At 37.0% G+C, this 72,089-nt stretch overlaps 2 pseudogenes; one reads left to right on the top strand and one right to left on the bottom strand.

The window, feature by feature from the left end:
- Positions 1–27,822: 27,822 nt before the first annotated feature.
- Positions 27,823–30,833, bottom strand: LOC149221385 (uncharacterized; annotated as a pseudogene).
- A 581-nt stretch (positions 30,834–31,414) lies between these two features.
- Positions 31,415–31,741, top strand: LOC149221386 (glutathione S-transferase F10 pseudogene; annotated as a pseudogene).
- Positions 31,742–72,089: the final 40,348 nt, after the last annotated feature.

The following is a 72,089-nucleotide window of genomic DNA, read 5'->3' on the forward strand; positions in this document are numbered from 1 at the left end:
AAGCATCTCCAAGCATTTATTGCCGGTCATAGTATCTTCCGGTGTTGTTTCTTATCGGTCACAGTATCTTTTGGTGTTTCCAACGTGTCTTTCTTTGTTGGTGACACAGTCAGTGTTAGTTCGTGGGTTTCCTTCAGCAATGTTTGGTTTCGATTGGCCTTCCTCATTTGTTTGGGGATTGCTTCCGCTCGGTTTTTCCTCTAGTTTTCGTTTGTTGTCCCATCCTATTGGCATGTATGTTGTTCGCTGGCATGATGGTTTTTTGTGGATTTTTTTTGGGCCCTATGACCCTTTTTATTTCATTTCTTGGTAGTTTCTCCCTTTTTCGTGTGTTTGAGGTGAACGCCAATTCTTGCGATGGGTTGTCATTTTTTTTGGGGCTTCTACTGTCATCCTCTTAGGGTTTTGGGCCCAAGATGTTTGTGACCCATTAGCATCTTGTTTGGTGGCCTTGTGCCCTTATTTCTTTCATATATTTGTTGGGTTTTACTAACCCACATTGTAATTATTGGTTTCCATTGTTGGGCTATATATAGTGCTCCCTGCAGGGTTCTTTGGCGGGCATGTGTGCCTTGTTTCTTGTTTTCTTCACAGTTTGATGGCCAAGGGCTTGTTACCCCAAAGTTTTCAATATGATACTGAATATCAGTCATATGTAACTGGTCTTTTATTAATACAAAATCGAGTCGGTTTTCCTTTCTTGAATATATATATATATATATATATATATATATATATATATATATATATATATATATATATATATATATATATATATATATATATATATATATATATAGAGAGAGAGAGAGAGAGAGAGAGAGAGAGAGAGAGAGAGAGATTCCCGACCAACCATCTCAATGTGTGGTTAAAATCTCAACACTGTGTAGAAAGAACCTTATTCCTCTTACTCCTCTTGATGTTATGACCCATGACTAACTAAGGATGATGAATATGTTGAAAACTTCATCCCCTAAGGTTTTCCAACAATTTAAACATATCATACAACAAAGTTGCATCAGTGAAACATATATCCATAATTTGTGTGCAACAAAAAGATTAGGATATTATATTTTATTCTATTAGATGAAATATTATTAAAAATTAAAAATTAGCATTAAATATTTTTTAATTTATAAATTTTATTAAATATTTAAAAACAATATCTTAAATTATATATATATAATAAAAACAAAAATAAAAAATGGATAGAAATTTAGAAAAAAATATCATTGAAATGGTATTTGAAGTTTTCAAATTCTTATTATCAATAATATCAAAATAATAATATAACTTAAATTTTTTACTCAAAATATAAGAAAGGTTGAAATATAAGAAAGGTTGACATATTTCTTTATAAAATAAAAAATCGTTCATATTTTCTAATATAAAGTCATACATCTCAAAAAACTATATGAGAAATTGAAAATACATATTAGAGACATTCCAAAAGCAAGGTTGATAAAAAATGTAATTATGTGAAAATAATTTAGCATAACATGCGAGAGAGTTGATTTAATAATCATGATGGAGAAGACAATAGAAGAACAGGTGTTAGTTGATTTTTTTATTGAAAGGTTTATTCGAGAATAATTCTTACATATCTAGAAAGACATGTTGAATAGATGGATAGCGAAAGAAGAAAAGGTTGCAAAATATTTTGGGAGGAAAGTTTTCTACATGAGATAAGCAATTTTTCTTATCCTAGTGATTTATGTAGGAAGTCTAATATTGTCCAAAAAAAATTAACCTAAAGTTGTGTTGTATGGTCACAGATCCAATCTTTGGAGGAGACCACTTGGATCATGTTGGGGTTTATTTCAATCATAGAGATTCTACAATTCAATGTTCCCCCCAAAAATGCACACCCTTTAGATTTTCCCAGAGGCAACACATACAAATCATAGTATGTGCATGGATATAATGATATAAGAGGCCCTTCAATGATATAATGATTATTAGTATAGACATATATCCATGGCGAGATAGAAGAGATAAAGGGGTTGATATTGTCCCAACCCCTGATTCAAAGAATGGTAGTATGCCAAAGAAGCCCTATCAAAGCAAAAAAAAGAATTTGAGATATGGAAGTTTTGAGAGAGGTGATATGAAAGTGGATGGAACACTCCTATAAAAAACCAGCTATCCTTTGACACTTTGCAAGTTAACAAAATGGATCATTAAAGGTAAAGTAAGTTTAACATCCTCTTCAAGATGGTGAGTTACATGAATTTAAAAGAGAAACAAATTCACATGCATCTCAAAATGATAAACATGAAGAGAAGAAACCAACATTTGATAACAGATTTCACCCCTCATGGGCTACACCTTCAAGAATTCTCTAACAGCTAGAACATATATTGATTTCAGCAGCAAATGAGTACATAGAACTTGTTGACATTAGAGTGCCTTGTTTCTCCTACAAAGAAACATTCTCCTACAAATAATTCTTGCTAAAAAAATTGACTCCCTACAGCAAGTCATAAAACTGTCAACATAAAAAGGACTCTCACACAATAGGTCCTTTTACTCCCCCCGAAATCAAAAGCATAAACATGCAACTCCTACATATGAAGAGTTAAAAGGACTTCTCTCCTTAACACATTGAGAAAAGACTGAAAAGAGCTACTCTATAGAAGTAACAACTGCTACAGATTAAAATAGAAGGTTGGAAAACCTCTACCCGGGCTCTCTCCATGATCAAATATGCCTCCATACTGCTACAAATTTATCCCTGCCTCTAGCACTAAAAGACTTAATTCTACAAAAATTTCATCATAAAGTGCTCAAATCAGAAAAGTGAGGCTGCAATTGAGTCCAAGACACTCAAAAACCCCCATCTAGGCTCTCGTTGAGCATAAAAAGGCGACAAATTGAGAAAAACTTGCTAACTGTACGACGATTTCACCCTTTACATTATCTGTTGACCGACAATTTTTCCCAGGACTAGCATGATTCCTGCCACAAAAAGTGCAATTTGTTTCCTCTTTAATTTCGCCAATAACCCCTATGCATCGGATCAGGGTCACATGGCGCCATAGGGTCGCGTTCAAGGCAAATTGCTATCCCCCACTGCTCCAGGGTAGGGTCACATGTGTCGATATGGTCGGGGACTAGCGCCAACTTCCCACCCCCGCCAGCTTCGCACCACCTGTGGTCACGTAACGGTCATAGGAATCGGTGCCTAAGGCTTATGCACTCGTGCCCTCCGGCATAGCCTCCTCCACATGGTCATATGGTTTCCAATGGGACTGACGCTAGGGCCAAGTTCCATACCCCTCCTGCTAACTCTCATCGTCGGTCATATGTGTGCCAACAAAACTTGGGTATAGGACTTCCACTCTCCCCTCTCCCTTTTTTCGTGCACTATGGATGCATGGTGATGGCTTGACCAGGGGTTGGGGCTCACTGCCCGGCCCCTCCTCCCAAATGTCGAACTCTCAAAACTTTAAATATATGCAGCCTCCATTGTATTTTAAGAACTAACATGGTGGAATGATGGTAGGGAGCAGAGTTTTTATGCAGGAATTCTGGGGGTCGAACCCCGCCGAGACCTTCGGGTCATATATATAATAATAAAAAAAATCTGATCATAAAGGGCCTGGAAACCTCTGATTAGGCCACCTCTAACTTGAACAACGAACCAAAATGTGTCACCTACACCCATACGAAAATGCTACATCTCAAGACCTGATTGTTACTCTGGCAACTGTACCCTGCATAATCAATTGATGATGTTAATTGTATGGACTACCCAGTCAACATCCCATTCAACCTTGTTGTTGACTTTCTAGTTGTTGGCCAAAAACTTCAGAACACCATAAATTCTTCATACGGCATCGGATTGAAGTGATTCAAGCGTCGTTGGAATAAGGGCGATGAACACTACGACTTGACATTGATTTCGGAGATTTCGTGAAATTTCATTTTTTAGCCTATTTTTTTATCTCTGGATCAAGAGATGACCAATGAAGGAAAGATAGCGGGTGAGATAGTGATGATGGGGATGTGTTGCTTTTATTTTCACCATAATTGGTAATATTTATGTTAATAAAAGATGTATCCAAGGCTCATAAAAAGGTTACATAATTATTTCCTTTGGTTTCAAACAAATTTCTAGTTCCTTATTTTCTAAGAACATAAAATGCTTAAAATAATTAAATCCACTAAGATTTCATCCATATATTTCTTACATAATTAAATTCTGATAAATTGTTGACATAATAGGACAAAACCATATTGCACGCTTAAACTAGATTATGGGTCCAACTTCTTATCACAATTTTTTTTCTGAATTGAGACTAATTCTATTAAGCAAAAAAATATTGTACAAGAGGATACATTCCAGAGATGTAGGATACCGGCAACCGGAAATGATAGGACTATCAACCTCGGTTCCGGAGAAGGAGTTAAGCAAGCAAGGAGCTACAACAAGTCACTGGAAGCTTAAAGAAGCATTGAATGCTACCCTGAAAGGGTAGAGGCTTCAACACGAAGCTTTTTCCCTTTCCTTTTTTTAACTTCAACCCAACCATTTTGGGGTGGATGAGCGATTACAACTTGAAGATTGGGGTCCTCCACAGGGGAGCCCTCCTTTTCTGAATCCGAGCAGGAGGACAAATGGACACGTTTCTGAGCAATGGCTGAGTCAGAGGAAGGCGCCAAACCATCGGTGGAAGGGGCCACGAAATGAGGGGCCTGATTCAGTTCTTCATCGCTATCTTCATCTTCAGAGCTGGAGGAATCAACTTCTTATCACAATTGGTTGTGCTACTTGACTGATTTTTCTTATTTACTATTGTTGTCCATGCTTCCTTTATTTTTGATGATGTCCTTTTAATTCCTGCCATTTCCAATTGGTCTTGAATTGGAGGATCTAATTATTCTTATATCTTGTCTTCTTCAACATGATCCACTCAACTTCGTTAAAGAAGATATTTTTCCATGTTTGAAAGAGAAACAAACTCTTCTATCTATCTATGTTGTTCTCAGCCTTACCGAGATGGAGCGTCTTCTTTTAAAGGATTATATATAATTTTATCTACATCCATTGTTGTATCCATTAGTTCCTTTGGTTTCATTTTTGGTTTATCATAAAGAGGATCTAAAATAGATGAACCTTCCTTGGCTATCAAATGATGTGTTGAAGAATATTTTTGTTGTAATGTTCTACTATTTTTCAAGGAAACCTCTTTAGACCCTTCAATAAGATGGTGATCCTCATTAGAGTCATTCTATAAATTTCTAGCATTCCTCCTTTAGGGATTTATGCTACAAAATGCCTTGTTTCAAAATGGGCTCTTGATAATTCAACTTTTAAGTCACAAATATTTTTCTCTTATCTAAATTAATTCTATTGAAAATACTTTTACTAAAATCCAATATTTGATTCATGTTTTTTGAAATAGAACCTTTCATACAAATTTACCCATACCTTGATAAAGAAACTCAACCAAAAACTTATGATTACTAAAATGACTCATGACCATAAAACTATGACAAGAAATATAGCTTAACGATGTCATCCAATCGACCATAACTCGAAGTGTAAAAGAAGTAGACACTCCTATAGTGAAGGCCACGTCCGAGGCAACGTGGGGCCCACTGGGAATGACGGTTTAAAAGTAAAATACACTATTTTAGACGTGAAGTCCATTAATCAACCTTTTCTTTTTGTTTTTATTCCAAACTGAGGAAATAAAATCTTTGTGGCTGACTATAAATGAATTACAATCTAGTTAAACAAGAGCTCGTGACTAACTAAGGAATTTACAATCAACTTCTTTATAATAAAAATTGAAAAATGAAACGATCAGAGAATTATGATTGCTGCAAATTTTAAAAATTTATATTCCCTAAACAGTTAAATATCGTCTTATATTTTTATTAATAAATGTAGACGTCATATACTTTTCACTTGTCATTTTTCAAAAAATGGGGCACGATGTCACTGAACGAGTTGTTCGTAGCCAATTCGTAACAACCCTCGGCGCTCGCTGGAAGTCCTCCGTTGAGTATTTGGACGAGGATTTCGGGGCAAGTGAATTTCCTCAACATTTACAAGCACCACGCAGTTTCCTACTCTTCCTGCAATATATTTTTTTGGTAAGAAAAACCAGACAGTTTATACTAGTTGCATATGTTCGATGAACATGTAGTATCTCCATCGTATCTCTATCAAAAAATACAGTAAACAAACTTTATCCTTCCTCAATTGTGCATTATACAACCTCAGCCCTCAAGCAACAACCCTGCCTCTTGGCACTGCGCAATGTGTAGTTCCTGCCTCTGAGAACTATGCACTGTGCAGTCTTAGTGCTCAAGCCCCACCCCTAAGATTTGAAACCATGCAATCCATCTCTTCAGCTAGGAATGAACTACACATTTCAGAGTCTCAGTCCTCAATCCCAACCCTTGAGGTCCTGAATTGCACAATTGCGCAATCACCTGGCCTCCCTATCCTTCCAGGACTGCATAGTGGGAAAATTCATTCGTCAAGCCCGCAGTCTAGCTCTATGAGCTCCCCAAATGTGAAATCATCAAGTCGAGTACAGCCTGAACTACACATTGTGTAGTCTCAAGGCTAAAAATTGACCCTTGACTACCTGAGCTACACAATTGTGTAGTCACTAAGCCTCTCCCTCGGCCTGCCACCTGATCTCGGCTTAGTCAGTGGATCATCATGCAAAATCTTAGACTAGGGGTTTATCAGACTGATGTCATCTTGTCATGAGTGAATTGCAGATGCAGGTACTCTATCATACTATGACATGATGATGAAGAAGGAGATGGAGAAGGAGAACATACTAGAAGACACCTCTGTAGTTGAAAATAAAAGTTGATCAATTAAGAGAAGGTAAAGGGACATCAGTTTGCAACCGCAGCTCAAGACTTGATAACACTAAAGACTCCTCATCTCTAAGCCATATGGAGGTGGACAAAAGATCATTCTCAAGAATACATATAGCAAGCAGTAGCAAAGAATGACTTTATATTGCCACGTCATCATGTATTCCATGTCATCATTGTCATGTCATGTCATGTCATGAGTCATCATATGCCACATCATTTTGTGGATTAGATAAATTCTTATTCGAAAATGTATTGTAAAGTGAACTCCAAAGGGCATGTACAAAATATGAAGAGTCAAGTAATAGTTGAAAAGTCATAGGGAAGTCAAACAGTCATGAGGGTAGTCAAAGAGTCACAAGGGAGGTGAAGGTTCACCCCATTGGTTATATATACACCCTTATTGTACAAGAAAAGGACTTTTCACCTTGGCTCCTCCCATAAGGGATCAGAGATACAAGTTAGTTCTTTTGGGGAGCAAGTAGTGGATCCAACGCTCCACTATTAGAGCTAGTGGTGTTCGTTGTATACATGTATCCTAGGAATTTTACTTAATATATGAAGCCTGGTTTCCAACACGTTCTTCATGCATGGATTATGAATATTTGTAAGGTTGTTCTGTGAATGTTTATCATTCATGTTTGTTTTCACCTGTACTAAAGTAGTTGAACTATTTCAGTTATTTTAGTGCTTATCATGTTGAGAATGTGTTGTAATGGTTGCAATGATCGTCGCATCTTTGTGGACTATTCCGTTGGATGTTAGACATATCTTTCATGTTTGTGTGTGTCTTGACTAGGGTGGTACTATTACCTCTCTTTTAGGTACTCAATTTCTTTTTCCCTCCACTGTAGAAGAACCTTCAAACACCTACAATTGGACACTCACCAAGCACACTCACTTGCTTTTTGAAGGCACACATGTGTTCGTATCTCTTGCTGATAGTTAGATCCAAGGCAAACCTTTAAGAAAATGGTAACTAAGTCGTATTCCGGATGGGGTTCCTATCCCAAATCGTGTGAGGTCTAATTTGGACCACATATTGGGGAGACCCCCTTGAATGTTGGCAGGTCCAGCAGTGTCAACATATTGTATACCTCTGAAACAACTAATTGTCCCTGGCTAAGGACACCATTCCAACTAAGATTATCATCAACATCACTAAGAGTAATCCCAAACATATGTAATTTTGAAATGTATCATTCCCATATCACAACATTTGCACCAAAGAAACCCACCACTGTGGCACCTTTCCATATGCATAAAGATGCATCAAACCATAATCTTCTTCTATCTGATATAAGAAAAAAATTCCCTTATCATGTAATAATTTGGTGATTGTGATAGGAAAAATGTGATCACCTCGCATTCCATGGATGGGATCAATCCCCACTAAAACCTTTGAAATAGATCCAATCTCCCAATAGATATTTCTAAATAGTCATTGTTTAACTTCATAAAACCATTCCAAATATATGAACTATTTCTATTAGTAAATTGTCCTTCCCTGAACCATTCCAAAAAAGAGAAATTTTTCATATATTTTTCCTTTAAAATTGCCTACCAAATACCACTTCTAAATATGATCACCAAAATATCTTTGTCAGGAGAGCCCATTCAAAAATATTGATATCTTTTAATCCCCATCCACCATAATCCTTTAGTTTTGTAATATCACCCAAATGGACCAAGTGAAACTTTTTTCCACCCTTCGCCCCAAACCAAATGAAATTCGCTATAATGGATTTGATTTTCTAAATGATTTGGTTGTGCAACATGAATAAATGCATCTAATAAACTAAAACTTTTTGTAACATCGACTGCACAAGAATCAGTATGCCACCCAAAGATAGCCATCTGTGAACCCAGTGTGACAACTTGCAGTCATATTTTTTAATAAGCCATTGCCATTCCATGATATGATAGTCATGTGGATTCATTTTGAACCCAAGGTAGGTGAATGTGACTTCAACACTAGATGATCCAACAACAAATATGTTTTCAATATTTGATAGAATGTCCTATTTGTGAGAAGCATGAATAAGTAAAGATTTTAGATTTTTCATGAATAAACTAGAAGCTTCATCAAATTTTGAAATGATGAGAAAACGATCTTTCCATTGGCATGTCAAGACCTATCCAAAAAGAAACACTTCGTCAACAAACATAAGGTGAGTTATAGAAACATTCATTGTGGCTTGAATACATGCAAATTGGTCATCAAATTTTTCCTCTAATATTTTCCTACTCAACCCATCAATAACCAATAGAAACTATAATTAAGATAGTGAACATCCCTAGCAGAGTCCCTTATATACCCTAAAATAATTCGATGGCACATCGTTAATCAAAACTACATAATTAATCGTGGATACACATGCCATAATCCTATCAACAATTTCAATTGATAGCCCTATCCCGAACATAATCATCTAAAGGCCTAGGCCTTATGATGATCCAACTTTAAAACAATAGCCTCGTTTTTATGAGTCTTTGTTAAGTGGATACACTTCTCAGTTATAGAAACAACATCTTGGATCTTGTGATTCCGTAAGAAGTCAAACTGCTCCATAGAAATATAGTTAGATAATTTTTCCTTCAACCAATTTTCAATAATTTTAGAAATAATTTTATATGCAATTTTGCACAAGGAAATGGGACAAAAATACCAGAAGGAGGAGGGACAAGAAGACTTAGGGGTACGAGCTACGAACGTCGCGTTATTCACTCCTGATGCCTTGTGAATATGCTTTCATTCCTCAACCAACTTCAACAAGTCACCACCCATGATATCCAGGAAATGAGTGAAAATATCAACCATCCACCCATCCAGACCAAGGCAATTGTCCCTAGAAAAATATTTAAGGACATATGTAACCTCCGCCATCAAGATCAGCTTCTCAATTTCTGAATTATTCACCTCTACGAAAATCAATGGATATATTCTAATATATCACATTTGGCTATCAATGTTCACTACCTCCCACTCTTGGAAAATACTTCCAAAATAGTTAATAGCCTCCCAATGAATGTCCCCAGTGTGAGTGAATTTCTCACTTGAACTGCATTCAATTTCCCAAACCATATTTATGCTTATACGATGGGAAGCATATTGTTGAAAATATCTAGTGTTTTTTCCCTACTCTTTATCCATATAGTGTGACTCTTAATTTTCCATGCCTCTTCCTGCAATCTTGAAATTTTTCTTTTTCTCATTTTCATATCCTTTATCATTTGATGATGAGGTGCAAAAGAAAATCTCACATCCTTTGTATCAGAGATGCAACCCATATATGCACCATCTATTTCACTCTCATCTACACAAAATATTTTTGAGATTACAAATTTTAAACATAACCACCCCATCTAAGAAAGGCCATTAGCCTCTGTTCCCAAAGACCACGAATTTCAAATTACTTGACAAAAATTTGGCTCACATAACCATGATTGATTAAACTTGAGTGGGAGCCCCTTACATACCTGATCACCATTCCATTGGAGAATGATGGGAGCATGGTCCAATAGATTTTCATGAGAGACCTAAGATCTCATAAACCCCAACTGGTCTAAAAGGTTTTCATTCACCATAAAATGATCTAGATGCTTGGAAATGTGTTCAGATCTAGTGCGTCCATTTTTCTATGTGTGAGCAATAGGACATAGATGAATGTCCACCAAATTTTTTTTCTACAAAATGATCCCAAAAAAAAGAACCCATTGAGTCCAATCTATAGGGTTGACCCCAACATTCCTCACCAAATATCGTGAGATTCATATCCCCTGCAATGATCAAATATCCAATTTTCATAATCCTGCATGCATCCATTCTTTGTCAAAATTCCCTCCTAACATGGTATGGTGCTTAAATGTTTAGAAAATGAATATGATTTGTAGATCCAAGGATGAAGACAGTTAATAGGATCCCTACAAAGAATTTGAAAGCCACAAAATCAACCCTCCTAGGATCCCACTTCACAACCATGTCCCCCGATAAACCACAAGAATATGTAGACACAATCTTACATCATGGACATAAAGACATAAAAAATAACCTAGCCTTTTCCCTAGCAACCATTATTTCTTGAATCGAGAGGATCACCAGACATACAAACTTAATCAAGTGCTAAAGGGATAATCTTTTGGATGTATCCCCCTGGCCCCAAAGATTAAGGTATATAAATTTCATGAGGGAATAGAGTCCACTGGCACATATGTTCTAAGGGCCCGAGAAACATCAGATTCTACGATAGAAACCTCATGGAGGTCCATGTCATCCACATATTCTAGGGTCTTAGCAACTGGTATATAGGCACCCTTTGGACTCTAGTTCTGACCTCTATGTTTGTTCATAATATTGACATTTATTTCAGAATTAGGACTAATATTAGGACCCATATGGGAAACACATACCTTATCAGTAGTGAGAGGAATCAGGTCCATCGACGAGTTTTGCATGGGAAGATCAATGTTGTTACCAATCAAATTGGTTGGGGAGGAGCCCGCTTAGAAGGATCCAAAACAAATATTAGAAGGATCACCCTTTAGAATAGGAACATCATGAACAGAGGGATCACCCACAATATAAATATTCCTGTAATATTACCATTGCCATGCCAGCAGGTTATCTTGGAAGCCAGAATTGTATACACAATGTGAAGCTCTAATAGGTTTTTTTGAAGTTTATTGTTTATATTAAGGTAAAATTTCTACAATCCATGTATTTATTCCAAAATATTCCACCTTATTTTGCAAATGGGAAGAATTTCCTCCCACCAGCAACAAAGTAACAATGATCCAAAGCAAAGAAAAATTGTCACATTAATATCTCAAACTACCCAATCAATTAGAAGATCTAAACTAAGATATCTATATAGTTGATCGCAGGGAAAAAATATGTTACCCATTAGAGGTGAAGTGTGTCATTGTCATGACAATAAGAGATAGTCACTTTACATCCTCTACAACAAATGAATCTATTGGCAATTTCCCACTAGCAACTTAGAAATTTGTAGCGTGAACACATTTTCCAATTCGCTTTTTCTTGCAATGTTAGGTGGTAGAACACGGAAGTGGGAACAAACATCTGCCCCTTTAGATAACCCAGTGATAAAATAAATATTTTCCACCATAGGTTGATAAGACAGATTGGGACCAGCCTTGACTGCGTGTATGAATTGATTCCAATTATGATCAACTATTATAAAAATTTAGATTTCCCTTTAGGGATGTAGCCTCCAAATAAAACTTGAGAAATTATCATTCCTCAAAATCCAATGCATATAATTTGCACTATAATGATGGAACCACTCCATCTCTCTATCTAAACTCCCCTCACATGAAAATTTGTACATGTCAAGTTATGGTGCACTGTGATTTTTTTAAACCATGGTGAATTGATAACTTGTTGCAGTAATCTAGGCGAGGCCCAAGATCAAACCTAGCAGCTGCCACTATAACTTCAAGAGTATATCCAACAACTTATACATTAGACATACGAGGAATTTATGACTTAACAAAAGTAAAGACCCCACAAGGGTGAGGGAGCATACTCCTTGAACCTTATCACAATGGATCAAAGATGTACCCCTGTGCAATTTAAACACGGGTGGAGGATATAACATCCCATTATGCCAACCATGTGGTCATCCCATGAGGAGAAGCTATGGTACATCATATTAGTCAACAAGGACCATCACATAAATAGGGCTTTATGTTGTGTGGCACACTGGTATAGTTATAGTGCTCCATCATTTGTGATGCATTGGTGCTATTATATTAATAGAATACACCACAATGATAATGTTTTCATACAAAATTCAAAGATTGTGCATCAAATAAAAAAAATATGATGTGTGATGTTTTCAAAACATAATACACCCACTACTAATGTGTTAGGTCAAACATAAAGAACTACGACAGGAACATTGGTTCATGTTAATCACGGCTTCTACAATAACAAAATGAACCACAATGCAAAATTTTAAAGGTAAAATTAAATTTTTAAGCTAGTCTTAAATTGTTAGTGTTTGGTTGCTTAAAAATACCATGTGCCCCATCCGTGGGGCATCACATCAGAAAATAAGTATCGTTATTATAGTAGTGCACCACGTCTTTTGACACATCAGTGGTAATGTCAAGTAGATAGTTTTATTGTTTGAACTGGTGCACTATATTCTCAATAATGAATTATAGATTTTTTGTGCTCCATGTAGCACACTAGGGTGTGTTTTGAAATTAAAAACCTCACTGAGAAGTCAATGCATCATGTTTGGTAATGCATTGTCCCTAAGGCATCCCTATACATGCACCAAGGTGGAGTGTCTTGTACATTTACATGATGCATCATCAATAATTTCATTATGATCCAAGCTAGTTAGTAATGTCAAGCAAGCGGTTTTGGTGTTTAAACCGGTGCATATATTCTCAATAATGCACCATAGATTTTTGATGTTCCATGTAGTGAACCAAAGTATGTTTTGAAATTATGAACCCAATGGAATCGGTGCATTGTGTTTACTCATGCACAATCCCTTGAGTATCCCTATATACACATTGGGGACACATCACCATCATAAATTTTTAATATAATATTCAAACATTATGCATCAAGCAAAAACATTAGGTGTGTGATTTCTTCAAAATATAATGCACCCTTCCAATGGTGCACTACATTAGATAGAAAGCACATCCATTGGCATGGTGCTTCATGTTATTTAGTGCATTAGGGCTCCTTTAATAGAAAGGTTCATCATAATTCAACATCTAAAATATAAAATATAATTTTTTTTTGCTAGCCCTAAATTGTTAGTGTGTGGTTCCTTAAAGAGAATATGTAATATGTCCATGTGGAATCCTGTCAAGAAGAAAGCATTGTATTGTAGTAGTGGTCCATGTATTTTGGTGTGCTAGCGGTAATGTTAAGTAGATAGTTTTGGTATTTGAACATGTGTGTTATATTCTCAATAACAAACTATAGATTTTTGGTGTTTCATGTAGCAAACTTATAGGTTGTGATTTGCAATTGCAAACCTAAACAAGTCAGTGCATTGTATTTGGTAATAGACCACCCATGGGGAATCCCCTATATATGCACTATGGTAGTGTGTGTAGTACATTCACAAGATGCACCATCAATGGTTTTTGTGTGAACTCAACTAGTAAAGCACTTTGCATGGAAAAAAACTAAGTTAAAAAAAGAAGCTAATTTTAAATTTTAATCCATTGAAATTGGAAATAAGGAGATAACAAACAATTTACCTAGTCTCTTTCCATGTAAGGAGGCATGGATGTCCTATAAAGAAAAAATGAAAATGTATACAATGTTCCAAAAGTTAAAAATGATTTGAATTGGTAGGCGCTATCAAATTGGGAAGGAACGTTGTAGCGTATTATAAATGGGGTAGTTATCTAAAGGAAGTGAGAATCAATGCTTATGAGAGAGATTAGAAGCATGAAAGGAATTTATTGTGATAATGGAATTCAATTTTGTATATATATACCCATCTTAGTTCACTTGAAAACTAGACGCACGAGGGTGTTACTTTAAATTATTGCACAACTATGCTTCTAAAATTTACCTTTGTGCAGTGAGTGCAAAAATAGGCATAAGAAGGCATTAAATAATGATGATATGAACTGGCAAGCTATTTTCTTTAAGAATATAAAATTTTTGTGTTTTACAAGCCAAAGTCTTAATCATGTGGTGTTTTTGTTCCTACACACATTAGTTGTGTGAGTTTTTGTAATGCACCAATGGGATTTTTTTATATGTTGTAAAAACATGAGGCTATAATATTATTGAGCTCAACATTAATGTTTGCAGTGCATTGATTTTTTATATGTGTCAGGGTGAGATGTTAGTGAAGTGCAACTATAAACTTTTGTATGTTTTAAAACTATTTTTTTGTATACCCTTATCAATGATCAAGGCACAAATTTGTCAATTCTACAATTAAAATGCTGCTAGAAAAATTCATAATTGAACATAGACATAAAATACCATGTAACCCATAAGCTAATGGTGTGGCCAAGTTGTTCAAAAAAAATTTGTATTAAGGACTTACAAAAAATTGTGGAATTGATAGAGATGACTAGGATAACAAAGTACCAGTCGTTTCATGGGCATATAAAACTTCTTACAAATGATTGACTGGGCATACTCCATTTAAATTACTATATGGTAAGGAATCCATAATTTTTCTTCACTTCTTGAAAAATGCATTAAGGATGCTGACAATTTTAAACTACTACATTGACAAAGTTGAGAAGGAATGTCTCTACTAGCTGCACAGATTGAAGAACATCAATTACATCCACTCCATCACCAAAAAGTTCCAAAAAAACAACAACAAAAGGCATGACATGTTCAAAATATCAAGACAAAGGATTTAACATGGAATATCTTGCATTATTATATGCTAGTCAAGTAAAAGGAAAGCTTGGAAAGTTGGGAACCACAATGGCTAAACCCCTTTATTCTAGAAGATATTCAACCATTGGGAGAAATCTATTTGAGGACTCTATAAGGGAAGTTATTGAACTCTGTCGTCAATGGCATCCACTTAAAAAATTATAAAGCATGACAACATCAACATTGGTGGGGACTTTTATTGTCTTGTTAAAAACAATACATATCCAATTAATATAAATTATCAACCAAGGTAAATATTTTATTTCAAGGCTATTGTGCACACTATGTGTAGGTAGAAATCACTAACTAAAATCAACTACTTCCTAACAAACTATCTCCTATTATGCTTTCCTCAACAAGAACACATCCCTTAATCAAATTTCAATGCTTATTATAAATTGTTTCACACTTGTAGGAATTAAAAACACACTTAACAAAATTATGGAATTAAAACATCGTTATTTGAAATTTATCTTACATGATAAAGAAAACATGTTGCACTCAGTTCAAGGAATTTAAATCACTCTTGGTAGGGAAATATCAACATTCAATCACTCTTTTATGGAAAGAAAATGACACTCAATCACTCTTTACAAAAAACAAATATCATTTGATCTCCTAACACAACCAAATTCTCACTTACTTAAATGAAACCTTTTATCATCTTAATCACACAATAATAATTTCATAATCTATGTAACATAACCAATCAAAGAAAGTAAGGTGTTTCTATTGTAACTACATCAATCATATTGGGTTAGAAAATAATAAAGGACAACATAACCAAATTGTATTAGTTGCTTGTAACAACACTACTTAATAGCAACCTATAATAGTAATCAGTAACAAGATTCAAGTAATATAACTAAATAATCATTAGTATGTAGAAAAAATGTATTTAGCATGTTGTAACAACAATAAACCACAATATTTGTACAAATAACAATCAATAAAAACAGAGAATGGCTAAAGTTGAGTGACAAAAACCTGTATTCAAGAACTCCTTGCAAACATCATGAGTAACAATGACATGCTAATCATAGAAGGCTTAGTACAACAGTCAATTCCAATCCCAAGAATATAACTGACAACCCACAAGCTAAATAAACAAGAAACTACATTATTTTGTTCAGTCACAACAATCCTCGCTAAAGACGAGGGTCCTTCCTCCTTAGCAGGGAGTTGGAGGAAAACTCAAAATTTACAAAGTACATGCGTATTCATGAAATGAGCCAAAAACTTGTTGAATCTTTAAATAATTTTTCGAAAAGTAAATATGCACAATTTGATAGAAATTAATGCCAATCGGCCCCACTCAGGGAAAGGGATCCCATTTTTATAGGTTTCCCTCTACATCCAATTCTAGTAATAGATTAAAATAGGGATAGACTTGAGAACCTTTTGATTCTCAAGATACCCAAATAAAGTTAACTCAGATTTCTTTAATGATCAATTACAACAAACTAATTACAAATAAATTTACTTCCAAAGCAGTTAGAATCAAATAACTAAGAAACTAGGGAATCATAACTATTGTGGCCAAATTTACCACATTGTTAGGAGAATCAAATCCCTATTGACATAGAAACCCATGTGGACAATATTAGGCAACAATGTACATAACATCTCCCAAATTATCATCAAAGCCTTAGTAGTAAAGTCATGACAAAATAACAACATATAGATACATTGGAGTAACAACAAAGTGGGATCTCAAAGTAACAACATTGTGACAACTTGGAATAACAACACTTTGAAGAAGGTGGAGTAATATCAATATGTTAGTAAGGAGTAACAACACCCTAAAGATGATGGAGTAACAACATCCTAGGCTAGCTAGATCATCCTATAAGCATTTCCTACATATATTATTAGTAATAACACCCAAACAACCATTCTCCTTTCAAATGCAAGAAAAACTTATTAAACTGGAGTTCCATAAATACTTGGCATACCTTAATCAAAAGATGGTATATTAGATATAAAATACATGGCGATTAAGCGTGAAATAAGAAAAAATATGATGAAAAGGATCATAAGGATAAGTCAATATCTAAACTGAATGTATTCCCCCAACTAAGGTAATTGCATGTCCCCATGTAGACCACTAATTAATATAACCATCCCTAAGAGTGGGAGTGTTGTAGAGGAAGTTCTGTGAAATCATAGGAAATTATAGTATCATCCACAATAGCTTTGTATCCATTGGAAACAATTAATTCCCACAACCAAATTTTTTCATCTCTCGGGTTGAGATTATAATAATACTAGTATTTTTCCATGGGGAGCCATATCAAGTGATATTGCAGTTTAAGGCTGAACGAATTAGGAGCACATCTCCTTGTACAACTAAGATACTTTGGCACTCTTACAGGACTTGGATAAAATTTGGATGGTAATATGGGTCTCTCTTGTTTATACCCTCATCAGAGGTTTCCCCTCTAAGTCTACTACCATCCAAAGAATTTTGTTTCTGCAGGTCAATAGTTCAAGAGTAGAGATCTAGGAATTTTTTTCGAACAATGTCCACAATAACAACTTGCTCTTTGGATCCAAGAAAACCTTCATAAGTCCTAGTTACTGTAGTGACAAGGATTTACTCTCCTCTAATCCATAAACTCTTCTACTCCTAATTAACTATTACATTTTTATGGGTTGATTTCCATTTTCCCTTGTTGTTGATAAATGAGGTAAGAGACCGTAGTTGAATAACTCCAACATATAGTTAGAGATTAAAATCCATTTCTTTGAGCCAAAAAAACTTGTTCATATATGATTCCCATAGTGAATGTTGTTCCATAGTGTTACTCTAATAAAAAGTGTCTGAAAAGATCATGAGAGTGGTTAGCTCGTAGGGTCCCTTCTCTTTTATCGTTTTCATCCAAAAAAGAACATACTACTCATGAACTAATAGGGGATAGGTCTGATAAGGTCCTCTGCATCTCAACAATTCATGGGCAATGTCATACAATTTATTTGAGTGAAAGGATATCTCTAATTCCTTGGTATAACATCAAATCAATTTTTGTACGATGAAATGAAGTTCTCCACAAAGCTCAAATTTCCAAGGCAAACAAGATTTTTGGAAGTGGACAAATCTTACAATGGCCTTTCTTTGGTGGTGCGTCAAGGAACTCTTGGGCTATGTGACGGTGGTATCTATCTCTATAAAGGGCACAAGTTATTATTTAAGGCAGGAATTGGGACAGGCACAAACAATGTCATAGAATGGAAGGCTTTGTCTATTCTCATGAATCTAGCACTGGAAAAAGGATGCCAAAAATATTAATTTGGAAGAGGAGGCTTATTTTTCATTCTACCTGAATGATAGAGTGGGGGATATTTTTGTTCCAAGTTGGATAGTAAATTTTATTAACACAAAAAGAAATAAATCAAAAAGAAGGAAATATAGGCATAAAGGATTGTCGAGCAACCGTGAACTGCAATATACAACTTCGTGACCAAGGACTTAACATACGGCGACCAATATCACCAAATTTTGTGTTCATTGTATCACGGTTTACAAGGTGGGAGACTCAATTACCTATGGATGGATAGAAACCTATTGGGGACTCCCAAAATATATGTGACGATATGTGCGAGTGCAGTCCATTGTAGTGTTGTCTAATACATAACCATTCGATGAGAGCGTTCCCATATACTTTATGTGTGTGGAGTGCCACCAATATACCTGAAGGTACGTGGAGTATAATCCTATACACTCACATACATGGAATGATATTTCACCACCGGGATGCAACACTGGAAAATAATGACATCTCCTACGTTTAACAACACCGGAACACATCTCTAGCCTAGACTTGTATGTTTTTTTGTTAATGTTACAAATGTTCCCTAGGTTGATTCAGTAAATTTTAGGTTGATATTGAATTAAGTTTCAGTTTTATGGCTCACCACGAATTCACCTTAATTCCCTAAAATGAAAATCTAGCATGAGGAAATGGAATCTTTCTCTTCAATGTAAATATAGCTAAGGAAGGGAAGAGACAAACAATATGCAGCTTAGAAAATGCAGAGAACAATATGTTCAATGAATTTCCTCTTCATGCAACTATTCCTAAATCAATATAGATGAAAAACCCTAAATTCCAATGCAATATTTTTTCATTTCACCACACATAATTTTCGAAATGAGGAAAACTAAGATGAAAATGTTTAATCATTAATTCAAATGCACTTTTCATTATGAGAACTAGAACAACAATTCATCCAAGCGATCAATGATCAAACAAAACATGTTTTCAAGCAACTTGATGATAAGAACAAAGAAAAATCAAAAACAATTATTACCAAAGCAAATCAAACACAAATTAAAACCAAATGGAGGCTCCATAGATACCACAATACACTCAAGACTTAGGAAGTTCAACTTGAAGTAGGATGATCAAATTTAAAACTGAGAAAACAAGGAAAAATGTATGCAAGAACAGGGGTCAATGTAGGTGCACAAGAGGCATCAGTTCTCTATAACGGAGGCATAGGGAGGGCCCAGGTGAGGTGCAACGCAAGCACAAATAAGGCCCAGGTGATGTGCAATGCTTTGTCAGTGGACTAGAGGATGTGTTGGTCCTGTGAAAGAGGATTCTGACACAAAAATTATAAACAAGACTCAATGCAATCACTTCCTACGTTTTTTCTTGGCTGGTTAAAGCAGTAAAGGTATATGATAGAGGTGAATCAAACACAATGGAGAAAGAAACCACTAAGGGAATACACCATTCCCAAGTATGGTCTCCAATTTGTTATGCGGGATTTATGACTACGGAAAGAAATATCTCCCCTAGGTGTGGTGACTAACCTAGAACAACAGAATGACAAAGGACCTAATTCTTTCCTTAAAGTAAGTATATGAGGGGAAGAAACTTATTTGGAATCTATTGTATGTTTTTCTCTTTATTTGGCTTGAATGATCCAATCCTAGCTCCAATTGCCAAATTTAGAACTTGCATTACCAGAAAACACAAGCCAAGAAACTAGGAGATCTATGTAGTATCATCTATCTACTTCATTCAATTAATCAACACGGTATTGAAATATATGAAATAACAACATCACATGCAGGAAAACAAAAGAACTATTTGTATCGATATAAATGGAGTGAGTTACGACCATAAATAGTTGTCGATCTTGTAGAATAGCTCCTCCAAGTTGTTGACTTGTCCTTCCTTCATCACAAAGTGTACCTCCAATCACCCAAAATGCACGAAAGGATAACTCTCACAACATCAGCATAAGGGTAGAATCACTCTCCAAAATCCAGCCCCTTGCATATGGAAGGCTATAAATATATAGAGGAGTGAGGTAAGTTGGGAGTTATTATCCTTTTACCAATCTTAGGATTGAGATCCACTCTTGATGGGAGGATGAGACATAAGGATAAGGGATGGAAACTCCAAGGTAGGATATGATAGGATTCAAGTATTTTATCTGAGGTAAATGGTTACAACGGATCTTAGAAGCTTCTAGAAATGGAGGCTTCAAGATTCTCTCTCCTTTTTCCTAATTTCTAGAACCAACACATGTACAAGGAGATCAACCTGTAGGTGATCAACACGAGCCACAGTGGAGAAAAATGTAGGTGAACACTGTCCAACAAGAGGCCAGGGCGCGTTGGTCTTAAAACTGGCTCAGATGATGCAATTTAGGACAGATTCTATGGGGAATGAAAGAGTCATGCATTGGACTTTATGCAATGATGATGTAAAGGGGGAATATGATGTTGATTGATCCTATTAGGAGGTTGATTGACCAGGTGTGATAAAACATCCTATAACGCTTCTCCTGCAGATATTGATCTTATTGCACATATGAATACAAAATTTCCTTCACATCCCTCAAATATGCAATTAGGTTGCTTACTTTTTGTCATGGGTTGTGTACTATTTATAAACCTTGCAATATTCCCCGATGCTTTTCATCTTTTTTCAATATAGATAGATGCTCCTTTATTTTAATTGTTATCTCTTAGTTGTGTATAATTTTTAGCCAATCTATATCTCTGCATACCTCACATATATCAGACCAGTTGCATGCAATCTGTGTAATTGTAATAGGATCTGACATTCTCCATCAATTCAGTTAATCCACCATAAGGAACCTTTATGCCATCCATGGAAAATAGCCCCAATTCATGTAGCGATGATGGAGCAATGTGATATATCCTCTCATTGAGACAAAAATTTATGTTTACTTGAGGAAGGTCCTTGAGTACCCATGTTTTAACTAGATGTTTGCACCTCAAGGGCACCTCGATGTCATCTATTCTCTCAACGTCATATGAACACAACACCCGTTCAACAATAAATAAGTCCATGTGCTTATGGAATTTTCTTTTCATCTTCTCACTAGTAGTCTATCTATGTTTGTTAGACATACTAGATCTTTAACCTTCATCCACTCTACCTAAAATTTCCTCGTTTGACGAAGACGGATATGATAGGTACTTGTTTGGTTGTACCTACAATCCATCCAATCTATCCTTGTTTAAAATTGATATGAAGTGAGTAAAGCAAGAAGAAATGCTACTAAGAGAAAATAAAGGCTGTCAGCGAAAGGAAACACTAGATATGGAAACTATCTGCAACAAAAGAAACATTATTGTGGCCTTGAACCATTTCTCTTGGATTTCCATCATACAAATTTGTTGTCCATATAGAGCCCTTCCATGCACAATTGTGTGGGCCATATGGCTCTCTAGAAACAATATGTTATTTCAGAGTAAAGAGCTCTTTATTATCCAAGCTTGTCTTATGATTAGTTATGCGTACGAAGGATTCTGGAAACAAAGGCTAAGAAGAACCCTCAAGTTTTTAAAGATCCAAAAATGAGCATTCAAGGGAATGAGGATACCTCAATGACACAAGTCAAGGATTCTAGGGAATTTGCAGTCCCGAGTAGTCCTTTATTTTTCAAATAACCATTATATAAAACTCAAATCAGCATGTGGGTCTGGAACTAATAACAAAGTAAAGTCATTTGCAGCTTGGTTGTTATTAAAACTAGTTGCGGGTAGAGGAGACAACAATCCTCAAGTGTTGTGTGATTTCAAACTTATAATTGATTGGGTGAATGGAAAGAATAACATAGAAAAATTATTATTTTAGCCACTTATGGAAAAGTTCAAGGATGTAAAAAATTCTTTCAATTCAGTTTCTTTTCATTGTGTGCAAAAACAATTGATCAAAATTATATATTTCCCTCATTTGGTCAAAGGATTTTCAATATCACCTTTAAAATTAATAGCATAGTTAGAATTGCTTGGTATTGTTTCTGTAGCATTGTTTTGTTTATTAATAATATTGGATTTAGTGAGTGTGTTAAGGATGACCATTTTCCTAGAAAATATTCCAAGCACCAATACCCTTTTGCTAAATAGGAGTGATGCTAAAAGAAAAAATAAATCTACAATGCAAAGCATCAACACATTAAAAATGAACCAAAATTATTATCATATTTGACCTAAAGGAGAATAACCTTTACCAAAAAAATATTACACCTTAGAGAATATTCAAAAAAAGAATGTACGACCTGAAAATTACAACATAAATTTTCTATTATAATAATTTTTAAAATATTGTTTTTATAACAATTTTAATATATTGTAGCCCCAAGGGATAGCTCAGTTGGTCGAGTTCCTATTACTAAGTACATCACTTGTCGGAAGGCCACAATTTCAAATCTCCTCGATGCCCTTGGGGTTAGGCCTTGCTAGTTTGGTCAGCATGTAGATCCCTTCAAGTTGATATACCTAGATTTTCCTGTGGATGTAGCGGTCTCTCAATGTCCATGAACCACATTAAAAAATCCCCAAGGGATAGATCATTTGTTCAAGCTCATGTTGCTAAGTACCTTGCCTATTGGGAGGTCATGAGGTAAAATCTCCTCAACAACCTTAGAGTTAGGCCTTGCTAGTTTGGTCTGTGGGTAGTTCCCTTCGAGTTGATCTACCTCGATTTTCCCGTGGATGTAGTGGCCACTCAATGTCCATGAAGCACGTTAAAAAAAATCATATATTATTTACATATCATCTTTAAAATTATTTTTTGGGTAGAAAATAGTAAATCAACTCACACTAGCATTCTATCAGACATACCTATAGGCAATATAACTTTTATCTAGGTCATCTAGCACACATTAGATAATAATAATTATATCTTAATAAGGAGAGTGATTAGATGCTAGAAGAAATGCCATTGAATCATGAAGTCCATCAGTAAATTATAGTATGCATGAAAGGGAATATTGGGTTCATTAACTCATGTCTCATTATGCAATTTCTTGAGTGAGCATATAATTTTAGAGAAAATGTGGTAACTTTTTTCCATTGTTCCCGAGTAAAAAGTACATTTCCTAGGACATTAGACGAGCATACCTATTTAAGACTTGGATAAGGATTCATATTGAAGATCCATCTCAACTTGGTGACTACATTTAAGGGAAAACGTTGCTTTCCCTTGCAAGTTTATGAAGACTTTTTTATTGATTTGGTAAATTAAGCAACAAATTGAAGGCATCTTCACCTTGAAAACTCCGCAAATTATCTATTTTTTGAAAAATATGAAGGTATGTATTGTAGATATCAATTTTAGATTTTAGGTCAAATACTCATTTTGAATACTTGGAAGGTATGCCAAATTTTGAAGATAAATGATTGGCTAAATTTTATGCTTCACTTGATCTTTGGGGATTCTAGGTTTTTCAAATGGGGTCTATTATATTGATTGGCTTAAACGTTCGGATATTTTCATGGGTTTCATGATTCAACTAGATTACATGTTGCATCATTTGTTACATCTATGAGAAAATTTCATGTTGTGCATTAAGATATTTGGATGATGACTTTTTCACTAACCCTTGAGGATGAAGTATTAGAGTGGTATGGGAATATTGGTAAAAGCAAATTTCTTAATTTGTAGAATTTGTGTTGGTTATCCTAAAAAATTGGGATATTATCCATGAGATAGGACACTATAATACATGCATTCAAGGTTTCACAACACTCCTACCAAAGAAATCTCCCATGGAAATAAGTGAAGTACATGTTAATGAAAATGTTTCTCAATAGTGAACTCCTAAGCAAGAACCCAATCATGAAGAGGATCACTAGGAAAGAAAGTGCTGTAATAAAAATTGTTGGGTCAAAATTTTTGCTTCTTTAATCCCAAAGAATGTTGAAGCTAAAACAATTTTTATTCTAAGATGGCACCTAGGCTTAGTAGTATCTACTTTACAAAAAAAAAATTGTATATGGGGTTCATCTTCCTATTTTGAGGATGACACAGGAAACTGGAAAGCGGATCTAAAGACCTAACTCATAATTGTTCCATATTGTCATTTTTCACTACAATAGATAAATCCCCTATATAATGGCTTCAACATTATGGCTAGCTAAAAATGATGTAACTTTCCAAGTTTGTTGGGGCTTCACAATGTTTGGAAGCTAGAGCAATGATTGTAAATCCTTGGAATATATGAAAAGTTGTAGTTCCCATTAGAATGGCCATGGATATATCAGTTCAAGAAAGAGATGAGAGTCACTGCCACAAACTTTGAGCATGTCATTATTCACTTTGCCTAGGTCTAGTGTGAGAAATTTATTATAAAATCCCTACATCTACATGAATACATTATGTTTCACCTTTAATGACAATTTCCTTTAGAATATATTTTCATTTTTGGAACCACGAGATATGTAAAAGTCATCATCAATATTTCCCAAGGAAAGAAACTTTGCAAAATCATGAACTATCGTGACATGAAAAAACACAACTTGAGAGTATATGGATGGAGCATATGTATAAAATTCTTTCGATGGGCTCAAATATAGAATGTAAATCATTAGGTTTGGTAGTCAGTTGTGTTATTGCAGCTCAGGTTTAGTGGTTAGTGGTGTGAGATGATAATTTTGGTGAATTTGACATGTGATTAATAGTTAAGCTTACCAACATTTATTAAGACATGTAAGATATGTTTATCAAAGAATTTGGAGATGAATTATTCAATGCTCTGATAAGTACCTCTTCTCTATCATGGATGGAAAGTTTCACCCTTAGCTTACGAAACATGGAGATGTGTATATTTGGATTTGGATTTGAAGCATGTTTTTCTCAAATAGAATTAATAGCCACATGTGGTGATATTGAGAGAGTAGCTAAGTGGATCTTTTCTCTTGGCCACCATATTTTGTTAGCATGGACTTAAGTGTCAATTCTAATAGTGCTCATATCACATCTTATTAGGCATTAAAAAATAGAGAATTACCAAGCCCTTTGCAACATCGCCTAGAGAAAGGTATGAGTGACTTGATGGTATTAGCAAAAGATCATCTGATTTATCTCAATTTTCCAAAATGAATAAGAATGATAACATACTAAAAGCATATTAGGGATGAAATTATTCCTAGAGCTTCAAGGGTTTCAGAGTGTGATCCAATGATTTAGTTGAACGTGTGTTATTACAATAGTTAAAATCATCACAAAAATGAAGAAAAATGAGATATACAAAAAGGTTTTGGGGTTTAGGCTTGCACCTCAATTCTAGGGTTTTAGACCCTAATTTAAAAAGGGTGTAGCTTGATGGGTTTTCACATAGGCAGATAAATTGGCATAATTACGGAAGAAGGGGGAACTACACAGGAGTTTCGAACCCAAACTGAACAATTTTGAAGCATGAATAAACCACATTATCATTTTGTTGCTTTGCTACTAGGCCTTTCATTGTGGCCCTAACATATCAATCTCTCTTCTGACATCTGACATGACCCTATCAAATCAATGTTTGTTCTAGTGATAAACCCTACATATGAAAAGAGAAGAACAAATATGATACAATGGGTACAATGGGAACCTGGTAACTGCCATAGAAACCCTGCACTAGAAGAGACAAAAATAAAATGAGACAATGGGTACTTGGTAACCTGGAATTCAAGAACAATTACTCTTACACTATTGAAGTCTCTGAAAAATAAAGAACTAATACTAACCTCAAAAAAATAGAAGAATTAATTAAAATTTGTTTAATCTAGAAAGTAAAAATGTAGACAATATTAAGGTAAAGCAACCAGGGCTGGAGTTATTTATTTACTTTGGAATAGGAAAACAGTGGAAGATGTATTTCCACTTTTGTAATAGAGGAAAAACATATTAATAAAAGATGATTTTTCTCTAGATAAATAACCATGGAAACCTTAAAAGAAATAATTATGTAAGGAAATAAAAATTCGACTAGAATCGAATACCTAAAGCTATGTATAATGCCAATAGAGGATCAAAAATTTTGAATCCGTGAAAGAGTGAGGGGTAACACTATGTTACAATGACCGCAATTGTAAAATCAGGATTTGTTATTGTAGGGTTGAATAAAACCTTGTGGGAGAGAATTCATATTTAGCATAGCACTCAGACACTGTTAAACATTAGCCAATAGAACCAACAACCAAGGCTAAGCTCTAGCATGAAAGGTAAATGAATAACTATCCATAGAATGTTATACAAATAATTTGAAAATATATTCCAAGAATAAAATTGAACCAAAGGATTTGAGCATAAATTACTTGAGATTTCTCTTAGGATTAAGGGCACTTCTTCGCAAACTATGGGTTAAACCTCTTGGGTGAAACCCCCATCTACTATTCGAAGAAAAATCTAGCATTCTGTAAACCTAGAACCTACAACCTTGGAAGGGGAAAGAAAATTAATTCCATATGAACAAGAATTATAAGAACAAGGGAGCCACTGTCGTAGCGGTAGTCCCTGTCGGGGTTGAGAAACTAGAGTTCTTTCAGTTGTCGGAACCTTATTACTTTGCAGTCAGGTAAGGTACTCACAGACGAAGCAGGTAGCGGATAAGAGTTTCCATTGAATTGCACGGTTGCTGCATGCTTGAATTGCACGGTTGTTGCATGCTTAAGGCCCTTGTTGTTGATAAAGGTAGCACATAAGCTACTACATTTAGAATATATTGTTGCCTGCATATCCACAGTATTTGATGCCTTAAAGTCAGTCAAGCAGTTCTGTATAGCTTTGTGCAACTCTTTCAGATGCCCCCTTTGACCTAACAATGGTTCTAAATTCCCATTGTGGAATTAAGGTAATTGAACCGGAAAACATTCAATCAATGAAAGAAATTTTAATTATATCTATATACACTTTCACTGCGGAACAGAATTTGGCACTGGGAACCTTTGCATACCATATTCGTCAATTGGTGCATCGTAGTCATAACTGGTGGCAATGAATGGACCTCCAGTTGTCCGGCCAAAGTTTATGCCTCCATGGTATTGGAACATAAAAAGCATATGGTAAATAAGATTGTTAATTTATTCTATTGAGAGAGGCCAGGTGTTTAAGGGTTGGGATGTGTTTAAGGGTTAGGGAGAAGTATGTTGCTTAATAAACCCTAGGTTATCATGCAAATAAAAACGTAAATAGAACTACATGCGCCTAGCATAAATATTAATACATATGGCCTTGAGCTCAATACAAAATAAGAATAAACCCCACCATGTAATAGTTCTGGAATGTTCCTCCTCTGGTAAAATTGGGCTACTGCAAAAGCAACATCCTCTGTAGACCTACGAGGGATGCTCGATCCAAATGCCGTAAACCTGTAATGAAAACGATAACGATATTTTAGCAGCGTGAACAGGAAGCCCCCGCATTTCTAATACTCAATCTCTACTAAGGCAATAGATTGCAGCTTTGTTTCGAACATAGTAATGTTCCCAAGTATATGTAAATTCTGTGATGTAGGGAAAATCAAAATTCGGAAGCGCCTGTAAATATGCTTTATAGTTGTGATGAGGCAAAGAAAACGTTACCATCCTGCCTAATTCTCAGTCCACATCACCCAAGGGAGGCTTGTATTTAATGATAATGCCATTTTGCAGTCCATTGTAAATATGACTGACCCTTTTCTCCATAAGGTTTCTCCACGTTACCATATTCATCCTCAATCTATGGTTTCTCCACGTTACCATATTCATCCTCAATCTGCATAAACTTATGGGTCAGACCAGAAAGCCATACTTCAGACTCAACACTGAAGACAAGTATCACAACAAGACAGGGTACCTGTGTTAATATAATGGGTCCACTTTGCCATGCGAAGAGCTTTTCTTTCTTCATCAATTCCACTATCTTTCTAGTGAAATTTCGCATCTCATTCTTAAGAAAACAAATGAAATCTGTAATTAGTAACAGTGACCAAAATGCTTGTACTAAAGACAAGCATTTAACTTGAAATTGAAGCTTTATAATCATCAATTATGAAAAGTATGCAAATATACCTTGCTAAATCAAATCCAAAATAAAATCATTTAAATGGTCTGTTGTCTGTTGTAACAAAGAATTGACCAGAACATTGAAGCACAAACAGAGTGATGTCAAAGATAAACCGTCCATTTATAAGGAAATGTTAAAAATTAACAAAATGACATTGGGAAAACAATGGTGGACAGGTTCACTTAAAAAACAATAGGTTATATATTTCACAAAGCCAAAATATAAGTATTAATATGAGGAGAACCTTTTATTGCAATCATGAATAAAAAGCACACTTCTTAATTAGGAATAGAAAAACACACTGGTTCATCACAACTTCATTTACATCTTGTTTTCTTTATCCTGTCTTAACCACACAAAGAACCAAAACACTTATCATAATGCTTCTCTAAATACAAAAACACACGTATCAGTTCAACCCTGCAAATCATTTTGAGCTCACATTCCAGTTCACATTGTTTTATACGCTTTTGAGCTTGAGCTTGAAGAGACTGCAAGAGCTGTTCCAGTTCTTTCACAAAGTCAATTGCACCTCCAATAATGGAGGCCTGGTCTCCCTGAACAAAGACATATATGGCCCAAATAAATCCCTGAGCCATAAATTTCATTTAAAGTTATAGGAATTGAAATGACAATATAATGGTGCAGAATTTGTACCCTTTGGATGAAAGAGACCGGCATCAGGAAACGCAGGACTGTTAAATGCTCGTTCATTTGCTTTCTCCTATTGCGCTCAACAGCAATGTGAGTCATCCTTTGGCTCTCCACTTCTTCACTGTTCTTGCAGACCTTGGAACGCTTCCTCTTCCTAATTCGTTCATGGGTGGCTGTATTGGCTTGGTAACCCTTAATATTCCCCAATCTCTTGTCGTTGCAATTGTCTGAAGAATTCACAGTGTTAGATGAGTTGGGCTCCCGGCTTGAAGAACTCACACCCTCCTCTGGGGCATCCAAGCTGGAGAACTGATCTTTTGCTTCAGTTTTGACAAGCGAAGTACATGATTCTGCCCTTCTACAGCTTGTCAGATTCAAATCATATTCAGATCCATGACCACCGTGCAGAAACTCGTCAAAGGATGGACTTTCATGTTTGCTATCATTATCACAGATCGGAAATGATAGCAGCTCCTGAAATCCCCATTACCTCTGTTGCTCTAGCACAGGAAGCAGGAGCTATGGGCCATGATTGAAGTTGCAAGTTGGTACCGATCCAACCTCGTCTCCGTTCATTCCTATGCCTTCCAGCATGTGCAAGAGGGCCAAGTTTGATTGCCTAGTATCTCCAAAGACGTTCAATGTCTCAGACAATCCTTTTTCCTGAGAGCCAAAATTTAATGGCGCTTGTGAGCCCAACACCTCTATTGGCCTGCATGAGCTCCCCATTTTAGCACATTCTGATTCAAATTCATGAGATGGACTTGTTTTGTGCACACCAGAATACATCCACTTCAACTTGCCTGCACCTTCAGGGGCCTGCAACAGCATATAACAAAAGTTTAAACGTTTTTCTCATTTGGAAAATTATGTTTTTGACCAGGGCATACAATATATACAACACCAGCAGCATGGCATTGGGAGTGTGAAAAATATTTGAAAAGAAGAACATTGCAGAACCTGATAAAGGTTATGACTCAAAAGTTTTCTATTGTTTGGTGCATATTGATTGCATTGCTTTTTTCTATCACAAACACTAAATGCAAGTGAAATCAGGCCTTCTCACACAAAACAATGAACATACAGATTCATATTTACTAGGCACTTTGCACAACAACTGAGCCCAGCCCACCCAAATATTTTGCATAACTACAACTTAATCCCGATCACATCCCATGTTCTTCTTAAGGCAACGTTTAGGGATAAATTTCTATGAGTTTACTATATATAGAAATTTGATTTTCATAACCCAAGCTAGATTATCATATTAACCCAAGCTCGATTCTCAATATACTCTAGACCTTAGCTTTGTAAGTGCAATACTGCGAATATGGAAGTTAATAATATCACAACAACAGTTAGTCCAAGTTCAGTCGTGAGCGAATTCCTGAGCTTGGCTTGAAAAGTGCAACACTATACTTCCTGATTAGGGCGAAGTTAATAGCTGTTGTAGAACTCTAGTGCAAAAGGATTAACTCACAGTATTAGCGTCATTTGGCTCCATTGATGATACTGCCTCCCGTGCTCCAGATCTTGCTGCAATTAATACCAGTAACGGAAAACCAGACCACTCAGGAGGAATAATTGCATGCATCCTTAATCAGATAAGGAGGACTATTTGATACAGAAGGTACACAAATTTTGCAGGAAAAGAAAACTCGCTTCTGCCTCAGCGTTAGTGCTCTACTACACCGCCATGCCTCTCTCACAAAAATATTTCAATATTATAATGAAATATCTTCTACCTTCATTCACCTACATTGTATCAGTAAGTGACCTGCATCATATCAGTAAATGACATAATATATGTGTGTCAGTCAGTCTTCTTGGAATAGAATTAGCAACATATCATAGGAATAAATGCAACTCATAGATTTATTTACTACCACTCTTATAATTTATTTAAATACACCGGAGATCTCTTTTGGACACGTCTCACAATATTGAGAAGTAAATTTAGAATATTGACAAGTGAAAATATTGACAAGTGATGATTAAATTTTAACAAGTGCCAATCTTGACTATACCCTGCTGTTCACCTAAGTTTAACGGCGCTCTGACTCTTTGTGGTTTGTATCCATACATATCACATAATTACTCAAACTGCATCTAGAAACTTATGGCACATAATTACTCAAATTGCATCTAGAAACTTATGGCAGTTTGTTAGAGATTCATCTTTTACTTATCCATTTTGCTTATGGTTAATGCAGAATTGGAGGCCATCGTTCGGTACATTGCAGAGAAGTACGCAGCACAGGGGACCATTGGGCTGTTAGGTAAGAGTTTGGCAGAGAGAGCTGTGATTGAGCAGTGGATGGAGGTGGAAAGCCAGACTTATAATCCTCCCAGTTCCTTTCTAGTATTTCAACTGGGATTCGCTCCATTGTGGGGCATTCCTCAGAACCAGACAGAAATTGCAAAGAACGAGGAGAAGTTCTCCAATGCTCTGGACATGTACGAGAAGAGATTGTCTGAGAGTAAGTATTTGGCAGGCTCGGAAAGTGGTAACGCCTGTAGGTTTTAACCCTGTACAGAAATTACCTGCATACGAATTCTTAAACAAAGAAAATAAACAATGCGAGAGCATAACCCATAAAACACATATGCACAGAGATTTTTCCCTGGATCCCAAAACTGGGACTACCAGCTTGATTTTTCATTATATTCCTTTCAATGTTACAATACATATTTATACATGCCGAAGCATCCAATACCATGGACCGAAAAACCATCGCGTCCAATACCATGTGCGAAAATCATGCACAAAACCATAGGTAGGTTCGCCCAACCTAATATAGGGTCCAAAATTTTTTTAACACAACCCAACACTACGTGGGTTAGTCGTGGAAAGAATATAACACAACCCAACAATCTCCCACTTGTTGTTTTCTTTCCACAAGGGGCCACAGGAGAGCTTAGTCATTTTTTCAGCCCTGAAACACCCTTTGTTTCTCTACACCAAGAGAACTTCTCAGAGCTCACAGATTTTGTCAATGCATCTGCAGTATTCTTCAAAGTGTCCACCTTTACCAGCAACACCTTTTTGTCTTCTATCATATCCCTCACAAAGTGATACTGAACATCAATGTGCTTTGTCTTTGAATGATATTCAGGGTTCTTTGCCAAGAAAATTGCACTTTGGCTGTCACAGTCTATTCTTATAGCTCCCTGTACTAACCCCATACTTGAACACAATCTCTGCAACCAAACTGCTTCCTTGCTTGCATGAGTGGCTGCCATGTATTCTGCCTCTGTAGTTGATAGTGCCACTACAGATTGTTTCTTACTCATCCAACTGACTGCACCTCCAAATAGGTTAAACACATACCCACTTGTAGATCTTCTCTGATCCAGATCTCCAGCCCAGTCTGCATCAACAAAACCATGAATATCCAACACTCTGTCCAATCCTGGTCTTCCTTGGTAGCACAAACCATAATCACTAGTGCCACGCAAATACCTGAAAACCCGCTTCACTGCTGTCCAGTGCTCCTTCCCAGGTTTTGACATAAACCTGCTCAATACTCCCACTGCATGTGCAATGTCTGGTCTAGTATAGACCATTGCATACATCAGGCTACCGACTGCACTTGCATATGGAACACGGGACATGTCCTCTTCCTCTTCTTGTGTCTTGGGACACTGTTCAGCAGATAACCTCACACCTACAGGAATAGGAACCTTCACTGGTTTACTATCCTGCATATTAAACCTCTGCAGTATTGTCTCGACATACTTCCTCTGGTTTAACCAGAGCTTCCTCTTTGCCCGATCTCTTTTAATTTCCATGCCCAAAATATAGTTTGCAACACCAAGATCTTTCATGTCAAATTTGGAGGACAAATGGGTCTTCAAATCCTGGATAATTTCTTTGTCATTTCCAACTAGCAACATATCATCCACATACAGGACCAGATAAATAACACGGTCACCAATTAATTTAAAATACACACAATGATCTGCTTTACTTCTGGTGAAGCCAAGTCCCCGTATAAATGTATCAAATTTCTGATACCACATCCTTGGTGACTGTTTTAACCCATACAGTGACTTCTTTAACTTTCATACCAGTTCTTTCTTACCCTTCACCGCAAAGCCTTCAGGTTGCCTCATGTAGATTTCCTCTTCCAAATCCCCGTGAAGAAATGTTGTCTTCACATCCATCTGTTCTACCTCAAAATCAAAAGCAGCAGCAACAGATAAAAGTAATCTAATAGAAGCTACCTTGGCAACAGGAGAAAAAATATCACCAAAATCAATTCCCGGCACCTGGGAATAACCTTTTGCTACCAACCGAGCTTTGTATTTCTCCACCTTTCCTTATGCATTAGTCTTCTTCTTGAACACCCATTTGCTGCCAATGGGTTTCCTTCCAGCCGGCAACTCTACCAGATCCCAAGCCTCATTTTTGTGCAAAGATGCCATTTCATCAACCATGGCCTCTTTCCAGAGTTTTCCATCCTCTGAATCCACTGCTTCCTTCACAGTTCTGGGATCATCATCAGTAACAGACAAAGCAAAATTTGAACTGAAAGCAGATGGACTATACCTTTCTGGCTGCCTTCTTTCTCGACCTGATCTTCTCACAGCCGGAGTTTGTGGCTCTTCATCTTCTGATTCCTCCTCTGCTGCAGAGTCTGATTCTTCCTCCTTTGGCTCAAACTCTATCTTCTCAGGTTCCTTTGGTTGGACTTCAGATTGAATAACATCTTTTACCTCTCTGAACACCACATCTTGGCTGTACACAACCTTCCGTGTGACTGGGTTCCAAAGCTTATAACCCTTTAAACCATCCTTATACCCAATAAAGATGCACTTTTCAGATTTACTATCCAACTTGGTTCGTTTCTCCTTTGGAACATGTACATATGCATCACATCCAAATACCCTCAGATGTGAAAGAGAGGGTTTCTTACCAGTCCATACTTCTTGTGGAGTCTTATCCTCCAACGCTGATGAGGGTGATCTGTTGATCAGGTAACGTGCAGTATCCATCGCCTCTGCCCAGAATTCCTGTCCTAACCCGGCACCATTAAGCATGCTTCTTGCCCTTTCCATCAACGTCTTGTTCATTCTTTCTGCGACTCCATTTTGCTGAGGTGTATATGGAGTAGTCTTCTGTCGTGCTATACCACACTTCTTACAAAATTCTTCAAATTCCTTGCTGCAAAATTCTCCACCATTATCTGTCCTCAGCACCTTTATCTTCTTCTCTGTCTGATTTTCCACCAGAGCCTTAAATTCTTTAAACCTGTCAAAGACTTCAGATTTCTTCTTAAGGAAATATATCCATGTATTCCTTGAGAAGTCATCTATGAATGATACATAGTACACAGACTTACCCAGTGATGGAACCTTCACAGGTCCAAACACATCACTGTGCACTAGCTCTAATATCTGTTTCGTCCTCTTACCACCAGAGGGGAAACTCACTCGATTCTGCTTCCCATACGCACACTTTTCACAGAAATTAAAATCCAGAGAGCTATCATTCATACCTTCTACCATACCTTTACCATGAAGTATTCGAAGGCCCTTCTCTCCAATATGTCCAAGCCTTTGATGCCACAACATGGTCTTCTCTCCAGAGACCACTAGATTTTCTACTCCATTTTCAGGAACCATAGAACTATTGCACCCATCAACAACAGTGCTACCTTGCAGCTTGTACAGAGTTCCAATCCGAACTCCCCGCATCAATATCAGTGCTCCTCGAACCATCTTGCAGGTATCCTTCTCGAACATCGTCTTTACACCTGCATCATCCAACTTGCTTACAGAAATCAGATTTCTGGCCAATGCAGGAATATGTAGAACACCCGGAAGTGTTCTAACCCTTCCACCTTGCAACTTCAACTTTACTTTTCCCCGACCAATGATTCTAGCCTTCCTATCATCTCCTAAGAAGACATCACCACCATCGTATTTCTCATACTCGCAGAACCACTCTCTATGGGGAGTGAAGTGAAAGGATGCACCTGAGTCAATCAACCATGCCTCATGATCTACATGTGTACTTGAAGAAGCCAAGTACACATCCCCACCTTCATCTGAGGTGGTTTTCGCCTCTGCAGAAGGAGCATCATCAGATCCCTTTCCTTTATCAGGAGCTTTAGATTTACAATCCCTTCTGAAGTGCCCTTCCTTTCCGCATTTCCAGCACACCACCTTTGTAGGTTTTCCTAGAGATTTAGATCTCCCTCTAGATTTAGATCTCCCACTCGATGACTTATTTTTGTTTCTGTTCTGGGACCGTCCTTGTACAGACAAGGCATCACCATTCTGGTTGTCCATATTCTTCCGTCTCATCTCCTCCGTCAGCAAGGCTGAGACTATTTCATCAAACTGCAAATCAGTTGCATTGCTACCTATTGCAATAACCAGACTATCCCACGAATCTGGTAGAGAACACAATAGACTGATGCACTTATCTTCATCTGAAATTTTAATATCAACAGATAATAATTGACTTACCACAGTATTAAACGCATTCAGATGCTCTGTCACCGAGTCTCCATCTTTCATCCTCAGGTTATACAGCTTTTTCCGCAGGAACAGTTTATTCACCAAAGACTTAGATTGGTACAAAGTCCCTAACTTGACCCACAAAGCCTTTGTCGTAGCTTCCCCTGATACATTCATCAATACTGAATCTGAGACACACAATCGTATTGTGCTCTTTGCCTTCCGATCCAATTTCTTCCATTCTTCATCGGTCACTCCCGATGGTTTAGTACCCGGATCTACCGCGATCCACTGATCTTTATCGACCAACAGATCCTCCATCTTGAGTTTCCACAACTCAAAACTCTGACCATTGAACTTCTCAATCTCGATCTTTCCACTGCTCGCCATCTTCTTTCACCACCAGAATCGATCTCGCAGATCTCCCACTGAACAGGGTCTACCACAGGCCCGAGCGAAACCCCTCAGCAACAAAGGCGTCCCCTTGAAGCCAAAACAGCTCTGATACCAAATGTAGGTTTTAACCCTGTACAGAAATTACCTGCATACGAATTCTTAAACAAAGAAAATAAACAATGCGAGACCATAACCCATAAAACACATATGCACAGAGATTTTTCCCTGGATCCCAAAACCGGGACTACCAGCTTGATTTTTCATTATGTTCCTTTCAATGTTACAATACATATTTATACATGCCGAAGCATCCAATACCATGGACCGAAAAACCATCGCGTCCAATACCATGTGCGAAAATCATGCACAAAACCATAGGTAGGTTTGCCCAACATAATATAGGGTCCAAAAAAAAATTTCCAGGGGGGCTACCCGCCCCCCTCTAACCCCCCGTTTAACTACGTGGGTTAGTCGTGGAAAGAATATGACAATATGCTCATTGAACACATGTAGCTTCTCATTTAATTTTGAGGATATTGTTGTTGACTATGATTTTATGAAGCCTAACATCCTTTTTTCCAAGAAACAAAAACAATTTGTCTCCATCAAATCCAATGTTTGCAAAAAAATATGACTACATACAACTCTTGCATTTGCATATTCTGACACACTACACAAAAATTATCACAATTGAAAACCAAATCATTTATACAACAAACAACATTGAGTCAACAATTGTAACCTTCCACTTTCAATAAAATGTCATTAGAGTCACAAATGTCTATATTATGTTAGTGTCAGTCTCTTCATACTTCCATCAGGGATCAAAATCTGCTCTTTTGCATTTTCATAGTAGGAGCCCCATACTGTAAATTTTTTCATCACTCCATTACGTCATGATATATGGATCCACTGATGGTTGTTTTCTCTTTAGCTCCTCCCTTATAGACTATACTTGCTGATCCTCAATCTGTAGTCCATTTCATTAGGTCCTAGGGTTTGATTTCATTAGGTCTAGGGTTTCATTACCAAGGTCAAGAAACTGATTTTCAAATGTAAATAAAGGTCAGAAAGGGCATGAGGATGATCAATAAGTCAAGAATGATGGCTTGGAAGTTATAGCCTACTGAAAATATTATTTTTGTAACCTAATGTAATTTTCACCTCAAAAACATGTTTTTGAGGTGAAAACAGAGTATTTTGAGTTTGTTTATATTTCTTATGTAATTTTAAGTTTCTATATGTAATAATGGTTCCCAGCTGCTCCTAAGTATCTATTCCTATTGCCTAACAATAAAGCACTACAAAAATCAAGTCAGCATGAGCATTGATCCACCTGCAAAGACAAAATGAGAAAAGGCATTAAAAAAACAAAGTTTTGAAAAAGACAAGGAACATTTGAAAGTGGGTTTTTCTAAAGTGAAAAATCAAATTTGTACTCATATATAAACCCTCACATTCCATTTTCTGAGTCATTATGCTCATCTTGCAAGCAAAGAAGTCCAAAGGTAAGAGCAAAAGGTGAAATTCGAGTGATTTTGGGCAAAAGAAAATAGGCGCTACGCGTAGGGAGTAAGGCGTTGCGCTTCTGGAGAAAATAGGTCAGCGATGTGCGTAGGGGATGAGGCACTACACGTAGAGCAGGGCGCTACGCTCCTAGCAATATTCAGTCGTTCAAATTTACAAAGGCGCTACACATTGGGAAGTAAGCCACCAATCATCCATAACACCAAAAAAATCACCAAATTCTCTGCTATTTACTCTTTTACAAGTAAGTTTCCCTTCTCCACTCAATTTTTAGCTTGCACAACGAAAGTTATAGACATTTTCTTCACACTTAAAATCAAACACTAGTTTCTTCTATAAAACCCTAACTGTTTTTTTTCCCATCATCCATCACTACAACTAAAAACCCTCTTTACATCATTACCCGTCCCCTCATCCATATCCCCTCATTATATCCGTCATCCTAAAAACCCTTTCCCTCACTCTCATAATTCATATTTTGTCTAAATCTACTCTAAACACATCCCTACAATCCTAAAGACTCCCACTCATTCCCTTCAACCCTTTCTAAAGGTGTGCAACTAAAAAATTTTGTAAACATGGATAGAGAATATCATGAATATGAAGAGGAAAGCATAGCTAGTGACAGTTCAGTAGATAGAGCCAGGTAGCACAAAAAACCTCATAAGGGAAGCAAGATCACAAGAGAAGATCCAACAAACCTAAGGGAACTGCAAGCTTCTCAGTTGGTTGTTTCATGTTTTAGACATCTTGGATGCTATGAGTTTTGTGAAAAAGTGGAGAGAGTCCAATTTCACCCAGAGCTCACTAGACTCTTTGTAGCTCATCTTCAAAACAATAAAGTGACTCTTGCTGGGGTAACTTTCATAGTGTCACCATCCATCATTTCAGATGCCACCAGGATTCCAAATGTTGGTGAAAAGTGGTATAAGGCCCAAGATTTTGATGAACGTTATTATGAGCCTTACATTAAACCTAAGTACAGAAATCAGGCGAAGAGACTTTTTCCTCTCAAATTTCTTGAGAACAAGTCCCCTTGATGAGAATCATCATCAAATATTTCACTTGTGAGGGCAGATTTTCTAGGTTGTACACTTACCACATCAGGCTCCTCATACATTTTACAAGGGTGAAGATGTTAAACCTCCCATACTTTTCGTTCAGAAACATTGAGAAAATGGCTAACCTTGTGCAGAAGAATCCATACCCTCAGTAGATGAGCAACATCTATCACTACTCCTTGATCAAAATTATTGTTCTTCATCATCTCAGTCTCCTCAACATCCCTTGGGAGACGTTTATTGCTCATGACATGTTTAGGGATCCCCAAATTCCTCCATTAGTGTTTCAAGAAACATGTGGGCCTTATAGTCATGTGGAAACAGGGAAAGAGATCAAGGAGACAAAAACTGTTGAGGTGCCAGTTTACCTGACATATCAGAGAGGCACAAGGAGATTGTTTGCAGCTACTAGGCAAGTGTTTGCTCCACGGGATGTGGAAGGGACCTTGCCTTCTTCATCAGCCCATAGGCAAATGCTATCTCCACAGGATGTGGAAGGGGCTTTGCCTTCTTCATCAACACAGCAGGTACAGGTACAACAGTTGCACAAGGGAAAGGAAAAGATGTCGGATGATGATGAGGAGTAAAGGGACTTTGACTTGGCAGAGCATGATGAACCCGAGTAGCATGACATTGAGACCATTGACTTAGAGGCTCAGGAGAGGGAGACAATAAATGACATCATCATACGGGAAAAGGAGGCTCATGTGGGGGCTCTGATGGACAACTTAGAGAGGGCCAAGTATGTCATCACATATTTAGAGCAGGAAAACAAATAGTTGAGTGAAAAACAAGTCCTCATGGAGCTGCAAGTGCTCAAGGCAAAACAACAAAGTGACAAAGAAACACAAGTCACTTTGACCCCTATTAAGCAAGAGATAGAAGAGGATAGAACAACTTGGCTTTAGAGGGTTAACCTACACCTCGAGAAGCTGCTATAGAAGGCTAACAGAGATAATCAGATGCTCAGACACATGGCCTATCATGACAGGACTCGTAATAGGATTTGCAACATAAGAATCAAGAAGCTGAAAGCTAGGTTAAGGTGAGCCTTGAATGGCAAGAAAGAGGAGGATAGACTTAGAATGTTTGCTAATGCTTCCTTGGCTCATCAAAGCACATGATGGTGGTGCTTCACACAAATTTTGGGCAAGTTTTGGGCAAACTTCGTCATTTGCAAATTTTGAATTTTAATACACAGGAAAACTGCCCAGAAGCGTAGTGTCATCGGCGCTACGCTCAAAAGTTTTGGAGTAGAAATGGTCCACCAAAAGGTCCAAAAACACTCTAAAAATGACCTTTCTGCCACTTTTTGGACACACAAAAGCAACCTTGGGAGAATCAAGTTTTGAGGGGTCAAATGAGCTCCAAATGCAGAAATTCCAGGTGTTCTAGAAAATATACTTGAATACCTTTTCAATGCGTTATCATGGGCTCAATTGTGATGTTGGGAAGGCCTTCAAAAGGGACCTAAAATTGGTGCTACACGTTGAGCCAATGGCGCTGCGCGTAGAGCAAATTTTGCTCACGATGCCTATTTTTCCAGTTTTTGACTATGATCATGGATTCTCTCTCATGGTGGATGATTTACTATTGTAAATGATGTAATGGATTGTAAATGTGATGGTTAAAAAGTTGTAGAGGGTAGATGAATTGCTTTAGGAGTTAGTTTGAAGTCAAATGAATCAGTTTTTCACTTTTGGAGGCAAGTTGCTGATAATGCCTATATACCTGTTCCTTGTTTAGTATCAGTTAGATCAGCTCCTCTTCTCATGGATTCGACCCCTGAGGCTAGTATGAGTGGTTTTGATGCCTATATCACCTGTTTTCTTAGTCATTTGTAGAGGTTGGGCTCACTTGGATGCTCATAGCTTGATTGTACATCATTGTAAGCAGTTTTGCAAGGAGATTAATAAGATTTGCAGTTATTTTTATGGGATCCATGTGGCATGGAGTTTTAGCACAGTTTCTTCTTTTGTAATCATTTTTTTACATGTTTTATGTATGCCATCATCCATTTCATTGCTTCTTATTGAATGTTATCAAGTTAGACAGGTAGAATCCATTGTAACAGTGCTCTACCTTGGGAATTCATTCAATATTTCATGTTTTCTACTGTTTGAGAAGGATCCATGATTGTCACATGCCCTCCTCAACTCCTCATTAGTCTTAAACACCTCACACCATTAAACCTAAAGTGCTAAAGCCTATGCCTACCTTTCCCCATAGAACTCCCTACATTTCTGACCTAATTTCCCAGACCTAAACTGCCCAGCTCCACCTGATCCAGCGAAACATCAATAAAACCCAATCAAAACTCTCATGCTAATATACCTAGCCTAAAATCCTTACCTGATCCAGTCATCTCGACTGAGATTCTAAAGAAGAGAGCCCTCTCCCGGTCTTGTAGGGCTAGCTACATGGCTAAGCTTGGTTTGTGGTTACCCTGGAAGTTGCCCCCCTTTAGCTTGAGGCAAATCTAGGTGATAACATATTACACCAAATGCAAAATTTGAAGAAATAATCAAGTTCATTTTAGAACATGCAACAAGAAAATATACAATTGTGCTTGTTGGTGACTTCAACATGGACATGTTGCAAAATAGCTACAAATAAAAAAAGACTACTTTTATTTATGCAAAACAATTTCATTTTCCATACAAAAAACCAACAATTGGTTATGGCTCTATGCTTGACCATTTTTGGACAAATTTCTCAGGTAATAGTGTTACATTCCATGTCTTTCATGCCTATTAGACATACCATCACACTATTTTCATTAACATACCTTTATTTCTCACTTAGCCCATTTTGCTAGAGTTCACATGCATCAATCCAAATGTTCAAAACTTTCAACAAATATCATATTTGCAAATATCAAGCATAGACATATGCACTTATTTGAAAAGATATTGGCATTTATATTCACAAAATATCTGCAAAATCTTCCCAATATTTTATTCTTTTCTTTTATTCATAAAATAAATTTGCAAAAACTTTTAAGATTCAAACCTCTAGTTACTAGAAAATTAAATGTATAAATCCATGCATCATAGCTACAGTTGATATATCTATGTTGCCACATCACCTTCATTTCCAATAATTGTTCCAATATCAATCTAATGCATACTTATCTCAGCTCATTTAACATTACAGAATCCTGAAATGAATGGCCCTTTATTTTAATTTAGCATTTTTACTCTCTAAGATACTACCATCTAGTAACCATTGTCCCACAGTGGCCTCAAGAGAAACTTTTCACAAAGATCCATAAAAAAGGAAGAGGAACTAAGGGAAAATAGCCCATGTTTTCTAGTAAGCAAAGTTTCTGACATTGTAAGTTGCTATATCTTTTTTGTACTCTATGAATTGTCTTCACACGTATTACATGATACATTTTGTATGTCTTATGATACTGAAGATACCCGTGCACTCATAGGTTTTTTAACAATATGCACAAATAATTTTTAAACAATTATGTCAGACTTCAACTGATTGATTTGCTTCTCTTGACAGTAGGTGATTGACTTCCTTGAAAACAACCTGCAAAACAACAATATTGATTCCCAGATCCTCCATGAACAAATAGCGAAGGACAAAAATACAAAGAGGTAAGATTACTTGCTCAACTTGGATATTTGTAACTCTATCAATTTGTATCCCTATAAATTAAATCATTTTCAGCTTTATCAAAACCAAATGACTTGATTTACATATGCACAGATTAAAGACTATGCAAACAAACCCATGCTCAACTATACAACTATGCACAAGAGCACAAAAAAATAATGTTTAGGGTGATGTACTCATAGTGTATGGTCCAGGTCAGACCAAAAATTCCAGCTCACTAGTCAAAGCACAACTTGTACATGCAAACCTTATTGACAAAAGTAGATAGTTGACCATCACAGTGAACATAAGAAATAATATCATACATAAATTCTGTGACATTTTTTTTCCTGGGAACAACATCTATATTAGAGACTTTGCAATAATAAACAAAGGAATCTATGAAAGATAAGACTAGAAATATTGCATAGTGTTTCATGAAAAAACTACAATCCAAAAAATACCTCAAGTTTGTAACAATCGCAGATTGGTCCCAAACACAACAGTATAGAATCTTGTTGTATCAACAAAAACGTATCAAGTTGGTTCTATTTTAGTTGCAATTATATCATGTCAGCAAAACAATAGGCAATTTGAACTACATATCAAAGACTGTGAAACTGTCAAAGATACAACAATAAGTTTGTTGTTCTAGTAAATCATTCCTCAATTTTGATTGTAAATCCATCAGCGAAGTCTATTGCTATGATTTCCTTTTGCTAGCAAGTTACATACGAAAAAAAATCTTCTTTGAAACTTCCCAAATTAACTAATAATCATAGTTGTGATCTTTTCAATGCACAACAATTGCAACTTGTTAGAAAATTATATATATTACAGAGCAATGGAACACATAAAATATTGTAAAAATATAAACACAAAAAACGCATAAAACAAGAGAGACACAAATATACGTGGTTCACCTAGTTTGGGCTACGTCCACGGAGAAATAACCAGTCCTTCCTTTTATATTATCCAGCAAACTGAAGAGATACAACCTACAGCAGATCCGCTATAACACCCTTTTCGCTCTCAATCTCCTCTCTCTTCCTCACTTAGAATCCATATATCCATAGACACAGTAAAATTCCCTCATATATAGTGAGGGGTTTCCTTCTAGGGCAAAAAAAACTAAATTAAACATAGCTTCTACCGTCAGATCATCCGCCTAATGAACGGCCCAGATTGACTAGAAATTACTAGACTTTTACAAGGCAATTTTACATCTATTTTTAGATTCGGGGGCGCTGCCCCCGCACCCCCTCGCGTGGAGGGGTGTACAATCTTCCTGGGGTATACATCCGGCTGAAACCTTTGAATACAGAAGATAATTAGGCTCCACACCCAACAATCTCCCACTTGGAGACTGATTATAGCAACTCCACCGTTGCTTCATTTGCTAGACAATGACTCCACTTTGGACCTGGTTGTTTCTCATCTTATTCATCATACTTGAAGACCAATTGAAACTGAGCAGATTCTCAGTTTCTCCCTGGTTACAACTTTTGTTAACATATCTGCAGGATTCTGGCTAGTGTGTATCTTTTCTAGCTTCAACTATCCATCTTCCAATGCTGACCGTATGAAATGGTACTTGAACTGTATATTTTTAGTCTTGGAATGAAATGCAAAGTTCTTTGCAAGATGTATGGCACTCTGGCTGTCACTGTATAACCTGCCCAACTCCTGCTTCTTGCCCAATTCATCCAGAAACCTTTGTAACCAAATCATTTCTTTACTAGCCTCTGTAGCAGCAACATACTCTACTTTTGTTGTTGAAAGTGCAACAACACTTTGAATTTTTGAAACCCAACTAACAGTTGTTCCACCTATTAGCACTTGAATCTGCCTCAGGCTGAGGAAGGCAAAACTCAAGGCAACATCAAACAAAGCTCAGCCTCGTATCTAGCCGTACAAGGACAGGAGAGGGCTCTCTCCAGTCAATCTCGATAAGATGAGCAATAGGGTGCGAGATGACTTAAAATTTAAACTGATTTTAGGCTAGTAAAGAGATAGGAAAGTTTGATTTAGATTTTTTGGATTTTTTGTTGGAGAAACGGGAAAAACAATTTTGGGTCTGGGGATAAGGCCAGATCTTTGCAGAATTCGAGTTGGGGCGAGGTAGGTAGTAGTCTTGATGCCTTTGATAAGGTGTATGGATGGATCAGAATGAAAAGGAGCTGAAGAGGGAAAGGGAGAACATGGATCCTCTCCAAACTGGAGAAAACATGTAAAAACTAAACAAATTTAAAGGCAGAGCATTGTAAACAATGGATTCAACCTCATTTACTCATTCATTTAGTTTCAAAAGCATAAGAAGGGAATGGCATACATTAAACATGAATAAACTTACAAAAAAATGAGAGATAACACCATCAAGAACTGAAATCCACAAGAATCCCAACAGGTGCTGCAAAACCTTTGATCTTTCCTTAGCCAAAATATGAAAAATATGTACAATTGTGTGCCAAAATCTTCCCAAGAGTCCAACCCTTGCTACTGACTGAAAATTTACATAATATAGACCAAGCCAACCCATTCCCTAACCTCTAGGGTCAAGCTCCTCCTTCTAGAGCAGTTTGAACCAATTCTAAACATGGAGCAAGAATCTAGGTGACCAAAACAACCTGCCTCTAAAAAGAAGGAAATTGATTCATTACATTAAATTTTTTGCTATTTTGTGAATGAATCATCTAGAATATGGTAAATAAGTGCCAAGTTTACATCATGTACATCAAATTATATCAAGCTGGGTCAAAAATCACATCAAGAGGTGAAACTAGTCATAACTGGACGAAATTCTGAGCTGGAAAGTGAAAAATTGATCAAAATCTGTATGCGTAGCGCCCCTGAGCCATACGCGTAGCGCGACTTTCAACCTGTTTTTGGGGCACTTCCCGGCATCCAAATTGAGCTCATGATAGCTCATTGGAAAGATATTTTTGTCTAGTTATCCTTTGACGCATCAAGAAAGTTATTTGGCCAACTAAGCTAGGAGAAAAATTGATCTTCCCAAGGTCACTTCAGAGGTGCATCAATTCTCCCGAGGCGATTGTATTTTTGACATTTATCTAAAACCATGACACCGGTGTAAAAAGTGAAGGAGGTTTTTCTTCCTTGGCCTGTTTGGGACAAAAACCTCTCTCATTTTTCCCAAATTCATCTTTGATTGCTCAGAAACAGCATTTTAGTAAAACCTACCCCGATTTGTGGAACAAGAGATTTGTCAAAATGAAGCGAAATGAAGGGGATAGGGAGCTTCTAAATTCTTGAGGAAATTTTGGGAAGTAGGGAGGGATGTTACGAAGCAGGAGAAAGTGGAATATCAGATATTGAGTGAGGGGAAGGGGTCCAAAAGGGCAAAACACAGGCCCAACCTAGAAAATTGTCAAGTTGTAGCAAGAAACTAGGGTTTGTGCGAAAATGAGGAATTTGGGGGATCTCAGTGATGGGAAGTGTTTAATAATGTACATGAAGGATAGGGGAAGGTGTATGAACATCTGGATACAATTTTTGCTAATGATTTGACCATTCAAGAGAAATTTCCTTCAAAACCCTAGGAGAGGGAAATGAACCTTGCCTAGGCGCAACTGAAGCATGAACAAGGTGTAACATGACCCAATGGAACCCGATATGATGATAACAACCATATGAATGATGATAGACTCAGCTGAATAGTGACATAGACTAACATTTGGGCAACTTTGAAAGGAGTGAAAGCAAACCCTAGACCTAATGCCTAGTGACCAAATTTTGCTTGAAGACTCTTTGAAATGACAAAATTGACCTTGACACCTTAAAATCACTTTGTAAGAGCATATTTGATCCCTGGAGGAAGGCTACAAAGGCTGACACTAACACCACCTACAATAAACACATACCCTGTTGTGCTCCTCCTGTTATCTCTATCACTTGCCATCTCTGCATCAACATATCCCTGTAGAGCAATGTTTGAACCACCAAAGCATAATGCTTGATTTGTGGTACCTATCAAATACTTGAGAATCCACTTCCCCACCATCCAATGTTCTTTTCTTGGATTGTTCATGTACCTGTTTACAACTCCCATTGCATGTGCAATATCAGGTCTTGTGCAGACCATTGCATACATTAAGCTTCCAGTTGTTGATGCATATGGAACTTTAGACATATGAGCCATTTCTTCCTGAGTATTCGAACACGCCTCCTTACTTAATTTGAAATGGCTAGCCAAAGGTATACTAACTGGCTTTGCATTATGCATATTAAACCTTTTCAACACCTTTTCTATGTACTCACTTTGAGACAATGTTAATTTGCGATTCTTCCTATCTCTAGTTATTCTCATACCAAGGATTTGTTTTGCAGCACCCAAATCCTTCATTGCAAATGAGTTTGCCAATTTCCTTTTGAGCACATTTATTTCCTGCATGTTAGAACCTGCAACAAGCATATCATCTACATACAATAATAATATAATATAGCTGCCATAATTTTCCTTTTGAGATAAACACAATGATCAGAGTGACATCTAGTATAACCTTGTTCAAACATAAACCTGTCAAATTTTAGATACCACTACCTTGGAGCTCGTTTTAAGCCATACAAGCTCTTCTTCAACCTGCACACTATTTTCTCATTCCCTTTTACCTCATATCCTTGTGGCTGCTGCATATATATCTCTTCCTCCAAATCCCCATGGAGAAAGGTTGTCTTTACATCTAACTACTCAAGATGCAAATCTTTAACTTCTACTAGACTTAAAAGAGTTCTGATTGAAGTCATTTTAACAACAGGAGAAAATATTTCATCAAAATCAATACCTTTCTTCTGTGCAAACCCCTTCACTACAAGTCTAGCTTTGTACCTTTGTTTTCCTCCATCTTCTTCCTTCAGCCTGTAAACCCATTTATTCTGCAATGTTGTTTTACCTGTAGGCAACCTGACTAAGTCCCAAGTATAGTTATGTGCTAAGGAGTCCATCTCTTCTTTCATGGCTTACTCCCACTTCTTCCTGGTTTCTACCTGCACTGCTCCTTCATAACATTCTGTGTAGAAATTTTGAATAATTTAACACATTCAACAGAGATTATCCTGATCATGTACTATTGCGGAATACATACACAATACATAAGCTCCTCTACGTGGATCATCAATATAGCAGCATCAATAACAATAAAACATCAAGAGCATTCACACATTAACACAGTATGTAACCCGGGGAAAGCATCTCGCTAAAAACCCCACACTATCTGTATATTAATGATTGAGACCATGTACATTACAAAGTACAATGCTTATCACAAGCAATCCAGTACCAGGTCCACCTGTTACACACAATACAGCTAAGATCTGATCTCCAAATCTATTCCACTACTTCCCTGCCTCCACTGCTCAATACCTGCTCAAGAATGAATGAGAATGGTCTACCAAACTAGTATTTCACCTCCAAATAATCACTCACAATGTGTAAGACGTGAGCAGAAGCTACAAATTGGGAAAATACATGACCAAACTCATTGGCATACTCAATCCCTTGATTGTGCAAGATCTGATGCACAACTATAGTCACAACTGATAGCAATCTGATTCTCTAACACCTGTCCCTGCTGAACTGAACATGCACTGACATGCAACTGAGTTAACTGATGTATTCTATAGTTTTATTATGAGTTCATAATTATTTTAACAACTCATCATTAGTCTATTTGCAGTTAGACTAACTACAACTAGTTTAACCAAGTCAAACTGAACACAACTCCATCAACTCCACAATCAACTCCACCAAACTCAACTGATTGAGTACTAACTAAAGTCATGCATGCAACAACTCAACTGACTCATAAGAAAAGCGTACTTCCTTATGACAGCTGCATGGGCCACATCTGTAGCTCAAACTGAAGTGCTCCAAGAGAATAAGATCAAGTTTATAGTCCAAATATTATTATGAGACAATAATATTTGACTTTTCTATTTTTGACAGCCAGTCTAAAAATAGACTTTGATCACCCACACTATGGTCACCCACACTTTGTTCACCCACATTGTGATCACTCACACTGTGATCACTCACACTGTGATCACTCACACTGTGGTCACCCACACTGTGATCATCCACACTATGATCAAAAATAGAACTTGCGCCATAATTTGCCTGCGGGCCCACTTAGTGAAGGCGACTCTTTTCACTAAGCTCCATCATCTTGTTTCAATCTCAACACTCCCTCTCAACAAGATATGGATTATCAGCAACCCCTATCCTTCCTCGGTGGTACTTGAATTTGCTCTTGGTGAGAGCCTTCGTCAGAATATTAGCATCCTGATCCTCCGTTGGAATGTATGAAAGCAACATGATCCTCCGCTGCACACAATCTCTTATATGATGGTACCTGATGTCAATATGCTTAGATCTATCATGAAATACAGGATTAGCCGAGAGTTTAATGCAACTCTGGTTATCACAGTAAATCACAGTAGGATCCAAATGAGAACCAAACAAACCAACCAGGATCTTCCTCATCCATATAGCCTCGCATGCAGCCAAACTTGCTGCCATATACTCGGCCTCCGCTGAACTGAGTGCCACGGATCTCTGCTTCCTGCTATACCAAGAAACTGCTGTCGATCCAATACTGAAGACCCCTCCTGATGTGCTCTTTCTGTCCGTTGGGCTCCCTGCCCAATCTGCATCCGTGAAGCCACATAGCTTCACCTCATCCTCCTGTATGTACCACAAACCATATCCCAATGTGCCTCTCAAGTAGTGCAATACATGCTTGCCCGCCTTCCAGAAGAGCTTGGTAGGCTTAACCATAGCTTGTGAAAGCTGGTTAACTACATAGCATATATCAGGTCGTGTATTGACCAAATACATCAGTGACCCCACCAACTGTCGATAAACAGTGGCATCCACTTCTTCTCCTGAAGTGGCATCCTCCTTCCTCCAACCTCCAGGAAGAGGAGTATCAACAGGCTTGCAGCCATGCATGTTGAACTTCTCCAGTATCTCCCGAGCATACTTGCCCTGAGAAACAAACAGTCCACCACTGCGCTGCCATATTTCCAATCCTAGGAAATAGTGAAGGAGGCCCAAGTCCTTCATCTCAAACTCTGTAGCAAGATCCTTCTTGCATGACAGTATCAACAGCGCATCACCCGTTAGAATCAAATCATCAACATACAGTACAATGATAAGAAACTTACCCTCCACCACAATCTGGTATAGCTTAGGATCCGCCTCGCTCTTGTAGAATTCAAGTCCTGTGAAATAGCTGTCTATCCGTGTGTACCAAGCACGTGTTGCTTGCTTCAACCCATACAACGCTCTCTTGAGCCTGCACACATGCGACTTGCTACTGAAGACCTCAAAGCCTTCGGGTTGCTCAATGTGCAACTCCTCCTCAACGACTCCATTGAGGAACGCAATCTTCACATCCATCTGATGAATGTGCCATCCCATCTGCGCTGAGAGAGCAAGAATCGTCTGTATGGAAGAATACCTTGCGACAGGTGCAAAGGTCTCCTCATAATCGATCCCCTCTATCTGTGAAAAGCCTTGGGCAACAAATCTTGCCTTGTACTTCTCCACACTCCCGTCAGCTACCTTCTTGACCTTGTAGATCCATCTCGAACCCACCACTGATTTCCCTTCCGGTCTAGGAACAATCTCCCATGCACTGTTTCTGACAATAGAATCATACTCTTCCACCATGGTGTCTACCCATGCGGGATCCTCCACAGCTTCCTCGAAAGAGGATGGCTCAGTCACAACACACTTGCTCATCAGAGCCATGTATCCAGTGTACCGATCAGGTGACTGTCTCTGCCTGCGTTGGGCTGTAGGTGGTCTTACAACTTTCTCTGCATCTTGAGCCAGTCGCTCAGCTTCTGTCAAGCGCTTTCGCCCTCTGATGGTTGGCGCTACATGAGTGGTCTCTTCCACTCCGTGAACCTCGTCCTGTGGCTGATCCACATCCTGAAGCTCATCCTTAGGAACTAATAGCTCCTCATTTGCATGCAAGTGTAGCTCCCTCTCAAGCGAACACTTCATGGCTTTCTCCTCCTGAAATTTTATATCCCGTCGCACAATAGTTTTACCACTGTCTAGCAAATACACACGATAGTTGTGGGGCGTATCAGTGTACCCCACAAATATCCCAACCTCTGTGGTCAGCTCCAACTTCTTCCTGGCATCCTTCGTCACATGCATGTAAACGTTAGCACCAAAAATCCTCAAATGAGAAAGATCAGGCTTCTTACCAGAATAAGTCTCCTCAGGTGTACTCATGCCAAGTATCCTATGAGGACAACGGTTCTGCACATAAACTGCTGTATTGCATGCTTCCGCCCACAAGTGAAGGGGTAGGCCCTGATCATGCAACATTTCCCGTGCAGCACCCACAATCGTTTTGTTCTTCCGCTCAGCTACCTCGTTCTGCTGTGGGTTATGGGGAGCTATGAGCTCTCTACGAATCCCTTCTGCCTTGCAGAAATCCTTGAACTCGTCTGAGATGTATTCACCACCATTATCGCTCCTAAGAGCCTTCACCTTCTTCCCCGACTCCTTCTCGACCAGTGCTTTGAATTCACAGAACTTTGAATATGTCTCGCTCTTCTTCTGCATGAAGAAGATCCAGCACTTACGAGAGAAATCATCAACAAAAATCACATAATACCTATGTTTTTCTGTCGAAGCAACTGAGAAAGGTCCACACACGTCTGTGTGAATTCTCTCAAGGATCGTCATGGCGCGACTATCCTTCTCGTGAAAGGTGGCTTTCACAAACTTCCCCAAAGTACACCCCTTGCACTGATTTGACGGCGCAAGTGTTCCTTTAGGGAGCCCTGTAGTGATCAGCTGCAGTATCTTCAAGGCTCCATGGTGAAGGTGACCCAATCTCCTGTGCCACAACTCGCCATCATCCCGGCTCACCAATCCTTCTGCCTTGCCCGCCATTGTTGCGTATCCATCTACATGCAACTGATAAAGGTTCATCACTTGAACCCCTATCTTCCGGGTCTCACCAGTTGTCTTGCTGCGCAGGAAAGCCTTTCCCTCGCTGAAAACAACATCATACCCCTTGTCTTCTAACATCGCCACTGAGATGAGATTCTTCGTCAATCCTGGAACATGCATGACTTCCTTCAATACGAAGGGTTTACCAGACTCCCTCTCAAAGGAAATGGTACCGATACCGGTCGCACTGTATCTACCATCATCGCCCATCTCGATGTGCACTCCAAGATCTTTGTCCTCCAGATCAGAGAACAAATCTCTATCTCCCGTCATGTGAAAAGACGCACCACTGTCCAAGAACCACACTGATCCCATCACACTTGAAACCAAGCATGTGATCAATGAAAAATCAAGCTCAAACTGTGAGGCTAGAGCCTCTCCTGCTGAAGATCCAACAGCCTGCTTGTTCTTCTTCTTCTGCGGACAATTAGTGGCATAGTGTCCGTGCTGGTGACAGTGAAAACACTTCACCTTGGACATGTCCTGCTTCTTGCCTTTCGCACCGGAATGAGAAGCTTTGTCATTCTTCACTTTCTTTGCTTTGGCAGCCAAAGCGCAATTCTCTTCATCAGATACCTTTGATGAAGATCCATTCTCACCTTTATTGTTTCTGAGTTTATCCTTGAGTGCCAGGTCACTCTTGCTTTGGAATAACATTTGCAATCCGTTGAAAGACATTTCAACAACACTGCTGCAAATTCGATTTCCACCAGCTCAAACTCAACTGCTTCCGATCTAAGATTCGTGAGAACACAATATTTCTCGTACAGAGATTGACTATATGGGCATTCACCGGATATCTCACCTTCCAAAGGAAGGATGAATCCAGAGGCTACCTGACCCGATTACAGACTCTGCCTGAAGAAATAGAATGTAAACACTTCCTGAATAGTAGATCTGATGATCAATCCTCGCTTGATATCCTGTAAAAATCTCTTCTACAAATCAAGCTGCTCTGATACCATGTAGAAATTTTGAGTAATTTAACACATATTCAATAGAGATTATCCTGATCATGTACTATTGCGGAATACATACACAATACATAAGCTCCTCTACGTTGATCATCAATATAGCAGCATCAATAACAATAAAACATCAAGAGCATTCACACATTAACACAGTATGTAACCCGGGGAAAGCATCTCACTAAAAACCCCACACTATCTGTATATTAATGATTGAGACCATGTAACATTACAAAGTACAATTCTTATCACAAGCAATCCAGTACCAGGTCCACCCGTTACACACAATACAGCTAAGATCTGATCTCCAAATCTATTCCACTGCTTGCCTGCCTCCACTGATCAATACCTGCTCAAGAATGAATGAGAATGGTCTACCAAACTCGTATTTCACCTCCAAAGAATCACTCACAATGTGTAAGACGTGAGCAGAAGCTACAAATTGGGCAAATACATGACCAAACTCATTGGCATACTCAATCCCTTGATTGTGCAAGATCTGATGCACAACTATAGTCACAACTGATAGCAATCTAATTCTCTAACACCTGTCCCTGCTGAACTGAACATGCACTGACATGCAACTGAGTTAACTGATGTATTCTATAGTTGTATTATGAGTTAATAATTAGTTTAACAACTCATCATTAGTCTATTTGCAGTTAGACTAACTACAACTAGTTTAACCAAGTCAAATTGAACACAACTCCATCAACTCCACAATCAACTCCACCAAACTCAACTGATTGAGTACTAACTGAAGTCATGCATGCAACAACTCAACTGACTCATAAGAAAAGCGTACTTCCTTATGACAGCTGCATGGGCCACATCTGTAGCTCAAACTGAAGTGCTCCAAGAGAATAAGATCAAGTTTATAGTCCAAATATTATTATGAGACAATAATATTTGACTTTTCTATTTTTGACAGCCAGTCTAAAAATAGACTTTGATCACCCACACTATGGTCACCCACACTTTGGTCACCCACATTGTGATCACTCACACTGTGATCACTCACACTGTGGTCACCCACACTGTGATAAAAAATAGAACTTGCGCCATAATTTGCCTGCGGGCCCACTTAGTGAAGGCGACTCTTTTCACTAAGTTCCATCATCTTGTTGCAATCTCAACATTCTGGTTCACCAGAATCAGTCTAATGAAGGAGAGTATCATTCAAGGGGTCTACTTATCCTGGTAGATCTTCTAACACCACTTTCAGGTGTTTGAAGTTCTTGTTGTTGTTGTGGTTGTTTTTCTGGCTGTTGATCATTATGATTTTCAGGCACCATCACTTTTCCTGTGTTATCGTCAAGCACTATGTATTCTTTGTTTTCTTTTTCTTATTTCTTTTCCTGCAACTGATTCTTATACAAGAACTTTTCATTGAATATTACATCTCTGCTCTTAATGATTTTGTGATTTTCATAATCATATAAGCGATAACCAAAATCATTAACACCATATCCAATAAAGGTACATTTCTTTGATTTTGCCTCAAGCTTTGTTCTATTTTCTTTGTTAATGTGGACAAAAGCTTCACAACCAAAAGTCTTTAAAAATGAGTAGTTTACCTTTTTACCTATCCATGCCTCCTTTGGAATACCACCATCCAAGGAACTTGAAGTCCCTCTATTTATTAGATAAACAACAGTGTCTACAGCATCTGCCCAAAATTGTAAAGACAATCCTGCATGCAATCTCATGCACCTTGCACGCTCCATGATTTTCCTGTTCATCCTTTTTGACACACCATTTTCTTGTGGTGTTCCTGGAACTATCTTCTCTCTATGAATTCTGTTCTCTGAACAGTACCTATCAAACTCTTTGCTGCAATATTCACCTCCATTATCTGATCTGAGACACTTCAACCTTTTCCCTATCTCATTTTCAACCAAAGCTTTCCATTTCTTGAAAGTATCAAATACATCAGATTTATTTTGAATACAATAAATCCAGGTTTTTCTAGTTGCATCATCAATAAAAGTAACATGATAACGAGAGCCACCAAGAGATGATACCTGAGCAGGTCCCCATACATCTGTATGCACAAGCTCTAAATTTTCTATCTTCTTTTCTTTCCCAACTCTAAGGAATCTGATTCTCTTCTGTTTTCCATAAACACAATTCTCACAGAAGTCCAAATCAACATTCTTCAAACCCAGCAAAAAATTCCTTGATTGAAGAATCTTCATCCCCTTCTCACTCATGTGTCTGAGCCTATGATGCCATAATGTTGCATCTTCTCCTGTAGAGGTTAAAGCATTAACAGAATTATAAATACCATTGCATAAATACAATGTACCAACCTTTTCTCCTTTCGCTATTACCAGGGATCCTTTACTGACCTTTTAGGTTTTATTTGTGAAAGTAGTTATTCAACCTTCACCTCCCAACTACCCTGTTGAAATCAGATTTTTCTTCAGATCTGGAACATGCCTTACCTTCTTCAATAGCCACTGATTTCCATTTTGTTGTTTTATGAAAACTGTACCCATTCCAACGATTTTACAGGGTTTATCATCACCCAATCGAACTTGTCCAAAATCTCCTTGAACATAATCATGAAAATGTTTCTTATCAGGTGTGGCATGGAATGAGGTCCCTGAATCTACCACCCAGGCATCAATAATATTTTCTAATGAAAGAATCAAAGAATCTTGCAACACATCACCTATTACATTCGCTTCATGATTAGTTTCTTGTTGCGCATCTCCTTCTTTTCCCTTCCGAGACTTGCAGTCTTTCTTCAGGTGTCCTTTCTTCCTGCATTTCCAGCACACTATCCCCGATCTAGACTTGGATCTGCCTTTTCTTGACTTACTGCGATATCCTGGGCTCTTTCCTCTTTCCATTTTTCTTCCTCTAGTCTCTGTAGTCAAAGCATTACTTGATGTCTCACCAGAGATTTTCTATCACATTTCCTCACTAAGGATTGCACCAACCACATCATCAAACTTTAAAGTACTAGATCCAGAGACAGAGTTACTAATGGCCATAACTAAACCATTCCAACCTTCTGGCAATGAGCATAGAAATAACAAAGCCCTAACTTCATCATCAAAATTTACCCCTACAGAACTTAACTGACTTGTAACTGTATTAAAATCATTCAAATGGTCTGCAACAGATCCACCTTCTGACATCTTCATATTAAATAAACGCTTCATAAGAAATACCTTATTTGAGGCCAAGGGTTTTTCATATAGTTTGGCCAATGCCGACATTAAACCCTATGTTGTCATTTCCTTTGAAATATTAAACGCTACCGATGCCGCTAGGCATAGCCGTATTGTTCCAAGTGCCTTTTTGTCCAGAATATCCCATTCCGCGTCTGTCATACTCGCCAGCTTCTTTGTCTTTCCACTCAATGGTAGGTACAGATCTCTCTGATATAGATAATCTTCCATCTGCATCTTCCACAGCTGGTAGTTTTGGTCGTTGAATTTTTTGACCCTAAACCTACCATCTTCCGCCATTGCTCCCACTCGAACCAGGAACCCTTCTCTCCTACGAGTTTATCAGCCAAATAGACCTTTGGCTACTCGTCGGCTAGAAAATTATATATATTACAGAGCAATGGAACACATAAAATATTGCAGAAATATAAACACAGAAAACGCATTAAACAAGAGAGACACAGATATACGTGGTTCACCTAGTTTGGGCTACGTCCATGGAGAAACAACCAATCCTTCCTTTTATATTATCCAGCAAACTGAAGAGATAAAACCTACAACAGATCCACTGTAACACCCTCTTCTCTCTCAATATCCTCTCTCTTCCTCACTCAGAATCCAAATATCCATAGACACAATACAATTCCCTGATATATAGTGAGGGCTTGCCTTCTAGGGCAAAAAACCTAAATTAAACATAACTTCTACCATCAGATCACCGCCTAATGAACGGCCCAGATTGACTAGAAATTACTAGATTTTTACAAGGCAATTTTACATCTATTTTTAGCTTCGAGGGCGCTGCCCCCGCACCCCCCCACGTGGAGGGGTGTACAGTCTTCCTGGGGTATACATCCGGCTGAAACCTTTGAATATAGAAGATAATCAGGCTCCACACCCAACACAACTCAATGAACATCAGAAAGAGAATTTCATGGCCATAAAGTATCGACTAGCATCCAAAAACACACCACTCTATATATTCAAAAACATTGTCAGGAATGAGTCAAAAGGACGCCAAATGCTATGATCTATAACAACAGCCTTCATTGATATTCTCAGTGACAGTTGTGAAAAAGCACACTTGTTATCATCAAATCAACAACATAAATATTTACCAACACTTTTTTTTTTCCATGTAATGCATACATAGCATTCAATTCAAATCCTTGTTACTTTGCTCACGAAAACATGTTACAAAACAATAATTATACTTGCTTTTGAAATAGGTACAAGGAATACTCAGAGCAAAAAATGTCTTTTCACCACCCTATCAACAAATCTATAGTAAATGTGCAAACATCATGCTCCAAATTCCTCAACTTGCACATTGTACAAAGAGAGTACAAAATCTTGTTATCGCCTCAATGTGGAATGCACATTGGGAACACATGACAAAGAAATAGATTGCATATTGAAAATGCCAAAACTAGAAGAATATTTCCCATCCATTGATGAAACAATTTTTTCAGAATATTTTGAAAACATGTCATATACAATGTTTACTCTTAGAAAGCTTTATGTCCATGTCATTTTTACCTTGACACTTGATAACATCAACACTGAAATCAAGCCACTTTAAATAACATTTGTGGTATCATCAAGTTTTCTAGTTTGTTTGTTATCAATGTATATATCTTACTAAAACAGTTTGTGTCACTATACATTTTATTTTCTTGTAAAATATTTTGAAACACATTATTCTTGCACTAACTATTTTTCTTACATTAATATTTCTTTTGTTACTCATTGTCACAAATTTTGTTTCCAATCACACATGGGCATATTGTTTTAGTTAAGCAACAAGTCCAACACTCCACCTGTCAATGTTGTGCATATATAGTATGCAATTTTGTTTTTACACAATCTTGTGGCAAATATGTTTTTATATATAAAAAAAACATCAGCAAAAATATGCAAAAGACAAAAGAGATGTTTTTTTCTTCTTTTGTATAGGTTGAACAACATATCAATATAGCTTTGCTACTTTTCTTAGCTTATATTCTTGTTAATTACAACTTCATTTTATTTTAATATAGTTGGAGATTGAGCTTTTGTAATACCATAAATTTAAAAAGCTATCTAAAAAAGAACTACTCTCTATATGTGAACTACTTTATTTCTTGAGCTTAGTTCACCATGTATGCCTAACCTTTTAGTCCCAATCGAGCATGGGACATTGGTCTAAAATTTGATAGGAACTATATTACTAAGTAATTCTTCCAATCAATTATTTATCAAAGGCTTACTCGTGTCTCTCTGATCACTAATATGTACTTTTGTGTATGAAATGTAAAGATAGAGTTAATTGTTTGCAATTTCCACTGAATGTTTTGTTTTTTATTACAACCCAAAAGAAAACAGAGCACAACAGAACGATTTCACCTCGAATATGGTGTCAATTCGTCACTGACTCAAATTCACTAATTAGAGTGAAAGATATTGAGTAAAATTAAATGGAAGTTAACAATCCAACTGTCAGTTGATCTATATATATTTGTGTGTGAGAGAGAGTGGAGTTGGGAAATTCATTGCAACATCTAATATTGTTATTGAAGTCATTGTAGTTTTGTGAAGAAAAATTGAATTTAAGCGACATATGAACCTTTTTCTGGTAGTTCTGGTTGTTTTGATCCTAAAAATAGTTATATTTAGGGTGATATCTATATTTAGCTGGGTTATGGTGATATCTTAAATATATAGAGACTAACTCACAATGCTTGGCGTAATTTTTTCTTTTTCCCTTCAAACGTTCAGAACAGAAGTGGGGAAAATTTCAGTAACCATACTTATCAGTTGGAAGCTGACATGGTGATATCTTAAATGAATAGAGAGTAAATTGCAGTACCTGGCCTAGCTTTAGCTCTTTCCCTCTCAACACTGGGAATGGAAGAGAGGCAAAATTCAACAACCATTATTATTGGTTGCAAGCTAACAATATTTTGATAGTTGTCCTAAAGTATGATTGTATGATCATGTATCTTGTTACTAGTTGTTTGAATAGTACAGTACCTATATGTCTATTTTTATTTTTCCTTCTTGTATTATCTATTTTTATGGAGGCAAATTTCTTATGAAAACAATGTAAGATAGTTGATGTATTCCATATTTTTGTTCTTGTACTGAGTTACCTAGTACTATGAGGCAAATTTGTCATGCAAAAAGTGGCTAATATATTCCATTTCTATTCATTCCACTAAGGAGAATGTAAGAATATTTGACATTTATGTAAAAAGGCATCCATTCTGCAGACATACTTTACAGTGAGAAAGATGCGTATTTCATATTTTTGTAAAAGGCTTCCAGTTAAATCTTGGAAGCATAATTATTTTTTCATAAATAAATACAAATTGAATGAATCATATAAATATTTATATTCGTGTAATAACTTAAAATTCCATGCTTGATTCTAAGTATTGACTAAATTGTATCACAAACATCTCATGGTTTTTGGAATGCATGAATTGATTTATTATATAGGTAACGTGGTTATAATGGGTAGGTTTTGTACTTGGCTTCCATTTCATCCACCTCACTAATGATGGTGTTGGAATTCTGCATTTTTTTAATGCTCTTGATGAAATACGAGAGGAGCAGAGAGCCCCACAGTGCCCACGGTTTGGAATATAGAAGTCCTTCCACCCAAATCCAAGCCTACGATAAACTATCATGGCCTGCATAGCTATTATGATTTTGAAGATAAATACCAAGGAACAGTGCCTGTGACTACCTCACTAGAAGAAATTAGTTTGAAATCATTCTAATTTGATTCAAGAGAAATAGGAGCTTCGGAAGTTTTTGTTTGTTTGTTGTTTTGTGTGGTAGAATTTTCATTAGCTAAAGAGGAAAATGAAAGCACATGTTTTCAAAACTGCATAAGAACCACTATCAGTTTATTACTGAATCCTTATCATGTTTTTTATTTCAACTAATCTAGCATCACTCAATAAAGCAGTCGTTACTCAATGGATTTATGTTTTGCATCCTTATTTTGTTGTGAAAGTATTATAGTTATGAAGTTAACTATTTATACTTGGAACGACCATTGTGTGTAAGCATTAATCAAGTAATGTTATAATAGCCTCATCCCACACTTACCTAAGCTCATCATTACACTGAGGTAAATATGTGACGAAGAGTTACTATGATATGACTCAACTCCCTAAGTACAGTTAAGAAAGAGGAATCGACAAACCAAAACTTTACTAACCACCCTCAGGAACAACAAGACCCCTAGGAGCTAACCAACCACTATAGGTGCCCAACCCCTGAGTTAACTTGACTTTTTAATGATTTTGAGTCCCACTCGCTCCCATAAGTCCACTTCCCAATGAATGTAGACTAAATTACTCAGTTGTATGCCAGCAACCCCAAGATCTACGCCACTTTTTCAAGGCTACGATCCATACCTCTGCCCAAAACTTGATGAAACTCTCATAAATGAAAAATGACACAAAGAAAATTCCTTTAATGAAAAAATTGATCAAGGACTTAACATGACCCATTCTAACCATGACATTCATTTCATCAACGACATTATGAACATATAATCTACAGGTCATAATTACATATCTGAAAATAGGGGTCTCATACTTATCTAAGAATCGTCAAGAAGGTATGTTGTCTTCTCTTAATAGTTTCAATATCATATATTAGGTCATGCATTCATTAACCATTCATTTACTAATCAAAACATGATGAGAGCTATAACTAAATTCTGTCATAAAACCATGCTTATAACCAGCATATAGCCAGAATAATAACAATGATAAAACAATCATCAAAGCAACATAATAACAAATATATTTAATCATAAAATACAAGATAAAAGAACTCTTATTAACATATGCAAAATCCAACCAATTCGCAGAATTCCACATACAACCCAACCATAAATTGGGTTGAACTAAATATTTCTTTCAACCAAACACCCTCGTGCCATATTCCAAGCATTAATGTGGGACTCACAACAAAAGAACCAGAGCTTCCTCAAGCTTTACCACATATCCCGCCATTACCGATCAAGGGATTTCTAAGCCTGAAACCCTCATCTATACAACCAGGCTTTACCATTTATCATGTCATTACTAGTCAAGGGATTCCTAGGCCCAAAAAAAGACACATACACTATCAGGCTTTACCGCAATACTGCCACTATCGGTCAAGGGATTATTAGGCCTAAACAAGCTTAGATGCCTCCATATTTATTCACCAATACTTTGAGGAATTTTTCCATCTCCACCCTCAGGCTTTACTGAGTATCTAACCATTATAGAAATTAATGTGTAGATTAAATACTGCTCATGAAATTTACAAAATCACAAAACTTGAAGCTACTCTACTGATCTGCAGAAGTTAATTCACCATCTAAAACAAGAATCATTGACATGCAAAAGGAAACATCACACATACAAAGAGATTTATCTAGGGGAAAATGACTGCTCAAAACCCCTCACTATTTGTCATTAGGGGAATTTTGAGGTCCAAAATGGGCCTCCTAAGGAAATAATAAAATAATAGCTAAACCAATAAAATAATTTATGATATTGCAATTCACTTTTTGCACCACAATCCATGTAACCATAGTTAAATTTAATTGAAAAGTTGTACCAAAATAAAATTAATAAAAAAAATTGTATGTGACTATAAATAAGAATGAGATTTTCAAGAAAAAGTCATTATCATTGAACAACTAATGCATTTGTCCTTTGTACTTAAATAACTTAAAATATATTATAAATATAAATTCATAAATTATTAATTGTATAATATATTATTAATTATACATAACATGTAATTAATATAAACCGGTTAAATTATATAATAGTAATTAAATAATATATTATATAAAAGTCAAATAATATAATATAATAAATGTAATATATTATTTTATGTATTAATTTATAAACCAGTTACAATTGTCATAAAATTGTGTAAGAGTTTATCAAATAATTTATAAAAATTAAAGATTTAATTTTTGTTTGGGACGTAATAACTTGAAATTAAGCAGAATTTGTAAGATCAATTTATTAAAAAAACCATAAATCATACAAAACTAATATACATTTTTTCTTTAATTTTAATATGTTTGTATTGTTATTAATATTATAATAATATTATTCATAGATTTGATTTATCCTAAAATTACAAGGTCACATTTTTATTTATTTTTATTTCACATATATATATATATATATATATAAACTTATAATTAATTTGAAACTGGAATATTAAATAAAATGAGATGAATATATAATTTTAAAATAAATATATGAAAATATACAAATATAATATTTATTGAAAAGTGTGTAAAAACATGAAGATTGTATAGAGATATGTTGTTTCTTTCGAAAAATGTGAAATGACAATAATAATATTTTATTTAAAAAGTGTGAAATGACTTTTATTATGAGTACTTTATTTTTATGACTTTAAAAGTACTTAAAGCACTACCATGGTTAACCATGAGTTTTTATCCACCATTGAGAATGTGACAAGCAAGAAACTTTAACTCAAGCAATGCCACCTCAACCATTAGGGATGATGACATCCCCTAAAATGTTATTGGCTCTCATAAAGTGAATTTTGATTGTACATTTTCCTTAGGAGGCCCATTTTAGACCTCAAAATTCCCCTAATGATTGCATTAATCAGATAATAGAGAAGAAATACAATGTTTTCTCAATCATTAGCACACCCTACAATTGTATAGTCTATTTGTTTGCCTGACTACCTAATCTTGGCCCAACACTTATCCAAATTCAAGCCTTCACAAGCTCCTATTTCCTTGCGTTGTTCGCTTGGGAAATTGCCCCTAATTTTTAAGAATTTCACACCAAGGAAGTATGCAATAGCCTTAGCTCAACCTCTGACTGCATGCACCACCTGTACACATGGGAATATGATACAACTAATAGTACACTGCCTTGGAATCTCCATTTCAACTAGGTAACTCGAATTCGCTACATGCAATAATTATTTTGTGTTGGTTGGTCAATTAACTGGTTGATCACCGAGTGTGGTTGAAGTTTCACATCCACAACTTGACCTCCACTAGTTCTTTTGATGGTTATAACTAGTTAAACTGACAATAACCAAATTAACTTAAATAAATTGCTACAAATTAGCAATCAATCATGTAGAACTAAACTCAAGTTTCTCCAACTCAAATTTACTGAGTTAACTGAGTGACAAGAGCCATGTCTTAATTACTTCCAAGTATTATGTTGAAATAGGAATTTCAATTTTAATCTAATTTGACCAAGGAAAAGTCAAAACTAGATTTTCTTACTTCGTTTTCAACACTCCCTCTCAGCAAGAAAGGGATTATCAAATACCTTAATCATGATTCTATGGAACTCGAATTTTCCTTTTGACAAGGCCTTTGTCAAAATATTTGCATCTTGTTCTTCTCTCAAAATGTACTACAACAACATAATCTGTGTCTGCACACAATCTCATAGATGGTTATACAAATGTCAATATGCTTGGATCGATCATAAAATTCTGGATTCTCGAAGAGTTTGATACAACTCTGTTTGTCACAGTAAATCACTATAGGATCCATCTTCTAATCAAATAACCCAACAAGAATCTTTCTCATCCAGATAGCCTCACATGTTTCTTGACTTGTGGACATTTACTTTGCTTCTTCTAAGCTGAGTGCAATAGATCTTTGCTTTCGGTTGTAACAAGAAACTATTGCTCACCTGACACTGAAAATTCCTCCTGATGTGTTCTTCCTGTCTGATGGATTCCCCGCCGAATCTACATCAGTGAAGCCTTGCATCTTAACTCCCTTTGTCTGTTTATAACAAATACCAAAATTAGAAGTGCCTCTAAGGTATCTCAACACATGCTTTGTTGCCTTGCAATACAATTTGGTTGGCTTAACCATTGCTTGACTAAGTTGGTTAGCTGCATAACACATGTTCATTCGTTTGTACACCAAATACATAATTGAAACCACAAGCTTCCTATAACTGGTAGCCTCCACTACTTCACCTGAAGTAGCATCCTATTTCCTCCAGTTTCCTACTAGAGGAGTCTCCATGGGTTTTCACTTGTCCATGCGGAAAATCTGAAGTATATCATTGGGATACTTTGCTTTAGAGACAAACCATTCCCCATATCCTTTACATACTTCCAAACCAAGGAAGTAGTACAGGGGACCATTTCCTTCATCCCAAACTCTCTTGAAAGGTCCTCCTTGTAAGATTTGATCAGCTTCCCATCACCAGTAAGGATCAAGTCATCAACATATAAAACAATAATCAATCATTTACCTTCTACCACAATGTGTTAAAGGTTTTCATCTGCTTCACTTTTGGTGAAGCCCAAATCGGTGAGATAGCTATCGATCCTAGTATACCAAGCACGACGTGCTTGCTTGAGTCCATACAACACTCGCTTGAGTCTTCACACATGTGACTCTCTGTCAAAGGTCTCAAACCCCTCTAGACACTCAATATACACCTCCTCCTCAATAAATCCATTGAGGAAGGTTGTCTTCACATCCATCTGGTGGATTTTCCACCCGATCTACGCTGACAATGCTAGAATTTACTTGATGGATGAGTACCTTTCTACTAGAGAAAAGGCCTCCTCATTGTCAATTCTCTCCACCTGATAGAACCCCTTGGCCACAAATCTAACCTTGTGTTTCTCTATTCTTTTGCTTACTACATGATTGAATTTGTAAATCCATCTTGAACCAACCATTGATTTGTCCGTTGGTCTTGGGACCACTTCCCAAACATTGTTTCTGACAATGGAATCATATTCCTCTACCATAGCATCAACCCATAATGATTACTCTACAGCTTCCTCAAATGAGGATGGCTTTGCCTCTACTAGCTCACTCATCCTATCCATATAGCCAGTGTACTGATCTGGTGACCTCCTCTACCTACGTTATGATGTGGGTGCTCCCACATTCTCTCTAAGATCCTGCAATAATCTATCAACTTCCCTGATTCACTTCCTTCCTTCTCTAGATGTCTCTACTTGAGTGGACGTCTCCACTCTCTTCTCTTCTTCTTGTGGCTACTCCACAACTTCCTGAGGTTCTTCCTTTGTAGCCAAAATCTCCTAATCATGCTGCAACTGAAGTTCCCTCTCAAGAGAACATCTCATTTCCTCCTCCTCATCAAATGTCGCATCTATTCTAACCACTGTCATCCTAAGATATGGCACGTACACCTGATAGTTGTGAGGTGTGTTTGTGTACCCCAAAAATATTCCCAACTCTATTGTTGACTCTAGCTTTTTCCTTGCTTCCTTGCAAAATTGACAGTAAACTAATGATCCGAATATCCTGAAGTGTGACACATCTAGTTTCTTCACTAAAAAAACTTCCTCTGGTGTACTCATGCCAAGAACCCCATGAGGACTCTTGGTCTGCAAATAGACCATTGTGTTGCATGCTTTAACCCATGAGTGTAGAGATATGATTTGGTCATGCATCATTACCCATGATGCTCGCACAATACTTTTGTTCTTCCTCTCATACACCCCATTCTGTTGTGGGTTATGGGGTGTTTTCAACTCCTGTGAAATGTCTTCATTTGTACATAAATTTTTAAACTCATTCGACATGTATTCACCACTGTTATCGCTCTTGAGATCCTTCACTTTCTTGCTAATTTATTTCTCAATAAGTGCTTTAAACTCAACAAATTTGGAGAATGTGTGGTCTTTCTTCTGCATGAAGTAGATCCAGCACTTTCATGAGAAATCATATATAAATATAACATAATACTTGTGCTTATCAGTGGAGGCTGTCGAGAAAGGTCCATAGACATCAGAGTGGATCCTTTAAAGGACTGCATGTGCCCTATTGTCTCGATCATTGAAGGTGGAGTTTGTGTACTTCCCAAAAATACACCCTTTGCATGTATATCGTTTCTCTATTTCTCTTTTAGGGAGGCCTATGGAAATCTGTTGCATGATCTTCAAAGCGCCATGATGCAAATGGCCAAGTCTTCTATGCCATAATTTGTTGACATCTCGACTCTACACCTTCTCTTCTTTTGTGCTCAATGTTGGACAGTATTCCACATATAATTTGTATAGGTTCTTCACTCAAACCATGATCTGCTTCACTTGTCCCATGGTGATATGTCTTAGGAAATCCTTCCCTTTGTTGAATATCACATCATAGCCATGGTCTTCCAACACAGCTACAGAAAATAGATTCTTCTTTAGACCTAGTACAAACATCACATCCTTGAGCCTAAGAGGGGAGATAGACTCCCTCTAAAAAGTAATTGTACCAATACAGATTGCACTATCCCTTCCATTATCTCCCATCTCGATGTGCATCTGCAGATCCTTCTCCTCCAAGTTACTGAAGAATTCTTTATTTCTCACCATGTGGAATGAGGCACCACTGTCAAGATACCACACACTACCCATCATTGTGCTTTCCATGCATGAAATGAGGGTAAAATCAAGTTCGAATTGTGAAACAAAGGCTTCACCCACTACTCCTCCTGTGGTTTTCTTGCTTGCTTTATTGTGTGGACACTTCATTGCAAAATGCATGAATTCATGACAGTGAAAGCACTTAATTCTGGACAAGTCTTTCTTCTTGCTCCATTGACTTGAATCTGATTTGGATTGGGATTTATTCTCTTTCCCTTTCTTTGTCTTTCCATCCAAGGCATAGTTCTCCTCATCCTCCCCCTTCGATAAGGTCTCATCTCTAGTGTTGTGCATTATTTCTTCCTGCACTAGATTGGACCATAACTTCTTCCAACTAAGTAGTTTCTCTCTACCGTTTATGGAATCTTGATAGTTATGTTAGCTCTTGGGAAGGCCCAAAAGGGCTAGATCTACCAAGTATTCTTTAGGGACAATCACACCGGCCCCACCAAGTTCATCACGACACTATGTAAACCTGCTCAAGTACTATGGAATTGTGTCATTCTTTTGCATCTTGATACTTCGAAGCTTTTCCTTGAGTGCCAACTTCCTGTGGTCACTATTGTTCTCGAACAACTCAATTAGTACTTTCCACATCGTGAACAAAGTCTCTTTTCCATGGAGATTAGAGACAATATGATCTTGAACTCCCTCCAATATGATTCTCCTCGCTTTAGCCACATCCTTCTTCCATTGAGTGAGACTCTGAGCATCAAATGCTTGGGGTTTTGCTACATTTTTCTTAATGTATTCTAGTAGCCCATTATCATCCAATGTTTCCTCCATATTATCCTTCCATGAAACAAAGTTTGAGGTGACTTCCAAGGCATACTCGAGCCTAATTCCACTGAAATCCATCTTCTCAGTCCTAAAGAAAACTTGCAACACTGATCTTCAAATTTGAAACTCCTACAATGGCAACTTCAAAATATCGTCTTTATAGTGATTCCAGCTTTGATACCATGTATAAATTAATGTGTATATTCAATATTGCTCATGAAATTTACAAAATCACAAGACTTGAAGCTACTCTATTGACTTGTGGAAGTTAATTCACCATATAAAACAAGAATCATTGACATGCAAACAGAAACATCACACATACACAAATATATATCTAGGGAAAGCAACTGCTCAAAACCCCTTACTATATGTATTGAATTAATAAGAGAATAGATAAGAAATACAATGTTTGCTCAAGCCTGAGCACACCCTGCAATTGTATAGTCTATCCCTCTGCCTGACTTATTGATCTTAGACCAACACTTAACCAATTTCAAACCTTCCCAAGCTCCTATTTCCTTGCATTGTTCCCTTGGGAAATTTCCCCTATTTTTTAGGAATTGCACACCAAGGAATTGTGCAATAGCCTTAGGTCAATCTCTGACTACATGCACATAGGAATATGCTACAACTGATAGTACACTACCTTGGAATATCCATCTCAACTAGGTAACTTGAATTCTCTGCATGTAACAATTATTTTGGTTTGATTGATAATTTAATTGGTTGATTATTGAGTTTGGTTGAAGTTACACATCCATAACTTGACCTCCACTAGTTCTTCTGACAATAGAACGAGTTAAACTGACAATAATTCAAATTAACTGAAATAGATTGCTACACATTAGAAATAAATCATGTAGAACTGAACTTAAGTGTATCCAACTCGAATTTACTGAGTTAACTGAGTGACAAGATCCATGTCACCTCAGTTAACTACCTCCAAGTATTCTGCTGAAATAGAAATTCAGATTTTAATCTAATTTGACCAAGGAAAATTCAAAACTATATTTTCTCGCTGCATTTTCAACAGTCATTACCCATCAAGGGATTCCTAGCCCTTGGGAATTTTCCTAATACCACCTTACACAGTTCCAAAACCATCCGGAATCTAAGCTAAACCAAATGAAAGAATCCCATCACACCATGGCTACGTGAAAATGGCAAGGCAAGGTTTAAACCACTGTCAAACTTGGAAAAAACCCATGCCAATGACGGCAAGAGAACCAAATCCACATATTCATGTAGCATGCATGTCAAAACTAGCAAGGAAATCATACATGCAAATCGATACCTACAAGTAATCCTATTGTAGCCGCTTGATCCAACTCTTCCTTGTTTGATCTTTGCTTCCTTGTCCTTCATTTGCCTACCTTTCTCCAATGCTAGAGTGCTCCAAGAATGTTATAAGTGTGTAAGAGTATGAGAGAGATAGAGTAGAGAGAGAGAGATCCAACCCAAAATTGTCAAAAGGCTCAACTGACAAAAGATGTGAATCGATCCTCAAAGGCCATTTTATTACTGATGCCTCTATTTCTTCAATTTTCCTCTATTTTCCTTCAATTTCCTCCCCACTTGCAACTTGTGACCTTTCACCTTCCATTTCTCCTATTTTCCATTATTTCATAAATAAAATGCCAATTAGTGCCTCTTTGGCTTTTCAAATTCTTTGCCATTACCTTTGCCAATTTTCCTTAGCCATAATAAACCAAATGAACACCTACTAGGATGTTTTGCCCAATATTCAGCTTGGAATACGTGTCCCATGACTTTGTTCATATTTTTCCTTTATTAAATTTATTACATGAAATTTTAACCTGAGGTTGTTACAAATGTATTGGTTACACTGAAATAAAAATATATATATAATAAATTATGGCTACTTTCAAATGTCATCATTATGTCATTGTTGAACAACAGCGCCTCAAACATATGTATGTGCAACCTTGTTCAAATCTTGGAATATTATAAGATAATTGAAGGATAGAGAAGGAAACAAGATTGATACAAATCAAATTCAAATCATTCCACCTCTGAGAACGTTTCACTTTTCCCAATTTTTTTTTTTTTTGAAAATTGATGATTTGAATTACTTTAAAGTTAATTGAAAAATTGGCATTTTGCGTTATTTAAAATTAATCATAATCCTAGAAAGAAAATTTCATAAATAAATTCATAAAAAGAACTCTAACTTTAGACATAATTCCTATCAAATTTTAGACCAATTTTATTTTAGAATAAGGGACAATATGAATGCATCTATTGATGTCAAAGTGACTCATGAGAAAGAGAGATGGATTGTGTATGTTTTCATAATGTGCTTTCATTTGGAAATCGATTTTTTCTACATCCATGTTCTATAAGCTTTAAAATGTTGAAATGTTCTTCACTCAAGTGTTATTAACCATCATCGTCAATCGATCTCCATGCACAACATTAAAAAAACACCTATACAAAAAAAATAGTAGTGACATTGCCACCACGAGGCTCTTGTTTATAAAAGTAAAAAATCGTTTATATTTTCTAATATAAAGTCACATATCTCAAAAGACTATATAAGAAGTAGAAAATACATAACATTAAAAAATCATGGTTGATAAAAAAAATTGTAATTATGTGAAAAAAATTGAGCATAACATACAAGATAGTGTTGAAAATGCATCAAGAAAGTCTTAATTTTGATTTTTGCCTTAATCAAATTGAGAAAAATTGAATTTCCACATCAACAGACAACTTGGAGAGTTAACTAAGATGGCATAGCACTTGCACTCAGTTAAGATCACTCAATTCGAGTTAATGAGTTGAAGTTCAATTTACTTTAGTTGATTCCTAAAAAATAAGAGTCTAGCTCATTTAATTTGAGTTAGGGGCATGAAGTTCAGTTGTGTGCAATGAGTTCCTAAATTTTAGGATCCTAGGTTGAGTTAATCTCAGTTGTAGCAATTTATTTTAGTTAAATTGAGTTATGGTCAATTAAATTAGTTCTAACTCTTTGAGGAACTAGTGGAAGGTCAAGTTGTGGAAGTGGAACTTCAACCACGCTCATTGATCATCCAGATAACTAATCAATCAACCTAAATTAGCTCATGCATGTAGAGAATTAGAGTTACCTAGTTGAGATGGGTATTCCAAGGCAGTGTACTATTAGTTGTAGCATATTCCAATGTGTACAAGTGGTGCATGCAGTCAGAGGAAGGACCTAAATGAATTGTGCAATCCATATCATGGAATTTCCTAATTAATAGGGGCCTAATTCCTCAAGGAATAGTGCAAGGAATTAGGAGCTTGTAGGGCTTGAAAATTGGCTAAGTGTTGGCCAGGTTCAGTCAGTCAGGCAGAGGGATAGACTATGCACTTGAAGGGTGTGCTCAGGCTTGAGCAAGCATTGTATTTCTTCTCTATTATCTGATTAATACAATATAAATAGTAAGGGGTTTTGAGCAATTGCTTTTCCATAGATAAATATTTTTGCATGTGTGACGTTTCATTTTTCATGTCTATGATTTTTGTTCTATATGGTGAATTAACTTCCAAAGATCAATAGAGTAGCTTCGAGTCTTGTGATTTAGTAAATTTCATGAGTAGTTCCAAATCTACACATTAATTATACATGGTATTAGAGATAGAATCACTGCATAACAGAGATTTCGAAGTTGTCATTGCAGGAGGCTCGAATTTGAATATTAGTGTTGCAGGTTTCTTCAAGACAGAGAAGATGGATTTCAATCAAATAAGGCTCGAGTATGCCTTTGAAGGAATATTGATTTATGTTGCATGGAGGTAGTGCTGGAAGATAATGGATTGAAGGAATTCATTGATAATGGTATTCTGAAACAAACAGCATCTGATGCTAAGGATCTAGAAAAATGGAAGAAATGTGTAGCCAAGGCGAGGAGAATTATATTGGAGGGAGTACGAGACCATATTGTCTCAAACATCCATTGGAAATAGACTTTGCATGGAATGTGGAAAGCATTGACATATCTATTCTAGAATAGTAGTGACCACAAGAAGCTGGCGCTCAAGGACAAACTTTGAAATATCAAGACGTAGAAGAATGAGACTATTGTGCAATACCTGAGAAAGTTCACATAGTGTCGTGATGAATGTTACTATAGCAGATGATGATTTGATGATCCTATCCCTTCTAGGCCTTCCTAAGAGCTAGCACAACTACCAAGATTAGGTGAATGGGAGGGAGAAAGTACCAAATTGGGAGTGCCTAAGATCTGACTTGGTGCAAGAGGAAATAAGGCGAAATACTAGAGATGGGACCTCATCCAAAGAAGAGGAAGAGGACTTTTCATTATTCAGCAAAGGAAGGAAGGCCAAGGGGAATAAGTCCCAAGGTGAGGCTAATTCTAGCCAAGAGGGGAAGAAGAATGACTTGTCCAAAATCAAGTGCTTTCACTATCATGAATTCGGGCACTGTGCCATGAAGTGGCCACACAAGAAGAAAAGAAAGAAGGATCATGCAGTAGCAGCAGCAGGTGAATATTTGGCTTCACAGTTCGATCTTGATTTTACTCACATTGTATCCATGGCCAACACAGTGATTGGAAATGTGCAGTATCGCGATAACAGTGCCTCATTCCAATGACAAGGAATAAATATTTTTTAATTTTTTGGAGGATAAGGATCTCCGGATGCACTTCGAGATGGAAGATGATGGAAGGAAAAATGAGATTGGGATTGGTACAATCACTTTTCAAAGGGATTCAGGCTCCCCTCTAAGGCTCAAGGATGTGATGTTTTTAACGGGTCTAAAGAAGAATCTTGTCTCTGTTGCAATTTTGGAAGATTTTGGTTATGATGTGAACTTCAGTAAAGGAAAGGAATTCCTTAGACACATATCCACGGGGCAAGTGAAGCAGATCGGGGTTTGATTCAAGAACATGTATGCACTTGAGGTAGAATATGCATGCAAAGCCTTGAGGAGAAAATTAGAGACTAGAGATTTGGTGGTTGAGAGGGAGCATGTTAGACCTATAAACATATAGCCTCAGAAGAAGCCTCAAGAAGTTGTGGAGTAGCCACAAATGGAGAAGAATATAGGAGGAAGAGTGGAGACATCCACTCAAGAAGATACCTCTAGCAGGGGGAGAGTTTGAGCTAAGTGGGCAAAGGGAGCACACACATCTATACCTCCAAGAGTGAGGTGGAGTGATGTAGATCCCTAGTCCAAGAGTTGCAGAAATTTAGGCAGGGTCCATTGAGTTGTTCTCCTCATGGATCATTACCTTCCCACAAGTTTAAAGGAGAAGGAGGATCTGTGTCAGTCAAATATGGAGGAGTACAAAGGTGTGTTGATAGCAGAGCAGGAGGCTCAGTATTAGAGTCAACAACAATATAGTTTTCCCAGTAGATAGTTGCAGACACAGTTGATTCAATTTTTTTTTGTTTTAATGCTTCTTAGTTGCAGATGTTGTAGTAGAAGCAATAACAATGAGAGTTTTTTCAT

This window comes from Pinus tabuliformis, chromosome Q, assembly GCF_031772625.1.
Source record: "Pinus tabuliformis cultivar Carrire ecotype Pingquan chromosome Q, CPIR1, whole genome shotgun sequence".
Lineage (NCBI taxonomy): Eukaryota > Viridiplantae > Streptophyta > Pinopsida > Pinales > Pinaceae > Pinus > Pinus tabuliformis.